The 60,948-nt window shown below is 58.1% G+C and overlaps 2 protein-coding genes and 3 pseudogenes across 2 annotated transcripts; 3 read left to right on the top strand and 2 right to left on the bottom strand.

Annotated features, from left to right (window-relative positions):
- Positions 1-4,712: 4,712 nt before the first annotated feature.
- LOC136571082 (Fc receptor-like protein 2) lies at positions 4,713-8,153 on the bottom strand (annotated as a pseudogene).
- Positions 8,154-13,873: 5,720 nt separating this feature from the next.
- On the bottom strand, positions 13,874-32,232 carry LOC136571081 (Fc receptor-like protein 2). The gene is given in 11 exon segments (XM_066571452.1): positions 13,874-13,990; positions 14,461-14,540; positions 14,624-14,926; positions 15,016-15,284; positions 26,825-26,927; positions 26,930-27,106; positions 27,195-27,452; positions 27,712-27,942; positions 28,031-28,051; positions 28,669-28,750; positions 32,206-32,232. Coding segments are annotated over 11 exon segments (1,668 nt in total).
- A 195-nt stretch (positions 32,233-32,427) lies between these two features.
- Positions 32,428-36,520, top strand: LOC136571080 (low affinity immunoglobulin gamma Fc region receptor III-A-like; annotated as a pseudogene).
- An 11,569-nt stretch (positions 36,521-48,089) lies between these two features.
- LOC136571078 (Fc receptor-like protein 4) lies at positions 48,090-56,387 on the top strand. The gene is given in 17 exon segments (XM_066571451.1): positions 48,090-48,161; positions 48,282-48,366; positions 48,463-48,747; positions 48,931-49,000; positions 49,407-49,421; positions 49,513-49,592; positions 49,678-49,778; positions 52,931-53,012; positions 53,718-53,738; positions 53,827-54,057; positions 54,275-54,529; positions 54,630-54,867; positions 54,869-54,915; positions 55,120-55,473; positions 55,555-55,639; positions 56,113-56,192; positions 56,278-56,387. Coding segments are annotated over 17 exon segments (2,211 nt in total).
- A 3,148-nt stretch (positions 56,388-59,535) lies between these two features.
- LOC136571077 (Fc receptor-like protein 2) overlaps positions 59,536-60,948 on the top strand; it is a 5,579-nt pseudogene continuing 4,166 nt past the window's right edge.

Raw genomic sequence — 60,948 nt, 5'->3', positions numbered from 1 at the left:
AGCAGCCCCTTGGGCGTGCAGGGCTTCAGGAGCTGAGGCAGCTGCTCCCAGCTCTCCTGCCTCACCTGCCCCAGTGCTTTGGCTCAGGCCTTTGGCCTGTGGGCCCTGCAGCAGCAGCAGCAGCAGCAGCAGGGTGGGCTTGCAGTGCCAGGGCGGTGTTGGCGGTGCAGCCGTCCATGGCTTTGCAGCGCAGCCTTGTGTTCCACCCAGGCCAGGAGAATGTGCAGCCTGTCTGTGAGCCTTCTGGAGCTGCTGGGTGAGGCCGATGGAAAGGTGGTCAGCATGTCCATGCATGTGTTGACAAATGTGCTCCAGGCAGACATGCTGGTATCCAGCACCACTGCCCCCAAGCTGGCTGAGGCACTGCTGCTTCTCTTTGACCATGTAAGGCTCTGTGTCCCCAGCTGTGGGCACTGGCTGCTGCCCAGAAACTTTGGCCAGGTGAGCGTGGAGTATTTGGTGTAAAGGCCTGATCCTCTTGCATTCCTCCAGGACAACAGCTATGTGCAAGTGCTCTCCCTTGAGCTCTTCTTCAGGGTGATGGAGTCGGTAGTGGATGAGGGAAAAAAGCCCCTTGCGAAGGTTTTGAGCCAAAGCCTCCTTCCACTCTTCTTCCAGTGCGATGATGAGAAGCGGTGTGTGGCAAAGGTGAGGTTTTGTGTGATGCTGGTGGATCTTGGGGAGGGGGCTGGGCTGCCTCCTGCCCTGGCACCTCCAGGAGTGCAGCCTGGTGCAGGCCTTGGCACAGGGATGTGGGTCCTGTGCCTTGGCCCGTGGGGCCATCTGTGGGTGTCTGGTGCCCTGCAGGCCTCTCGGGAAACGCTGCTTGGTGTGGCCAAGTTGCTGAAGAGGAGGAAGCTGAAGCAGCTGGTGAAGAAGGGGCAGCTGTCAAAGTTCAGCGAGGTGCTGGTAAGGAGGGCCTGGAAGCCCCAGGCTGAGGCTGGAGAAGGCCCCTGAGCGCAGTGCTCAGGATGAGGGGCTGGCAGCTGTGGCCGCGCCTCAGGGCTGTGCGGGCAGGGGAGGCCGGGGCGGGGAGCAGGCAGCGCCCGGCCCCGGGGCTGAGCCCGCGCCAACGCTTCCCTCCTGCCGCTCTCTGCAGCTGGCAGAGGACAGGAGCCGAGTGGCTGAGCACCTGCGCGGGGCCTTGCGCTACCTGCAGAGCCCACAGGAGCCCCTGCGAGAGGCGGCCGTCAGGATCATCGGGGAGTCCCGAGCCCGGGCTCCCTCCCCGGGCCGCCGCAGCTCGGCCCCGGCCCCGCCTGCTGCCCCGGCAGCGCCGGCCGGGCCCGGCGCCGTGGAGCCCCGGCCGGGCTGGGCGCTGCTGCCGCCCTCTGGCAGTCGCGCCCTGGGGCGGCAGCGTGCGGCAAGTGCCCGGGCTGAGCCCTGCCGAGCCAGCAGCCCGTTTGGCCGCGGCACCAGCAGCGGCGCCGGCAGGGGGCTGTGCTGCTGGGGCCGTGACAGGCTCTGTTTTGGCAGGGATGGCCGGGATGGTTATGAGGGGCCGCAAGGAAGAGCTCCAGCTCCTCAATGAGGGTGAGTGCGGGCAGCGGGCTGACAGCGGGGGCTGCCGCTGGGGGAACTGCAAATCCTGCCCTGGCTGCAGCAGGCTTCGCTCCCTGTGTGGACAAGCACAGAGAGATCTCAGGGAGACGCGCAGGGGAGATTGGTGGCCAGCACCTTCTAACCCATCCCCTTGTCTCCTGCTGCCTCCTGTCCATGGCCAGAGTTAGGAGCTATGGCCCTGGCAGGAAGGCCTCCTTGGCTACCTGCAGATCCAGGCTCTGACCGTGGCTCTGCTCATCTCTCTTGCAGCCCTTCAAGGCCTTAGAAGAGATGACAGCCCTTCCCAAATGAACATAGCCCTTCAGCAGAGAATCATGGAGAGATCTGCAGAACTCCATTTATCTGGCGGCTCAGAAGAACCATTGCTGCTAAAAGGCCTAAAGACACCATGGAAGAGGAGATCACCTGGAGAGACCAGAAGAGACCAGGAGAGACCAGCTGGAGCTTCAGGCACAGCTGATGATTGGCACAGCTGAGCCTGTGGGAAGTTGCCATAGCTCCTGCCTTCTCCCTGCCTGTTGACAACTGCGTGCCTCCCCAGCCCTCAGACCCTGCCCGTCCCCTTTCTTCCCTCACCACTCCTCCCTTTGCTTGGCCTTCCATGAATAAAGAGTTTGGCTTCTTCCCTTTGCCCGCATGCCTGTGGAGGTGAAGCAAATCCGGGGCCCTGGGACACACAGGCCCCTGCTGCCGTTCTCTGCCACGCCGTGTTTTGTGCACAGAGCCAGAGGAACAAGGGCAGGCCAGGCTGGAAAGGTCCCTGTGCTGAAGGTGCAGTTGCAGAGCACTGTGTGGTTCCAGATCTTGCTGAGCACACTGGAGGCCAGCAGTGGCACAAGGAGCCTGTGTGTCAGGACCAAAGTGGTGTCTAAGGCCCTGCCATATTTGGTCCGCTGTTGTGCGTGTCAACAAGATAATGAAGAACAGACAATGAAGGAAACCTTATGGTTTAACTGGTGGGAATTTGACCCTTGAGGGAAACAATGGACTGGTCAATGGATGGGAAGCTGTGCCACAATGGAGCTGTGCTCGGCATGGAGGGAGTATCACAAGTCATTGCAGCCGCATCTCAGGCACTGGCCAAGCATGAGATGACGTAACGGGAAAAGCTCCATTCCAGAGGAGGAGATGTCAGGCCTCGCCATGGCACAGGCACTGAATCATCCCCAGCACACGCAAAAACCTTCCCGGCAATAAAGGAAGCTCTTGTTGGGCAGAGCTGGCGGCATCTGTCCCCCAAATGGTGCCAAATACTGCCTTGTGTAGCCCAAAATCCCCAGCAGAGGCAGCGGAGCCCTGTGTTTGTGCACAGGGATGCTTTAGGAGCACGGCTGAACTTCAGTAACTCCAGCTATAATTACAACACCTCCTTAAGAGTCTGAGCTCCCAGAGCGGAACAGGTGCATTGGCCCAACCAGCTGCAGTTTTGCCCCATTTTGCCCTCCCAAGGCACTGCTTCCAGCCCAGGCTCTCCCTGTGCTCCAGGTGCAGCTGCAGAGCCCTTGGGGCTGTGGCTCTGCTCTCCTCCTCCTCCTCCTCCTCCTCCTCCTCCTCCTCCCCCACCCCCGTGAATACTGTGTGGGGATCAGCAGTGGCCCAGGAAGAGCAGGAACTCCAAATGTGCTCTGGAGTCCCCAGAGGATTCCAGGCAGAGCCAGGACTGAACATCAGCTTTCCTCAACATTTGGGAGCAATTCAACATTTCCAGATTGGCTGTGACAGGGCTGAAAGAGAAAAAGGGAGAGAAAGGCTGAGGATTTGCAGGAATTGTGGTGTAAAACCACCAGAGGTGCTGCTGTGGACCCAAGACCTGTCAAGGGTCAGGTGCCGCTTTCCTTCCATTCGGGATCATACAGAGTGGTTGCAGGTGTTGCACAGGGCGTGTGCCTGGCCCCAGGACTCTGCTACGCTGCCACTGGGCACTGGGATCCAACCTGCTGCCTTGGCGGCTTCTGCCCGCTGCCGGTGGTGGTGCCGGGACCGATTGGTGGCCGTGAGTTTGCAAAAGGAGCGATTTGCCCTCCTCCCTCCTGCCCGAGGCTGCCATGGCCCCTGAGGGGATGGAGCTGGAGCGGGGCGCCCCCTGCTGGCCGGGAGTGCTCCCTGCAGCGTCCCCTGCTGGCCGCGGTAATAACTGCCACAAAAACAACAGCGCTGAGCGGGAGGGAAAGTTCTGGGTTTGTGTTGTTGGTTCTGTTCTGCTTTATAAATTTCCTAGTAAAGAGCCCTATTACTTTTCTTACACTTTTGCCTGGAAGCCTCATCATTTTTGAAATTAAAACAAATTTTAGACATGCGTCTTCTTTTGATTCCAGGAATGTTCCCACTTTCCATGGCAGATATTTCTCATTTAAATGAGTTGCCAACCCCTGGGTTCCAGCGTGGATGAGACAGACAACCCAAGAGCAGACACGGGCAGGGAGTTGGCCACCTCATGGTCTGCCTTTTGAGCTATTAGGGCCACCAAGGGCCCTCTCCCCAGCTGGCACTTCTGGTCATGTGGACACTCAGGAGCTGGCTTTGCCAGAGCATCCCACTTTCCCCAGTGTGCCATGGCTGACAGACTGATTGACAGACGGGCCCCTGTCTCACCAAAAGCAAGGCCTGACCCACCCCTGCCAAACACAGCTGTTCCAAAATGTCTCCAGACATCAAACTTTTCCTGTCTCTGACACCCCGCCCTGTGCCATGGCCTGATCCCGACTGCCCTGGGAGAGGGGGAGGCTCTGGAACCCCCCCAGGGCCTTTGTGACATCCATGTGTGGGGAACACAGCAGAGGAGGGGTTTGGGACAGAGGACAAGAGAATCTGTAGCCTCCTGAAGGCCACTTCAGAACAAGGAAGATCCAGGGCCCTGCAGGTTCCCGTTGTGGAGAAAACGTGCTGGGGCAATCATCTGGGATTTGCCTCTGTTTTGGGGGCTTTCCCAGGAAATCATTCGTTTTCTGATCCTTTGGACTCTGAAGCTTGTTGCTCTTGCTGTTGGTTTTACTCTCTCTCATTGCTGTTTCAGGAAATTGTTCATCTTTTAGCTCTTTTGGGATCTTTGTGCCTCCATGGGGTGCAGGAGGGGCAGTTTTTAGTGGCAGCACAGACACGAGTGGGTGCCAATGGGTGGGGACCCCCAGTGCCCCCAGTTCCCCCCAGTGTCACAGCACATTCCCGTAGATGTCACCGGGTTCTTGCAGTCGCCCCTGGGGTCCCCGCAGCTCTGCGTAGGTCACCTGGGGACCCTGGAGGGTGGTGGCAAGGGGGGACCCTGCAAGAGACACAGGCTGTGGGATCTGGGTGGGGTGACACTGGTGGGTGACGTGTCCCTCTGCTTGTGTCCCCCCCGTACTCACCCCCTGCCCTCTTGGTGACCACGACGTGGGTGTACAGCACCTCCCCCTCCTCTGGGCGGGCTGGGGGATCCGGGGGGGCCCTGAGGGAATAAAGGGGATGTGGGGGAGGGAATGGGAGGTCTTCGGGGGTTGGGGTAAAAGGGGAGAGTGTGGTTTGAGCTCCCCACTCACCTTTCTTGGTGCTTCCTGGCAGCTGCAAAAGAAAGAGAGGAGGAGTCACTGTGGGGTCCCAGGGCCCTGACCCCTCTCAGGATTGCTGAACCCCCATGGGATGCCCAAGCATCCCTGAAACCCCCCAGAATCTGTGAACCTCTCCAGTGGCCCCAACCAAGTCAGCCTCAAACACCCAAACCCAGCTGGGACAAAGACCACCCAAACACCCCCAGGACCCCCGTGAAGAACCCCCAACATCCCTGCAGGACCATCCAGCAACTGCCCAAACCCTACAGGACTCCCAGCCAAAGTCACATTTCTGGGGCTGTGGGTGCTGCCCTATCGCTCCTGAACTATGTGGGCCTCTACAGCTCCCTGGGACCCCCGTCCCCGTTGTCACCCACCGACACGGTGCCACCGGTGCCAGGCAACAATGACACCCACGAGCAGGAGCAGGAACAAAAGGGCCCCACTGACCCCTGCAGCCACTGCAAGAAACAGAGGAGGACACATCAGGGTCACCCATCACCCCAGGGGTCTTGCATCCCTGAGTAACCCTGTGTGACTCCACCTGTGACCCTGTGTTTCTCTGTGTCCCACGCTGTCGCCTCCAGGGCCAGCTCAGGGCTGAGTGCCCGGAACACGCGGTGCCCGTCCTGTCCCAGCTGGTTGGTGGCCATGCCCTGGTAGGTGCCCAAATGTCCCACATCGATGTCCCTGAGCTCCAGAAGGGGACCCTGGGCCACCTCCTTCCCGTTGTGCAGCCAGGTGAAGGTGACAGGGGCTGAGCCCACCTGCACTGAGCAGCGCAGGGTCACGTTGTCACCTGCATGCACCTGGTGTGATGGGGGACTGGGGGTGATGGTGGCATTGGCCACAGGCACTGTGGGGACATAAAGAAGGCTGGCACTGGGTGAGGTGGGATGGGGGTGCTGCGGTTAGGGTCACTCCCAGCCCGAGGGTCCCACTCACCAAGGACGGTGACATTCAGGGGGTCACTCTCGGCCACGCTGTCCCCATTGCTGACCCGGCACTGGTACTGGCCGCTGTCATTGTCCCCAACGTGGTGCAGCTCCAGGTGGGGGCCGGTGCCCAGCAGTGCCCCCGAGCCCTCCCGGTGCCAGGAGAAGGACAGGGGACCTGTCCCTGTGGCCACCACGCAGCTCAGCACCAGGCAGTCCCCGAGTGCCACCTGTCCCCTGGGGGGCTGTGCTGACAGAGACACCCCCGAGAGCAGGACCCCTGTGGGAGGGGGTGACAGAAGGGGACAGTGAGGGACCTGGGGGGTAAGGGAGGGGAAGAGGGATCCCAGTGAGGGAGAGGGGGCGAAGAGACTGGGGGGTCTTGAAAGGGACTCCGAGGAAGGATGGGGGGTCAGGGAAGGGACACCTGGTGAGGGAGGGGGCTGAATCCAGGGAGGGTACAGGGACCCAAGGGAGGGGATGGTGAGACCTGGGGAATGTGATGGGACTTCAGAGAGGGGTGAGGGGACCTAGGGAGGGGTGAAGGGACCCAGTGAGGGATGGGGTCTCCTGGCACTGGTGTAGGTCCCCAGAGAGTGATGGGGGACCCGAGCAGACTGTGAGGGATCCCCGTGCCCATCCCCGCACTCACTGTGCACCATGACACAGAGCCGGGCTCTGCTCTTCCGCACGGCCCTCCCTCGGAGTGCACCTGGCAGCTGTAATTCCCCGAGTGGGAGACCCCCAGGGCGGGCACCAGCAGCTGCGGGGGGCCCGCAGGGGTCCTGCCCGTCCCAGTAGAACACATTCAGGAGGGGGGCTCTGGGCTGCAGGGGGCTGGGGGTGCTGAGGCAGCTGACAGTCAGGGGGGACCCCAGGGTGGGCTTGGGGGGACCCTCACGCACCAGCACTAATAAGAGCTCAGGGAAGGAGAGGGGAGGTGAGGACTGTGACTCTGAGTCTGCTGGGAAGGGGCTTTGGAGGTGTCAGGAGATCAGAATTCCAACTGTGGGGGTGCTCACCGTGCACTGTCACTGTCACTGCTGCTGACCGTGAAAGAAAGGGCTTCACAAAGCCACTGCAGCTGTAGTGACCGCTGTGGTGCAGCTGCAGAGGGGACAGGGACAGCTCGGTTCCCCTGAGGGACCCCCACAGATCCTTCTCCTCCCGGTAAAATTGCACCCTGGTGACCGGGTTGTCCTGCCAGCTCCGGCAGCGCAGGGTCACTGTGTCCCACTCCAGCAGTGCCCGTGCTGGCACCTGCAGCACCAGCTCATCTGTGGGACAGGAGGGTCCCATCTCAGTGAGAGGCTTGAGACAGGTCCAAGGAGGGTCCCCATGGCACTGGGGACATGTGGGTGCACTGGGATGAACTGGGATGTTCCTGTGTGCAGGGCACCACACAAGGGGTGTGAGGCCACCCACAGAGTGGAGCCCACCCAGATCTATCAGCGGCCACCCAGATGATTTAAGATCCCCACTCACCATCTAAGACTCTAACGGGGGGGGCTGTGCCCACGGCCAGGTCTGTCACACGTGTAGGTGCCACTCTCAGTGACACTCAGGTGGTCAAGTCCCTGCTGCCCCTAGAGCTGCCCATCCTTGTACCAAGTTGTGGCACCGGCAGTCCCCAAGCCCTGGCAGGTCAGTGTCACCCGGTCCCACAGCACCGCCGGCCTCCAGGGGGGCTCCACCAGGAGCTGGGTGGTCTGGGCACCTGTGGGTGATAGGGGACACCAGCCTGCCAGGGCCAGTGTGGGGCTGGGGAGAGCAGGGTGGGGCCATGGCATCCCCTGAGGACTCACCAGTGAGGCCGAGGGTCTGGGCTGGAAGGGAGAAGGGACAGGGCTGGGTGGGGGTGGCACTGTGGGGACAGAGGCACCGGGGGAACAGGGTGTGGGAGATGTCCCCAAACTGTCCCCATAGGGGACAGCAGTACATTCCTGTCCCCCTTCCTCTATCCCCACAGCCACCCCATGGCTCTGGTGACCTCATGCTCTGGCTCTGCTTGCATTGGAGACCTCAGGGGACCCCACAGCCCCCCTGTGCCCCCTGCCCTCCCCATCCCCAGGGTGTCAGGCCTGTGCCCGGGGCACTCACCCCACAGGAGCAGCGCCACCTTCCCGGCCATCCCTCGGGGGATGCCATGGCCCCACCCCGCTGTCCCCAGCCCCTCACTGGCCTTGGCAGGCTGGTGTCCCCTGTCACCCACAGGTGCCCAGACCACCCAGCTCCTGGTGGAGCCCCCTTGGAGACCTGTGATGCTGTGGGACCGGGTGACACTGACCTGCCAGGGCTCGGGGACCGCCGGTGCCACGACATGGTACAAGGACGGGCAGCTCTGAGGGCAGCAGGGACCGGCCTATTTCACTTTCACCGAGAGTGGTACCTGTGAGTGTGACAGACCCAGCACCAGGTTCAGCCTCCCTGTGACTGTCTTAAATGGTGAGGGAGGTTTGGGTGTCCCCAGCCTGGCACCCACGGGAACCCCAAGGTCTCTGGGTGTGCTCTGCTCCATGGGTCACCCCCTGGTGTGACCAGAGCCCATCCCCTGCTCTGGGGACATCCCAGAGCATCCCAGACCGGGGGGATCCCAGTGTTGGCACTGGGAACCCCTGGTGCACTGGGTGTGACCCAGTGGGGAGGTCTTGGTGCCATGGGATGTTACAGGATCCCTCTGTCCCCCAGACGGGATGGTGCTGCAGGTGCCTACACAGGCGCTGCTGGAGGGGGACACGGTGACCCTGCGCTGCTCGGTGCAGGTGGGCTCAGCCCCTGTCACCTTCACCTGGTTGCACAATGGGCAGGAGGTGGCCCGGGGTCCCCTCCTGGATCTTGGAGACATCGAAGTGGGACATTCGGGCACCTACTGGTGTGTGGCCACCAACCAGCTGGACCTGCACTGCGTGTTCCAGGCACCCAGCACTGAGCTGGTTGTGGCTGTGACACTGCAACAAAGGTGGGGCCACACGGGGTCATCAGGGAGTGCAGGACACCCAGGGTTCAGGGTAACCCTGATGTGTCCCCTTCTGTTACTTGCAGTGGCCACAAGGGTGGGTGGGGCCCTTTTGTTCCTGCTCCTGCTGGTGGGTGTCATTGTAGCCTGGCGCCCGTGGCACCACCTGGGTGGGTGACAATGAGGGGACAGGGGTCCCAGGGAGCTGTAGAGACCCCCAGAGTTAGGGAGCAATAGGGCAGCACCCATAGCCCCAGAATTGTGACCTTGGCTGGGGGTGCTGATGGGGTTTGGGGAGGTGCTGGAGGGTCCTGCGGGGATGTTGGGGGTTCTTTCAGGGGCCCTGGGGGTATCTGGGGGGGTCTCTTTCCCTGCTGGGCTTCAGATATTGAGGCTGAGTGTGTAGGGGGGACTGGGGAGGTTCATGGATTCTGGGAGCTCCAGAGATGTTTTGGGGTCCTGAGAGAAATTGAGGGTCCTGTGGGGGTTAAGCAATCCTGAGAGGGGTCAGGGCCCTGGGGATCCCCCGGAGTCACCCCTCCCCTCTTTCCTTTGAAGCTGCCAGGAAGCAGCAAGAAAGGTGAGTGGGGGGCTCAAACCACACTCTCCCCTTTTACCACAACCCCCAAGACCTCCCATTCTCTCCCCCACATCCCCTTTATTCCCTCAGGGCCCCCTCGGATCCCCCAGCCCCCCCCAGAGGAGGGGGAGGTGCTGTACACCCACGTCGTGGTCACCAAGAGGGCAGGGGGTGAGTACGGGGGGGACACACGCAGAGGGACACGTCACCCATGAGTGTCACCCCACCCAGATCCCACAGCCCGTGTCTCTCGCAGCATCCCCCCGTGCCACCACCCTCCAGGATCCCCAGGTGACCAACGCGGAGCTGCGGGGACCCCAGGGGCGACCGCGGGAACCCGGTGACATCTACGGGAATGTGCTGTGACACTGGGGGGAACTGGGGGCACTGGGGGTCCCCACCCATGGGCACCCACTCGTGTCTGTGCTGCCACTAAAAACTGCCCCTCCTGCATCCCATTGAGGCACAAAGATGCCAAAGGGCTGAGAGAAGAGCAATTTCCTGAAACAGCAATGAGAGAGAATAAAACCAACAACAACAGCAACAAGGTTCAGAGTCTAAAGGGTCAAAGAAGGAACGATTTCCAGGGAAAGCCCCCAAAAGGGAACAAATCTCAGACATTTCCCCCAGCATGTTTCCTCCATCAGAGGAACCTGGCAGAGCCGTGGATCTTCATTGCTCTGGGTGCCAAAGCAGCCTTCAGGAGGCTCTGGATTCTCTTGTCCCTGTCCCAAACCCCTCCTCTGTCGTGTTCCCCTCACAATGATCTCACAAAGGCCCGGTGGGCGTTCTGGAGTCTCCCCTTTTGCCAGGGCAGTCGGTATCAAGCCATGGTACAGGGCGGGTTGTCAGAGACAGGAAAATTTGATGAATGGATGAATGGAGACATTTTAGACAACCTGTGTTTGGCAGGGCTGGGTCAAGACTTTCATTTAAATGAGAAATCTCTGTCAAGGAAAGTGGGAATATTCCCGGAATGGAAAGAAGACCCATGTCTATAATTTTTTAAATTTGAAAAATGATGAGGCTTGCAGGCCAAAATGGGGGAAAAGGAATAACAGCTCTTTACCGAGATATTCATAAAGCAGAAGGGAACAAACAACACAAACCCAGAACTTTCCCTCCCGCTCAGCACTGTTGGATTTTTTGGCAGTTATAACCGCGGCCAGCAGGGGGCGCTGCAGGGAGCACTCCCGGCCAGCAGGGGGCGCCCCGCTCCAGCTCCATCCCCTCAGGGGCCATGGCGGCCTCGGGCGGGAGGGAGGAGGGCAAATCGCTCCTTTTGCAAACTCACGGCCACCAATCGGTCCCGGCACCACCGCCGGCAGCGGGCAGAAGCCGCCAAGGCAGCAGGTTGGATCCCAGTGCCCAGTGGCAGCGTAGCAGTGTCCCGGGGCCAGGCACACACCCTGCACAACACTCGTGACTCCTCTCCATGATCCCGAATGGAAGGAAGGCAGAGCCTGACCCCAGGCAGGTCTCGGATCCACAGCAGCACCTCTGGTGGCTTTACACCACAATTCCTGCAAACCCTCAGCCTTTCACTCAGGTGAGAAATGCAGGGATGGAGCAGCTTTGGGGACACCTGGAATCCAGACAGGGTCACTCCCCACCATGGCCAGAGCTCCTGCTCTATATTTCCACACTTTTCTCTCTTATCTGATGACCACAGCCTGAGGCCAAACATTCTTTCCATGAGGTTTCAGAAGGCCGCAGGTTTTGTTCAAGAATGAAGGCCCACTTAAGCTTGTTTAGCAGAGCATTGTGGGCCTTTGCAGTAGTTCTGGGGCTCCCTCAGTCCCTTGCCAAGAGGGACAAAATGATCAATTGCTGCATTTCCGGACTGGTTCCCTCTCAGCTGCGCCTGCAGGGGCAGTTTCCAGCCAGCCCTGCTCTGAAAACCATCAAAGGCCCTTCCAGAGCCACTGCTTGGGTTCCCTTTGGGCTTTGTGCTTCTTGCAGGGCTGAGCAAACCACAGCCAGGCCTTCTCCCTCATAGAATTCTCACCTCTGCAGCAGCTCTAAAGCTGCCAGAATCAAAGCCAAGGGGGCAGGGGAGATCCTCGTGCTGGCTGCCACCTGGGGCTGGGCAGAGCAGGGCTGGGCAATGGCCATCCCTGTGCAGTGGGGCTGGGCCATGGCTGGGCCCAGGCTGGGCCCCACACTTGGATGGGCACCCCAACAACATCAGCCACTCCACAATACACATCACTGTCCCAACACTAACAACATCACAATATTTAATCAACAATACCATCAATAATATCAATTCATATAATATCCAGCAAAAGTCAACTTCCATTAACTTGTTTCTCACAGCACATACCGGTAAAGAACTGTTATTCCTGTTCTCACATCTTTGCCTAAAGGCCCTATAATTTCAATGTTATAATAGTTCAGAGTAATGGGGGTTGTATTTTCCATTCCAAGGGAGGTTCCCACCTTGTTCAGCTTCCTTGACAGAGCAGAACAAAGAAACACCATTTCTGCCAGTTTAACCAAAGAACTGCATTTTAGTCCCAGTAGCAGGGAACCAGGTCCTGTACCCCTTTGGAACTGGGACGGGCACCAGTAAGCACCTTAGTGGGAGCATTGGGAGGGGGATTGCAGAGCCACTAAGCACTCTGGGGTTAAGAGGAACAAATGTCAATTTGATTTATGTCTTAACATATGCTACACATGACTGAAAAATGACTCTGTGGTTGTCCATGTGCTGGGAACCCTGTCCCTGGTGAGGCATCACACAACAGAGAATCAGGGGAGAGAAAGCTTCAGTGATCGGGCTGTGAGTGACTTCCACTGGTGGGTGGGACAGATGCCCGGGAAAAATGTCTATGAAAAAATGCCCGGGAAATCGGGCTGTGGGAGGAGCCTTTGCAAATATAAGCAGCAAACTGTGAACAACAGGAGTGTTTTGCTTTGCGTTTCTTGGAGGGATCAGGGGCTTGCTTGGAGGGGTCAGTTTGGCCCTCCTCCCCTGTGGGATTCCCATTCTCTGAACCTGGGAGAAGCAGGGAGAGAAGCAAAAAATGATCCAAACAATTCTTACCTCATTTACTGCTCCTGTGTTTTTCACAAGTGGAATGCATTGTGGAAGATTGTGTACCTGAAGGGAATTGGTAACTGGATTCTGGTGTGAGTGTTTTGATTCACTGACCAATTGAATCCAGCTGTGTGCATGTCAGGATTGTTGGCTGACAGTCATGAGACTGTGTGCAGTGGAGGGCAGTTGAGTGCTTGGCAGATTCAGTTTAGATGTAATGTAATATGATATAGAATAATATAGTAAAATAAAGTAAATAATAAGCCTTCTGAAAAGATGGAGTCAGATGCATCATTCCTCCCAGTCATCAGGCAAAAATATCACCGATACTCCCCCTCCTCACCTTTTCCTCCCGGTGGTCCTTCTTCCCTGTCCGCACCCGTTCTTCCCTGCTTCGCTGCTTCCCCAAGGCAGCTCATTCCTGCTCCTCCTGGACGTTCCTTCATTGCTTCCCCGACGGAGCGGATGCTGCCTGCACCCACCCGCCGCCTCTGCCGCGTTTCCCACGCTGCCCCCAGCCCCGAGCCTGCTGCACCTGCCCACGGCAGCCCCAGCCCGCGGCAGCCAGCCCAGAGCCACCAGTGCCCAGCACCAGCCCGCAGCCAGCCCGCAGCAGCCCCTGCAGCCATCGCTCGCAATGCCAGAGACGCGCAGGTGCCGTCCTTGGAAATCACGCCCAGCCACTCACAAAAGCCATGAGGGCTCGCCCTGGCTTGAAGCACACACACTCCATCTGCCGAGCTGCTGCCCACAGAGCGCCCGGGCTTCTTGCGGTAACGCTGTCCCTGTCTTCTGTTTCTCTCTCTGTCCTTTTCCCTTTCTACTCCCTTCTCTTCCCCTTTGGTAAGAACCTTTACCCTCCTTTATCAATAAACAGTTCTCAGATATAATATTGCCGTGTTTGTGCTTCATTTTCATCTGAGAAATCTTTCAGCAAGAATCCTCCCCGACTCCCCCTTTTACAGTGGGATGGGACAGGGGAAGTGGGAGGGGGAATGGGGAAGCCCTGGGTGTACTGCAAGCACTATGGGGAGAGAATGGGGCAGTCCCTGAGGGTACTTGGACACTTGGATGGGGCTGGGGAGCCCCTGCAGGTACGAGCAAAGGGATGGGGGAGCCCTTGGGGGTACTGGGAGAGGAAATGGGGAGCAGAGGGTGCCCTGTGTAGCCTCCCCCTGACCCATGACCACCTCCCTTGGAAGGATGGGCAACCACAGGAGCCATGGAGGGAGCACCCCCAGTGTCACCCAGTGCCTCCCACTTCCCAGAGCATCACAACTTTTGGTGTAGATTGTCATAGATGTCACTGGGCTCCCACGGTTGCCTGTGCAGCTCCATGTACGTCGCCTGAGGATCCTCCAGCGGGGGTGCCAGGGGGTCTTGGGGGGCCTGTGGGAATAAGGGGGTGTGTGGAAGGGGATGGGAGGTGCTGGGGGTTTGGGTAAAAGGTGTATCATGGCTGGAGGGGGCACCCACCTTTCCTGGTGCTTCCTGGCATCTGCAAAGGAAAACTGGAGGGGTGACTTTGGAGGCCCAGGGGCCCCCATCCACCCTTGGGAATGCTGAACCACCACCAGACACACAATCCTCCCCAGGCCCCCCAGTATCCCTGACCCACCCCACTTGCACCAGCAGCCTGAGCCCTCAGAACCCCGAACCTGGCAGGGAGGGGAACCCCTGATAGAACCCCCAACATCCCTGCAGGACGCTCCAACAGCTCCCAGGGCTCTGAGCCATGGACACTGGGGGTTCACCCCCTCCCTATTCAGGGGCTGTGGGTGCTGCCCTAGGTCCCCACTTCTCTGGGGGCCTTCCCACCCCTCTCCATGACCCCCGTCCCCCCATTGTCACCCACCCACATGGTGCCAGCAGTGCCAGGCCACACTGACACCCACGAGCAGGAGCAGGAACAAAAGGGCCCCGCTGACGCCTGCAGCCACTGCAAGAAACAGAGGGGGACACATCAGGGTCACCCATCACCCCAGGGGTCCTGCACTCCCTGGTGACCCTGCGGGACCCCACCTGTGACCCAGGGTGAGCCAGGTGTCACCTCCAGGGCCAGCTCAGGGCTGAGTGCCTGGAACACGCGGTGTCCGTCCTGTCCCAGCTGGTTGGTGGCCATGCACTGGTAGGTGCCCCAATGTCCCACATTGATGTCCCTGAGCTCCAGAAGGGGACCCTGGGCCACCTCCTGCCCGTTGTGCAGCCAGGTGAAGGTGACAGGGGCTGAGCCCACCTGCACTGAGCAGCGCAGGGTCACGTTGTCACCTGCATGCTCCTGGTGTGACAGGGGACCAGGGGTGATGGTGGCATTGGCCACAGGCACTGTGGTGACAGAGACAGGGCTGGCACAAACAAAGGTGGGATGAGGGTGCCATGGGTGGGGTCACCCCCAGCTTGAGGGTCCCGCTCACCCAGGACAGTGACATTCATGGGGTCACTCTCAGCCATGCTGTCCCCGTCACTGACCCAGCACCGGTACTGGCCACTGTCATTTTCCGCAATGTGGTTCAGCTCCAGGTGGGGTTCAGTGCCCAGCGGTGCCCCCGAGCCCTTCCGGTGCCAGGAGAAGGACAGGGGACCTGTCCCCACGGCCACCATGCAGCTCAGCACCAGGCTGTCCCCCAGTGCCACCTCTCCACCGGGGGGCTGCACTGACAGGGTCCCCCCAAGAGCGGTACACCTGCAGGAGGACACAGGAGGGACTGGGGACCTCAGAGGGGTGTGGGACATGGAGGGGAAAGAAGGGGATTGGAGGGTAGCAGAGAGGATCCCAGTGAGCAGAAGGGGACCCTGGGAGGCACGTTGGGACCTGGGGACAATGGCGACACCCCATAGAAAGGGAGAGAGACCCAGGCAGGGATGGGGAACCAGACGAGAGACTGAGGAGCCTCAGGGAATGATTTGGGGTTTAGAGATGGGTGGGAGGACCCAGGGAAGGCACAGAGACCAGAGGGTGGAGCAGGGACCTTGGAAGGGGTGGGGAATCCAGGGAGGGCTGAGGAGGACAAAGAGAGGGATGAGGGATGTGCAGGGGGAACTGGGCAGTTATGGGGGAAACCAAGAGGGACTTGGGAAATTTGGGGTGACCCAGGGAGGAGTAAAGGGAGGGATGAAGGATTCAGGCAGTGCTGGGGAAACCCTCTGAGGATGTCGGGCTTCCCTGTCCCCATCCCTGAACTCACTGTGCACTGTCACTGTCACCTGCTCTGACTCTCTCCACTGTGACACCACCCGGACCCCGCAGAGGTAGAGGCCACTGTGGTGCAACCGCAGGGGGGACAGGGAGAGCTCAGTCCCATCATGGAGCCCCTGCAGTTTCTTCCCATCGTGGTAGAAGTACACATCTGTGAGTGGTTTGTTCTGCCAGCTCCGGCAGCGCAGTGTCACCGTGTCCCCCTCCAGCAGTGCCTGTGCTGGCACCTGCAGCACCAGCCAGCCTGAGGGACAGAGGGGACCTGTCACACCAGGGCCATCAGGAGGGTCATGATGGCACCAGGAGGCACCAGGAGCCACCCAAAGTGGGAGAGAAGTCTCCTTGCACAGGGATGCTCTGGGATGTCCCCAGAACAGGGGACGGGCTCTGGTCACACAGGAGGTGACCCATGGAGTGGAGGCCACCCAGAGCCCTTGGGGTCTCCATAGGTGCCAGGCTGGGGACAACCAAACCCCCCTCACCATGTAAGACTGTCAGCGGGGGGCTATGCCTGGGTGCCAGGTCTGTCACACATGTAGGTGCCACCTTCGGTGACACTGAGGCGGTCACGTCCCTGCTGCCACCAGCGCTGCCCATCCTTGTACCAGGTGGTGGCACCGGCGGTCCCCGAGCCCTGGCAGGTCAGTGTCACCCTGGTCTTCTTCTTGTCCTCCATCTCCTGTGGTGATGTTGGCACTTGGGGACTGGTTTATGGTGAAGGTGCACTTGCTAACATGGGTGAAAAGCATTGGAAAATAAAGGTAAATATTATGTACGTAGATATTAGTATAAAAAGACATAACCGCCCCGTGGGTGGTCAGAGAGTGCCTGTGCAGATCACACCTCTGTTGGGCAGACAGAAAAATTTTGTAGATAAGAAATAATAAACAATCTGAAGATCAAAAAGCTGAAGAGTCCAGACTCGTCCTTTGAAACGCATGCCACCCAAGAACCACACTACCCGTGTCGGGGCAGAGACAGACAGCCGAACCCGACACCTGTGGGAATGGAGGTCCTGGAAGAATCAAGGTCCTGGGGAAAGGAGGATTTCAGGAGATGGAATGAACTGGAGAGGGTTCCTTGGGAATAGGGTGCTGGGCCATGGAGATCCTGGGGAATGTCAGTGCTGGGATGGGGGTTGCAGAGGGGAGGGACACAAGAAATGGGGGTCCCATGATTTGATTTCCAGGGGAATGGAGGTCACGGGGATGGGCAGTGGCTTGGTGAGCCTGTGGTTCACAGCTCCTTCCCTGGGTGCCTCAGATTTTGGGGTGAACCAGGGCCCAGTCCTGCCCCCACAAGGTGCTGGCAGCCCGGGGGTCACTCCAGACAGACTCTGAGGTGCTCTGGGTCTGTGTCCTCCCAGCCCCCAGGGACTTTTCTCTCTCTTTTTTTCTATTTCCAGCATTTTACCCCTCAATTTCACAAGTCCCCAGTTTGTGCCCTGATGATCCTGGGGGGCACCTGAGCAGGGAAGGGGTTGGGGGAAGCCCAGGGTGGGGGAAGCAGGGGTGAGGGGTCTGCAGGGAGGGCTGGGGAGGCTGTGGGGGATGGGGGTGTCCAACTGTGCCCTCCCCAACACTTTCACTTTCTCTCTGCTGCAGAAAAAGGAAGAGGCCGTTTGTGCTGAGTGTCGCACAGGGTGGGGGGCAGGTTCTGTCCTGGGGGGCACATCCAGGGGGCTCCTGTCCTGGGGGGATCCTGTCCCAGGGGGGACACATGCTGGACAAGGGGCTCCTGTCCTGGGGCATGGCAGCTCCAGAGGGGTCCAGACTTCTCCATTCTTGCTCGTCCCCTGCTGAATCTGAGCCAGGAAGAGCAGCTGGGGAATGGAGCCCCAGGCAGGAAGGAGCTCCCAGACTCCTGCTCATTGAAGCCAGAGGCCATCCAAGGGTGGGGCCCAGCCATGGCCCAGCCCCACTGCACAGGGATGGCCATTGCCCAGCCCTGCTCTGCCCAGCACCAGGGGGCAGCCAGGACATGAGGGTCCCCCCTGCCCCCTTGGCTTTGATTCTGGCAGCTTTAGAGCTGCTGCAGAGGTGAGAATTCTGTGGGTGGAACCCGACCTGGCTGTGGTTTGCTCAGCCCTGCAAGAAGCACAGAACCCAAAGGGAGCCCAAGCAGTGGCTCTGAGAGGGCCTTTGATGGTTTTCAGAGCAGGGCTGGCTGGAAACTGCCCCTGCAGGGGCAGCTCTGGGGCAACCAGTCCAGAAATGCAGCAATTGATCGCTTTGTCCCTGTCCCCAAGGGTCTGGGAGAGCCCCAGAACTACTGCCAATCCCACACCAATCTGCTCAACAACCTGATCTGGACCCTCCTCCTCCTCCCTGCCTTGCCGTGGATGGACAGTGCCCGGATGCCCCGTGCCCACCACAGCCGCTTTCTCACTTCCCACCACACCTGGATGGGGAGAGAAAATTGAATGAAAGGTCACTCGCTGCTGTGGCCACTGCTCCCCTGGCTGGCAGTTCTTCGGATGACGGGGAAGGAAGCGAGGTCACATCTGTCCCCATGTGTAGGTGGCCCTTGGTGGGGGCAGGGTGGCCACAAACTGGGCACTTGAAGGAGAGGAGAGTGGGTGGGACAAAGTGGGACATTGGGTTCCCAGGAGTGGGGGGCTCAGTGGGTTTAGGGACCCGGGTATGGGTGTCCTTCAGAATGGGGAGTCACAGAGATTGGGGCCATAGGAATGGGTGTCCTCAGGCTGGAGGGACTCAGGGATAGGAGTCCCAGGGGACCATGGGCTCCAGGGATTTTGGGTCATGGGATGGGAATGCTGGGGGAATGGGGGTTCCTGTGGGAATGGTGGTCCTGGGAGAATCAACGTTCTGGGGGAAGGAGGATTGCAGGAGATGGAATGAACAGGAGAGGGTTCCTTGTGAATGGGGTCCTGGAACATTGAGATCATGTCAGTACTGGGTTCGGGGTCCCAGGCAAGGTGGGACATAAGGAATGGGGCTCCCATGGTTAGTTTCCAGGGGAGGGGGTTGTCAGGGATGGGTAGTTTCTGGATGGGCACAGGGGTCTCAGCTCCTTCCCTGGGTGCCTCAGATTTTGGGGTGTCCGAGGGCCCAGTGCTGCCCCTCTTGGGGTGCTCCATTCCTAGGCCGGCATCACATGAGGGTCCTGGGTAGCTCTGCTTCTTTGCCCTCCCCTGCCTTTGATTTTTCTTCTCTTTATTTCTCTTATTTCCTTATTTTCTGCACTTTTGTGCCAGGTGCCCTCTGCCCCCGTTCCTGGCTCCAGGGAGCACCTGAGCAGGGAATGAGTTGATGGGAGACAGGGGAGGGGGAAAATGCAGAGCAGTGGGTTAAGGGAGGGGTGGGGAGATATTGGGGATGGAGGTGTTGGGCTGTGCCCCTTCAACACTTTCACTTTCTTTTTCCTGGGCAAGAAGGAAGAGGCCGTTTGTGCTGAGAGTCAGATGGGAAAAAGGGGGAGTTTCTATCCTGGGGGGCACATCCAGGAGGGTCCTGTCTTGGGGGTATCCCGTCCCAGGGGTGACAAACCCTGGAATGGGGGTCCTGTCCTGGGTATGGCAGTTCTGGAAATGTCCCTGCACATTCCTGGCCGGGTGCCTGTCCCAGGGGTGGCACATCCTGGGGACCTCTGTCAATGAAAGAGTGGGGCCCAGCCATGGCCCAGCCCCACTGCACAGGGATGGCCATTGCCCAGCCCTGCTCTGCCCAGCCCCAGGTGGCAGCCAGCACCTGAGGGTCCCCTCCGCCCTCTTGGCTTTGATTCTGGCAGCTTTAGAGCTGCTGCAGAGGTGAGAATTCTGTGGGTAGATAAAGGCCCTGCCTGTGGTTTGCTCAGCTCTGCAAGAAGCACAAAACCCCAAAGGGAGCCCAATTGTTGTTGTCTTTGCAGTAGTTCTTGAGCTTTCTCAGTCCCTTGGGGACAGGGACAAAAGGATCAATTGCTGCATTTCCAGACTGGTTGCCTCTCAGCTGCCCCTGCAGGGGAGCTTTCCAATCAGTTCTGCTCTAAAAACCATCAAAGGCCTTTACAGAGCCACTCCTTAGGCTCTATTTGGGTCAATGGGGCATGGGGGACCCTCAGGGCCTGGCTGCCACCTGGGGCTGGGCAGAGCAGGGCTGGGCAATGGCCATCCCTGTGCAGTGGGGCTGGGCCATGGCTGGGCCCCACCCTTGCATTGACAGGGGTCCCCAGGATGTGCCACCCCTGGGACAGGCACCCGGCCAGGAATGTGCAGGGACATTTCTGGAACTGCCACCCCTGGGACAGGACCCCCCATGCCAGGATGTGTCACCCCCTGGGACAGGATCCTCCCAGGATAAGACCCTCCTGGATGTGCCCACCAGGACAGAGCCCCACCCTTTCCCATCTGACTCTCAGCACAAATGGCCTCTTCCTTCTTGTCCAGGAAAAAGAAAGTGTTGAGGGGGCACAGCCCAAGTCCTCCATTCCCCACAGCCTCCCCACCCTTCCCTGCACCCCCCTGCTCTCCATTTCCCCTGCTCCTCAGTCCCCCCAACCCCTTCCCTGCTCAGGTGCTCCCCGGGATTTTTGAGTCAGGAACTGGGGGTAAGGGTACATGGCACAAAATTTAAGAAAATAAGGAAAAAAGAGAAATAAAGAGAGGAAAAAGTCCAGGGCAGGGAGGGCACAGGAGCACCAGCACCGCATGTCCCACCCCTGCCAACGCCGCGGAGGCTGCCGGTCCCCGCTGTCGCCCCTCCAGCAGAGCCTGTGGGGGCTCCGGCCGCGGCAGCCCCGCCTTCACCTGCCGTGCTGGTGGAGGAGGTTGAAGCTGAGAACCGTGATCAGCAAGCGGCACCGCCCCCACTGGCCCCCCCGGTGGTTCTGCTGACCTTCTGCCAGCCCGGTCCCAATTCAAGTTGATGCTGAAAACGGCACCGAGCCCATGGGACCGTCTTTGGAGCTGCCCGCGGTCCCGCCGCCTCCAGCAGCAGCTACCGCGGCACCTGTGACCAGCCTGGCTTCCCCCCTGAGCTTTTCGGGCTGTCCCAGGGCTGCCCCTGCAGAGAGAGCTGGGACAGGGGAAGGGGGCGTCAGCCTGTCCTTCCGTGGAGGAGGCACGGCCTGACAGCTGAGTGTGGGCGCAGCCCGGCTGCCTGCTTTCAAACTCAGCGTTTTTCACAGGCCGGCTCTCGTTTGGTCGGGAGCTTCCCGTTGGGGTTTGGAAGCTCCCGACCAAAGCTCCCTGCCGTCCCTTGCACGCCCCAGCAGCGAGGGGGAGGTAGCTCCCGAAAGTTCTGCCTCTGGTCCCCAGCCCAGAGGGGGTTGGGGTGGTACCGAGGGGCAGGAAACAGGAACACCTTTTGCATTTGCATTGCGGAGGCAGGAGGAACAGCGGAAAGCGACCATCGCTCACTTGCTGTGGGGACAAAACACCCCCCAAACTGGAGTGGTGGTCCCTGGGAAAGCTTCTCTTCCCCATGTACTGGTATGTACCGGTAGTCCAGGGAGAGGGAAGCGTTTGGTCACTCATGCTGCCCAGGCATTGGCAGCAGGGTGCTGGGTTGTGAGGACACAGAGCCCGCCTTGCGGGCCGGGCCTGGGCCGTTTGGCTCGGTTCCCTGGGCCAGGGCCACTGCCTGGCCGGCTGTTGGGTTTGGGGGCTTTGCTTCCCCCGTCAGGACCTGGGCCACCGTTCTGTGGGCCAGGTCTGGGGTTCCTGATCCTTCCATGAGGGCCAGGGCCCCCTCAGGGCCTCAGAGGCTCCTCTCTGGTGGTGCTCTTTCTGGAAAAAAAACAAAAAAATTAAATAAAAGGAGTTGAAAGAGCTAGTAGCAGCTCAAAAGCATCGAAGAGCCAAAAATTAGCCTCAGCCCAAGTGATTCAATAAAGGGCTGTGGCCAAGACATTCCAGAAATTTTCTCAAAATTGTTTGAGAACTGTCAATGGATTTTTGATAATCATTGATGATTTTCTTTAGCAGTTCTTCGTTTCAAAATTCTGAAAGCCTGTTTCAGGACCAAAAGGGACTTTCAGAGATGTCAAAGAGGAACATCTTCAGTCCATGGACTTTCTTCTGAAACTCAGCTGTCTGGACTTGGAGCAATGAACTTTCTTTGCATTGTTTTTGAATTTTCTTATATTGTAAGATTGTTTTAAGTGATATGATAAGAGTTTTATGTTCTACAGGTGAAGAATTTGCCTGATCATTCCACATCAGCACTGGATTGAGGTTTTGATTGGCAACAGATAACCTGTCAAGTGTTTGTTCTCTCTTCTGCATGACCCCAGCAGAGAAAATTACAAACACTTTTCTTTTTAATTTAACTAAAATAAAAAAGGGTGATATGTTGCAGACAACTTCTATGAAAAATCTTTTCCTTAGGATTTTTCCTCCTGACAAGCTGAGAGGTCTCAGGAACAAAATGTAAACAGTGATTATCTGCTGCTGTGGAATGAAACAGGTGAATCTTGGATTGGTCCACGTTGAATGTTTGTAATTAATGGCCAATCACAGCCCAGATGGCTCGGGCTCTCTGTCCGAGCCACAAACCGTTGTTATTATTCCTTCCTATTGTATTCTTAGCTAGCATTCTGATGAAATCCTTTCTTCTATTCTTTTACTATAGTTTTAATGTAATATATATCATAAAATAATAATTCAAGCCTTCTGAAACATGGAGTCAGATCCTCGTCTCTTCCCTCAACCTGAGACCACTGTGAACACCATCACATCCCTCCTCCTTCCTGTCTCAAACCTGCAGCCCTTTGGAATGTCCTGGGAAGAATATTTGGGTTCTTGCTCGGCTGCCAGACAAGAGAGAAAAGTGAGGGAATACAGAGCAGTCGCTCTGCCTGCGGCCGTGGTGGGGCTGTAGGGAGTGACCCTGTCTGGATTCCAGGTGTTCCCAAAGCTGCTCCATCCCTGCCCTCCTCACCTGCACAGGGCACAGGGAATAGACAGGGCTCTGCCCCGCCCCTGCCCCGCCCCTTCCAGGGTACCCCTCCACTTCCCGGAGCTGTGGGGGCCTTACCCTGGCAACGCTCGGTCCCGACACATCTCGACAGTGGCTTCGGACACGCTGCCACAGTCGCTTCGGACACCCCGTGACCGTCCCGGCACTCGCAGCGCGATGGCAGCTGGGCCCCTTCCCGGTGCTCCGGGACCGCCATTGCGATCCCTCCTTTCCACAGACTCCACCGCAGGGTCTCTGCTCCCCCCTGTCCCGGGGTCTCCCCTCCGCCGTTTCGCTCCCTCCATGCTCGGGGCTCCCCAGTGGGGTCCCGGTCCCTCCATCCCGGCCCCTCCCACCCGCTGCCCCCCAGCCCCTCCCACCGCGCCCCCCGACAGCCCCGGGGCCGGCACCGGCAGAGGCTGCCGAGCTCCTGCAGGATGAGACGTTCCTGGGGCAGCACCGGCTGAGCGGGGCCCGGCTCCCTCACGCCGTCCTTGCCCGCAGCACTCGGGCTCCAGCAGCCCCGGGCTGCTCCTTCGGGATGTGCCGACTGCTCCTGGAGTGCTGCCCTTTGTCTGGAACGAGCCTGGAAGCACCCAAATCATCCCTGGGACCTCCTGTGAGGCTGAGCCTGAGCCCTGAGGGGTTTGGGGGCCCCATGGGTGTCACTGCTCCGTCCCAAAATCTTGGGGAAGCAGGAATGGCAAGTGGTACCCCACCATGGTCCAGCCCCATGGGCCTCACCTGAGCACTTTGCGATATTCCTGGTGCTCCTGCTGCACCTGCATGGCCAGGTGCTGTTCCCGTGGGTCACCTGTTCCAGCAGGTCCCACCTCAGCTATTGCTCCAGCTCAGGGTTCCCAGCCAGACAGCAGGAAGCAGCAGCCAGATGGCACAGGCACTGAATCATCCCCAGCACCAGCAAAAACCTTCCTGGCAGTAAAGAAAGCTCCTTGTTGGCAGAGCTGGGTATATCTGATGCCCAAATGTTACCCAATGTTGCCTTGTGTAGCCAAATATCCCTGTGAGAGGCAGCGAAGCCGTGTCTTTGTGCACAGGGATGCTTTAAGAGCAACAGCTGAACTTCAGGAACACTTCAGGAACCCTAATTGCAACACCTCTTTAAGGGTCTGCAGCTCCCAGTGCAGAACTGGGGCATTGGCCCAACTACCTCCTGTTTCACCCCATTTTCAGCCTCCCAAGGCACTGCTCCCAGCCTGGGCTGTCCCTGTGCTCCAGCTGCAGAGCACTCAGGGCTGTGGCTCTGCTCTCCTCCTCCTCCTCCCCCTGTGGCTGCTGTGTCGGGACCAGCAGTGGCCCAGGAAGAGCAGGAACTCCAAACATGCTCTGGAGCCCCCTGTGGAACCTGGGCAGAGTCAGCACCAGCACCAGCTTTCCTCAACATCGCAGGGCAATTCAACATTCCCAGAGCTGGTGTGTCAGGGCTGAAGGAAAAAAAGGAAGTGAAAGGCTGAGGGTTTGCAGGAATTGTGGCACAAAGCCACCAGAGATGCTGCTGTGGACCCGAGACCTGCCTGGGGTCAGGCGCTGCCTTCCTCCCATTCGGGATCATGGAGAGCGGTCGCAGGTGTTGTGCAGGGCGTGTGCCTGGCCCCAGGACACTGCTACGCTGCCACTGGGCACTGGGATCCAACCTGCTGCCTTGGCGGCTTCTGCCCGCTGCCGGTGGTGGTGCCGGGACCGATTGGTGGCCGTGAGTTTGCAAAAGGAGCGATTTCCCCTCCTCCCTCCCTCCCGCCCGAGGCCGCCATGGCCCCTGAGGGGATGGAGCTGGAGCGGGGCGGCCCCTGCTGGCCGGGAGTGCTCCCTGCAGCGCCCCCTGCTGGCCGCGGTTATAACTGCCACAAAAACCAACAGCGCTGAGCGGGAGGGAAAGTTCTGGGTTTGTGTTGTTGGTTCTGTTCTGCTTTATTAATTTCCCAGTAAAGAGCTGTTATTGCTTTTCCTACACTTTTGCCTGGAAGCCCCATAATCTTTAAAATTAAAGAAAATTTTAGGTATGTTCTTCTTTCATTACAGGAATGATCCCACTTTCCTGGGCAGATTTTTCTCATTTAAATAAGCTGTCAGCTCGTGGGTTCCAGTGTGGATGGGACAGACAACGCAAGAGGAGACAGGGCCAGGCACTTGGCCACCTCATGCTTTGCCTTTTAAAAGCCTGTTGGGCAAACAAGGGCCATCTCCCCAGCTGGCACTTCTGGTCATTTGGCTACTCAGGGCTGGCTTTGTCAGAGCGTCACACTGTCCCCAGTGTACCATGGCTGACAGACTGATGGACAGATGGGGCCCTGTCTCAGTAAAAGCAAGCCTCACCCCACCCCTGCCACACACAGCTGTTCCAAAATGTCTCGACATCAAACTTTTCCTGTCTCTGACACCCGCCCTGTGCCATGGCCTGATCCTGACTCCCCTGGGAAAGGGGGAGGTTCCAGAACCCTCACAGGGCCTTTGTGAGATCCTCGTTTGGGGAACACGACAGAGGAGGGGTTTGGGACAGGGAACAAGAGAATCCAGAGCCTCCTGGAGGCCGCTTTGGCCACCAGAGCAAGGAAGGTCCAGGGCTCTGCCAGGATCCTCTGGTGAGAGAAATGTGCTGCGGGAAAGGTCTGAGGTTTGTTGTTTTTTGGTGGCTTTCCCAGGAAATCGTTCCTTGTGTGACAATTTGGACTCAGTACCTTGTTGCTGTTGCTGTTGATTTTATTCTCTCTCATTGCAGTTTCAGGAAATAGTTCTTCTCTCAGGCCTTTGGGATCTTTGTGCCCCCACGGGGAGGGATTGGGGCAGTTTTTAGTGGCAGCACAGACACGAGTGGGTGCCCATGTGTGGGGACCCCCAGTGCCCCCAGTTCCCCCCAGTGTCACAGCACATTCCCATAGATGTCACCGAGTTCCTGCGGTCGCCCCTGGGGTCCCCACAGCTCCGCGTTGGTCACCTGGGGATCCTGGAGGGTGGTGGCACGGGGGGACGCTGCGAGAGACACGGGCTGTGGGATCTGGGTGGGGTGACACTCGTGGGTGATGTGTCCCTCTGCGTGTGTCCCCCCCGTACTCACCCCCTGCCCTCTTGGTGACCACGACGTGGGTGTACAGCACCTCCCCCTCCTCTGGGGGGGCCGGGGGATCCGGGGGGGCCCTGAGGGAACAAAGGGGATGTGAGGGAGGGAATGGGAGTTCTTGAGGGTTGGGGCAAATAGGGAGCGTGTGGTTTGAGCCTCACCTTTCTTGCTGCTTCCTGGCAGCTGCAGAGGAAAGAGAGGAGGGGTGACTGTGGGGTCCCCAGGGCCCTGACTGCTCTCAGGATTCCTGAACTCCCATGGGACCCTCAATCTTCAACAGGACCCCCATGCATCCCTGGAGCCCCCCAGAATTCATGAAGATCCTCAGTGCCCCAAATCAACTCAGCCTTAAGTACCCAAAGCCCAGGAGGGACAGAGACCCCCCCAAACACCCCCAGGGCCCCTGAAAGAACCCCCAGCATCCCTGAACAACTTTCCAGCACCTCCCCAAGCTCTACAGCACCCCCAGCCAATGTCACAACTCAGGGATTTGAATGCCACACTATCGTTCCCCAATTATGGGGGCCTCTACAGCTCCCTGGGACCCCTGTCCCCCCATTGTCACCCACCCACACGGTGCCACCAGTTCCAGGCCACAATGACACCCACGAGCAGGAGCAGGAACAAAAGGGCCCCACCAACCCCTGCGGCCACTGCAAGAAACAGAGGGGGACACATCAGGGTCACCCATCACCCCAGGGGTCCTGCACTCCCTGGGACCCCTACTCTGTAGGACCCCACCTGTGTCCCTGTGTGTCCCTGTGTCCTGTGGTGTCACGTCCAGGGCACAGGCGGTGATGGTGGCATTGGCCACGGGCACTGCGGGGACAGAGACAGGGCTGAGGGCACAGGGAGGGGCTGGCAGCCGGTGTGGGAGGACAGGGATGGGGGATGGGTGTGATGGGGGATGTCAGGGATGGGGTCATAACACAGAAGGGTGTGGGCACAAGGGGAGTAATAGAAGGAGCAAGGAAATTTTTGTTTGGGGACTTGGAGATGCCCAATCAGGGGACCCGAGGTGTCTGTGAGAGCTCCCTGTGCCCATCCCGCACTCCCTGTGCACCATGACATGAAGCCAGGTGCTGCTTTTTCCCACGCCCCCCCCCTCAGGGCGCAGCTGGCAGCTGTAATTACCCGAGTGGGAGACCCCCAGGGCGGCAGCAGCAGCTGTGGGGACCCCTGCGGGTCTCCCACCATCTTCCCATCCTGGTAGAACATGGGCAGGAGGGGGGCTCGGGGCTGCAGGGGGCTGGGGGTGCTGAGGCAGCTGAGAGTCAGGGGGGACCCCAGGGTGGGCTCGGGGGGACCCTCCAGCACTGGCACTGAGAAGAGCTCTGGGAAGGAGAGGGGAGAGGGAATTTTGGCCTCAAGTCCCTGGGGAGGGGCTGTGGGGGGGTCGGGGGGGGACTTTGTGGTGCTCACCGTGCACTGTCACTGTCACTGGTGGTGACTCCCTCCACCCCAGGGATCCCACCTTGCCCCTGCAGCTGTAGTGGCCACTGTGGCTCAGCTGCAGAGGGGACAGGGACAGCTCAGTGACATCGGGGAACACCCCCAGTTCCTTGCCCTCGTGGTAGAAGGACACCGAGATGACCGTGCTGTTCCGCCAGCCCCGGCAGCGCAGTGTAACCGTGTCCCCCTCCAGCAGTGCCCACGCCGGCACCTGCAGCACCAGATCATCTGGGGGACAGAGGGGATTCATCACATCACAGGGATCTCAAGGGTTCCGCTGACATCGGGACCCTCACTGAGTCACACCCAGTGCACCAGAGGTCATCAATTCCACAAACAGGGTCCTCTTGCTCTGGGACGCTCTGGGCTGTCCCCAGAGCAGGGGATGGGCTCTGGTCACACAGGAGGTGACCCATGGAGCGGAGCCCACCCAGACCCCTCGGGGTGCCCGTGGGTGCCAGGCTGGGGACAGCCAAACCCCCCTCACCTTCTGAGACAATCACAGGGGGGCTGAGCCCAGTGCCGGATCGGTCACACCGGTAGGTGCCTTTCATGGTGACACTGACATTGGTGCGTCCCTGCTGCTCCCAGTGCTGCCCATTTCTGTACCAGGTGGTGGCACCGGCAGTCCCTGAGCCCTGGCAGGTCAGTGTCACCCGGTCCCATGGAACCGCTGGCCTCCAGGGGGGCTCCACCAGGATCTGGGTGGTCTGGGCACCTGAGGGTGACAGGGGACACCAGCCTGCCAGGGCCAGTGAGGGGCTGGGGACAGCGGGGTGGGGCCATGGCATCCCCCGAGGACTCACCAGCGAGGCCGAGGGTCTGGGCTGGAAGGGAGAAGGGACAGGGCTGAGTGAGGGTGGCACTGTAGGGACAGAGGCACGGGGGTGGGGGGTGTGGAGTGGGGGTGGCTGTCCCTGAAAAAGGTCTCAGTGGGGGCATTGGTGTGGCACAGAGGTCTCAAGGACAGGGACACAGCAGCCAACCCCTGCTCAGGCATGGGGACCCTGTGCTGGCACAGGTCATCCCTGCCAGCCCCATAGCCACATTCCCATGACCCTGTGCCCATGGTCCCATTCTGGTGGCACCTGTCCCCATGGCTCAAGCACATGGTGCTTGTCCCCTTGATCCTGTCCCTGCATCCCTGTGTCCCTGTTCCCCTGTCTCTGTACCCACAGCTGCCCAAGCCCCAAGTTTTCTTCTGGAGCACCCTTGTCCCAACAACTCCATCCTCCTGTCTCTGTCCCCACATCCCAGTTCCCCTGTGTGTGTCCCATGTTCCTGTCCCCATGGCCACCCCACAACTCAGGTCATAATGGGCTCCATGCCCTGCTGGCCTTGAGGACCCCAGGGGACCCCACAGCCCCCCTGTGCCCCCTCCCCTCCCCATCCCTGGGGTGTCAGGCCCGTGCCCAGGGCACTCACCCCACAGGAGCAGTGCCACCTTCCCGGCCATCCCGATGTCCCCAGCCATGTGCACTGGCTGTCACTCGCTGCTGTGGCCACCGCTCCCCTGGCTGGCGGCTCTTGGGATGAAGGGGAAGGAAGCGAGGTCACGTCCGTCCCCATGCGTAGGTGGCCCTTGGTGGGGGCAGGGTGGCCACAAGCTGGGCACAGGCTGTGGGCAGGGTGGGTACAGCCTGGGGACATGGTGGGGGATGCTGTTGCCAGGAGTGGGGGGCTCAGGGGATGTGGGGAACCAAGGATGGGTGTCCAGCAGAATGGGGGTCCAGTGGAGTTGGGGTCTCCATGCCTGGGGGGATTCAGGGATGGGGGTGCTGTGGGAACATGGTCCCCAGGGATTTGGGGTCATAGCATGTGGGTGCCAGGGCTGGGGGTGCAGGGGGAAAAAGGGGACCCTTGGGAATAGGGGTTCTGGGGAAGAAGCAGCCCATGGGATGGGATCAAGGCAATGGTGGTGCTGGGCAATGTCAGTCCTGGGATGGGGGTCCCCAGGGAGGAGAGACCAAGGCAATGGGGGTCCCATGGTTGGGTTCCCAGGGGAATGGGGGTGCCAGGGATGGGCAGTGGCTGGGTGAGCACAGGGGTCACAGGTCCTTCCTGGGGTGCCTCAGATTTTAGGGGTGACTCAGAGCCCAGCACAGTCCCCACCCTGGGGCACCCCAGGGCTGTCCTGAGAGTCTCTGTGTCCCTGCCCCACTCACCCCTGGGCTTTTTCCTGTCTCCCCACATTTCCTGGCTGAACCATCCCAGGGAACAGCTGGGAGAATCCCAGGAAGGGAAAAAAAAGGTTGGGGGGTGCAGGCAGTGGTTTCAGGACTGTGGGGGATGGGGCTCCCTGTCTGTGACCCCCCAACTCTTTCTCTTTCCTGCAGTGGTTTGTGCAGAGGCAAGGACATGAATTCTGTCCAGGGGGCACATCCAGAGGGGTCCAGCCTTTAGGGAAAAGGGCAGCTCTGCTGTGCTGACACCCGGGTCTTGTCCCAGCCTCTTGTCCCTGGGAGCTCCTCCTCGTTCTGGGGGTGCCACATCCTTGGGGATTCCTTTCCCAGAGGTGGCACATCCTGGGGTCCTCTGTCCTGGGTGGGCCTTGAGCATTCCCGCTGTCCCCAGTGGGGCCCTGTGACCTCTGGGGTGCCCAAACTTAAGGAGGCATCTTTTATGACCTTGCCCTGATGATGGTAAATCCCAGGATCAAGCTGGTTGAATTCCCTGATGCCCAATTGCTTTGGACAATTTTGGGGTCATATTTTGGTCTCAGATTTTGAGATGACTCAGAGCCCAGCACAGACCCCACCCTGGGGCACCCCAGGCTTGTCCTGGGAGGCTCTGGGTCTCTGCCCCACAAATCCCTGGGCTTTTTCCTGTCACCCAAATTTCCTGTCTTAGCAATCTCAGGAAACACTTGATGCCCAATTGACTGTGACAAAATTATACATCCATAGAAAAAAGGCATAAATCTTTTCCTACACCATTATTTTCCCAACAAAAAACAAACTCCTCAAAAATCAAACTGACAAGGTATAAAATGCTCTGGTTTATAGAATCCTTTTAATCATTGCTTTCCCAACAAGAGGAAATCAAAACACAATAAAACCAGAAATAAGTGGATATAAAAACCACAATAAAACCACAAACAAATCACAGTGAAATGAGACTTTTTGGTTCACTTTAGCAGCCCCCTCCTGCATCCCACAGCAGTGTTTGCTTGTGGATAACACAGAGTGTGGAATCTCCCTGAGTGTCCAACAGCTCCATGGGATTGTTCCCTGCCTGCTGGGCAGCAACCCAGCCCCTAAGGAAGACTTTTCTTGGGCCATATTGAGGAACTCTTCCCATTTTTCACATTCCCACCCTGAAACTTGATTGACTTCCCTTGGAGGAAGGGGAGAAGCTCTGTCCATGCCTGGGACAGTGCACAGGAATCTGTGGAAATGCCCCTGTGTGCCTCAGGGTCTGATTCCCTGGTAAATCCACTCCAGCCTGCCCTGAATTCCCCTGCCTGGGCACTCCCTGCTCCTGCTGTGACACCCCTGTTCCCCAGCCCCTCGTGTGCAGCCCCTGCTCAATATTTCCACACTTTTCCCTCTCTTCAGGTGTGCACATCCAGAACACAAACATTCTTTCCATGAGGTTCCAAAGGGCTGCAGGTTTTGTTCAAGAAGGACGGTGCAGGTCAGGTTGTTGAGAAAATCGGTGTGGGATTTGCAGCAGTTCTGGGGCTCTCTCAGTCCCTTGTTGAGAGTGAAAAAATGATCAATTGCTGCATTTCCGGACTGGTTCCCCTAAAGCTGCCCTGCAGGGGCAGTTTCCAGCCAGCCCTGCTCTGAAAATTATCAAAGGCCCTCATAGAGCCACTGCTTGGTCTCCCTTTGGTTTGTGCTTCTTGCAAGGCTGAGCAAACCACAGGCAGGACCTTTTTCCACCCACAGAATTCTCACCTCTGCAGCAGCTCTAAAGCTGCCAGAATCAAAGCCAAGGGGGCAGGGGGAACCCTGGCTGCCACCTGGGGCTGGGCAGAGCAGGGCTGGGCAATGGCCATCCCTGTGCAGTGGGGCTGGGCCATGGCTGGGCCCCACCCTTGCATTGACAGGGGTCCCCAGGATGTGCCACCCCTGGGACAGGTACCCGGCCAGGAATGTGCAGGGACATTTCCAGAACTGCCCCACCTGGGACAGGACCCCCCATGCCAGGATGTGTCACCCCCTGGGACAGGATCCCCCCAGGACAGGACCCCCCTGGATGTGCCCCCCAGGACAGAACCCCCCCCTTTCCCATCTGACTCTCAGCACAAACGGCCTCTTCCTTCTTGTCCAGGAAAAGGAAAGTGAAAGTGTTGAGGGGGCACAGCCCAACACCTCCATCCCCCACAGCCTCCCCACCCTTCCCTGCACCCCCCCTGATCCCAATTTCTCCTGCCCCTCAGTCCCCCCAACCCGTTCCCTGCTCAGGTGCTCCCCGGGATTCCTGAGTCAGGAACCAGGGGACAGGGGACATGGCATAAAAGTGGGGAAAATAAGGAAAAAAGATAAATAAAGAGAGGAAAAAGTGAGAGGCAAGGGAGGGCACAGAGGCTGAGCTACCCAGGACCCCCATGCCCAGAAAATGAGCAACCAAGGAGGGCAGTGCTGGGCCCTGGCAGCTGAGACTCCTAGGCCTGCCCAGCCACTGCTCATCCCTGGGACCTCCATTCCCCCAGAAATCAAATCATAGCACCCCCGTTCCTTATAACCTCCCATCCCAGTATTGACATTCCCCAGGATCTCCATAGCCCAGGGCCCCCATTCCCAAGGAATCCTCTCCTGTTCATTCCATCCCCTGCAATCCTCCTTCCCACAGAACCATGATTCTCTCAGGAACCCCTATTCCCCCAGCATCCCCATCCCCTGACCACAAATCCCTAGAGCCCACGCTCCCCTGGGACTCCCACCCCTGAGTCCTCCCAGCCCCCATTCCCATGGACCCCATCCCTTGGATCTTCCATTCTCTTGGACACCCATTCCCGGCTCCCCAAACCCACTGAGGCTCCCACTCCTGGGTACTCCATGTCCCACCTTGTCCCACCCACCCTTGTCCCCAGCCTGTGCCCAGCCTGTCCCCACCCTGCCCCCACCAAGGGCCACCTACACATGGGGACGGACGTGACCTCACTTCCTTCCCCTTCATCCAAAGAACCTCCAGCCAAGGGAGTGGTGGCCACAGCAGCGAGTGACAGCCAGTGCACATGGCTGGGGACACCGGGATGGCCGGGAAGGTGACGCTGCTCCTGTGGGGTGAGTGCCCCGGGCAGGGGCCTGACACCCCAGGGATGGGGAGGGGAGGGGGCACAGAGGGGCTGTGGGGTCCCCTGAGGTCCCCAATGCCAGCAGTGCCAGTCCATGTTACCCACATGGACCTTGGTGGGACTGGGGATGTAGGGTGGCTTTGGGGACAGGAACAGGGGCAGGAATTTAGGGATGGGGATGTGGGAACAGGAATGTGGGGACTGGCACATTTGGGCTCAGGTAGCTCTGGGGATAGGGACAGGGGAACTGGGATGCAGGGACAGAAGGGGACAAGAACGGTGAGGATGTGGCCACGGGGATGGGAACATGAGCTGGTGGGGGTGACCTGGGCCAGCATGGGCTGTGTCTCTGGTTTCCTTGTGCCCAGGGTGTCCACAGTGTCCCCATGCTCTGCCCCAGCCCAGGGTGGCCTCAGTGTCCCTGTCCCCAAGGTGTCTGTGCCACAGGGATGTGGTGCATGGGTGGCTGTGACACAGACATGTCCCCCTGCCTCTCCAAATCTTTTGGGGACCACCCCCACACAATTTCCCACAAGTACTGCTGTCCCCACTGGGACAGTTTCGGGAAAGACCTCATGCCTTGTGCCCCAGGTGCCTCTGTCCCCATGGTGCCACCCCCACCCAGCCCTGTCCCTTCTCCCTTCCAGCCCAGACCCTTGGCCTCGCTGGTGAGTCCTCGGGGGATGCCATGGCACCACCCCACTGTCCCCAGCCCCATGATGGCCCTGGCAGGCTGGTGTCCCCTGTCACCCACAGGTGCCCAGACCACCCAGCTCCTGGTGGAGCCCCCCTGGAGGCCGGCGGTGCTGTGGGACCGGGTGACACTGACCTGCCAGGGCTCGGGGACCGCCGGTGCCACCACATTTACAAGGATGGGCAGCGCTGGTGGCAGGAGGGACCTGACCACTTCACTGTCACCGCAAGTGGCACCTACTGGTGTGACAGACCTGGCACTGGGCACAGCCCCGCATGACAGTCTCAGAAGGTGAGGGGGGTTTGGGTTTCCCCAGGGTGGCACCCACAGGGACCCCGAGGGCTCTGATTGGGCTCCGCTCCACAGGTCACCTCCTGTGTAACCAGAGCCCATTGCCAGCTCTGGGGACATCCCAGAGCATCCCAGAGTGGAAAACCCTATCTTGGAATTGGGCACCCCTGGTGCGCTGGGTGTGACCCAATGTGGGGGCGCCCGTGAAAATAGGACCCCCGGTGTAACAGGACCCCTGTGTGCCTCAGCCCAGTTAGAGCTGCAGGTGTTGGCGTGGGAGCTGCTGGAGGGAGACATGGTGACACTGCACTGCTGAGGCTGGTGGGACAACCCGGTCACTGGAGTGTGATTCCACCATGGGGACAAGGAGGTGGGGAGGTCCCCCTATGGGGCCGAGCTGTCCCTGCCCCCTCTGCAGCTGCACCACAGTGGCCACAACAGCTGCAGGAGCTGGGTGGACACTGAAAATTTTCCATGGGCACACTCGGCACCAGTGACAGTGACAGTGCATGGTGAGCACCCCCACGGCTGGAACTCCAATCTCCTGACACCCCAAAAGCCACTTCCCAGTGCACTCAGAGTCACAGTCCTCACCTCCCCTCTCCTTCCCTGAGCTCTTCTTGGTAGCAATGCGGGAGGGTCCCCCGAAGCCCACCAAGGGTCCCCCCTGACTCTCAGCTGCCTCAGCACCCCCAGCCCCCTGTGGCCCCGTGCCCCCCTCCTGCAAGTGTTCTACTGGGACGGGCAGGTGGTGGGGGGCCCGCAGGGGTCCCTGCAGCTGCTGGTGCCTGCCGTGGGGGTCTCCCATTCAGATAATTACAGCTGCCAGGTGCGCTCTGAGGGAGGGCCGTGCAGAAGAGCAGTGCCCAGCTCTGTGTCACGGTACACAGTGAGTGCAGGGATGGGCACGGGGAACCCCCACAGCTTCCTTGGCTCCCCCAGCACTGCCTAGGGACCCCCAGCCTTCCCTGACACTTGCCCTGTGGCCCCAACCTTTCCCAGATCCATCCCTGGCTCCTCTCCTCCTTCCTCGGGTCTTTCCCAGCCCTACATGGGTACCCCCATCCTTCCCCAACATCTTTTCCATGTCCTGCCATCTCTGCCCCGGGTCCTTCCCCAGGTCCCCCATTCTTGGCCCATGTCTCTCCATCCCTCACTGGGTCCCTTCACTTCTTCTTGCGTCCCCCCACCCCTCTCTGAGGTCCCCGCACGTTCCTCAGGTCCCACCATCCCCTCCCTGGGTCCCTGTACCCTCCCTCGTGTTGCTACCTCCGTCTCCAGGTGTCACCTCCCTGAATCCCCCATCCCCCTGTTTCCAAGCCTCTCCCATCTCTGCGACTCCTCTCCCTCACAGGGATCCTCCTGCCCCTCCCCAACCCCCCCGGGTCCCTCACTGTCCCCTGATGTCCCCCCCTTCTGCAGGGGTCCCACCCTCGGGGGTGTCCCTGTCAGCACAGCCCCCCAGGGGACAGGTGGCACTCAGGGACAGCGTGGTGCTGAGCTGCATGGTGGCCGCAGGGACAGGTCCCCTGTCCTTCTCCTGGTATTGGGAGGGCTCGGAGGCAATGCTGGGCACTGGCCCCTACCTGGAGCTGCGTCACGTTGGGGACAATGACAGCGGCCAGTACCGGTACCAGGTCAGTGACGGGGACAGTGTGGCCAAGAGTGACCCCATGAATGTCACTGTCTCCTAGGTGAGTGGGTCCCTCGGGCTGGGGGTGGGGTCACCCATGGCACCCCCATCCCTCCTCGCCAGGTGCCAGCCCTGTCTGCGTCCCCACAGTGCCTGTGGCCAATGCCACCATCACCCCGGTTGCCTGTCACACCAGGTGCATGCAGGTGACCCCGTGACCCTGCGCTGCTCAGTTCAGGTGGGCTCAGCTCCTGTCACCTTCACCTGGCTGCACAACGGGCAGGAGGAGGCCCAGGATGCCCTCCTGGAACTCAGTGACATTGAATTGGGACATTCAGGCACCTACCAGTGCGTGGCCACCAACCAGCTGGGACAGGACGGGCACCGCGTGTTCCGGGCACTCAGCTCAGTGCTGGCCCTGGAGGTGACACCTGGCTCACCCTGGGTCACAGGTGGGGTCACACGGGGTCACCAGGATGTTCATGACCCCCGAGGTTCAGGGTCACCTCAGTCTGTCCCCCTCTGTCCCCAGCAGTGGCTGTGAATGTCGGCAGGACCCTCCTGTTCCTGCTCCTGGCTGTCATCGGGGGCTGTCACTGGCGGCACCGCAGGGGTGGGTGACAATGGGCGGGGGATGGGGGTCCTGGAGGGAGGGGAAGCCCCCAGAGTGGGGGCAGAGATCAGCAGAACCCAGGGCCCCAGAGCTGGGGGACACTGAGCCTGCAGTGACCTCGGCTTGGAGTCCTGGCGGATTTGGAGTAATGTGGAGGGTCTTGGTTGGGGCTTCAGGTTTATCCCTGGGTGGGCTTTGAAAAACATTGCAATGGTAGTGGGGCTGGGAGCTCCTGGAGGGTTTGGAGTGTTCTTGGAAGGCCATGCAGGGATGTTGGAGTGTCTTTTTGGGGGAGTTTGGGAGGTGCCCCTCCCTTGCAGCCTTGGGATTCTCAGGGCTCAGAGGGTCTAGGATGCTGGGGATGTTTGGTGCCCTGCAGTGGTGCAAAAGTTCTGGGGGGTTCAGGCATACTTGTGGAATCCTGGGGGAATCAGGATTCCGGTGGGAATCGGGGCTGCAGTGGGGTCCTGTGGATGGTTGGAGCTGCTGAGGTCCCAGGAAGGTTCAGGGGTCCTGGCGTCCCCACGGTCACCCCTCCCCTTTCCCTTGCAGCCACCAGGAATCCCCAGAACAGGTGAGTGGGGGGGCTCAGGCTGGGACTCCTCTTTCTCCCTCTTCAGACACTCCCCAGACCCCCCTTATCCCTACAGGGCCCCCTGGATGGGGGGGCCGTGCTGGATCCCAAATCATGGTAATCAAATGGGTGGGGGGTGTGTAGGGGGGTGACAGGGACACGTCACCCACGGGTGTCACCCCCCACCCAGGTCCCCACAACCGATGCCTCTCACAGGGCCCCCCTGCACCACATCCCCCCAGGTGACCAACACGGAGCTGTTGGGACCCCAAGGGTGACAGCGGGACCCCAGTGGCATCTATGAGAACGTGCTGTGACAATGGGGGCACTGGGGGTCCCTGCCCTAGGGCACCCGTCATCTATTCCCCCCACTCCTGTGGGTGCCCACCATGCCTGTGGGGTGGCCACAAGTGGGGGGTCCCATGTGGGGCTGCCCAGGGCTCCCCATTCCAGTGCTCCCAGTACCCCCAGGGTCTCCCCATTCCCTCCCCCACTGCCAGGGGGCACAGGACCCTTGTCCATCTTATTGGATCCAAAATGCAGCTCTTTGATTAAACTGGGAGAAATGGTTTTTGTTTGTTCAGCTCTGCCTGGCCAGCTCCGGAAGGAGGAGGGTTCTGGTCAGGTTGTTGAGCAGATTGTTCTGGGATTTGCAGGATTTTTGGGGCTCCCTCAGTTCCTTGGGGACAGGGACAGAATAATGAATTGCTGCATTTCCAAACTGGTTCCCTTGCAGCTGCCCTGCAGAGGGGAAGGAGCTGCCGCTCCCTGTTTGTCCCGTCTCGGTGACACCAGCCACGTGCTCAGGGATGTCCTGTGGTGCCGCCCCATCACCACTGGTACTGACCCCGCAGCTGCTGAGCCCCTCAGGCCGAGGTGGAGCCCAGCAGCAGCAACGGGAGTGCCCTGAGAGCCATGAGAGCCCTGGGCTGAAGCTTGGGGAGGCCGGGGATCTCCCCAGATGCCACCCTAATGCCTGCCCCAGCTCCAGCCCTGCACGCCAGTGCCCAAAGCCCCACACCCGGTGCTCCCTGAGTGTTGTCTGATCCCTGGAGCTGCTGCAGAGCCTCAGCCTGGCCTGGCCATTGGGCAGCTGGGGGCGCCGGGAGGTGCCAGGAGGGTGGAGTGGACTGGGGACTCTGGGGAGGAGCCCCGGGCACTGCAGGAGCCAAGTCCTGGCCTTGTGTCACTGTCTGTCACAGGTCGCGGCTCCCATCGTGCTGTGAGGGCTGGTGTCAGCATTGATAGAGACGGCACCCCGTAGTTTGCATGCATGAAGCCAATTTATTGATTTGGAAAGCTCTGTTCATATACCTTTTCAGTTATAGCTACAATTAGCAGCAATCACAATGTTTACATTTCTTGGTAACATCTCTTAATCATGGCTTTGCACAGACTCGCACAGGCACTTACAGTCTTGCATGATTTCTCTCAAACGAAGCATATCAAGTACACCGTTATCTTTTGCTTCCTCCTTCAAGCTTCTTCTTTCTGTTGTCAAGACCTGCAGCCTACAAGGGCTAAAACGTCCATGTCAGTTACAAGCTGAGCAGTACCTTCAGTCCTGCTTTCTGGCTGTATTCCCATATCTCCCCCTTTCTTTTCCACCAGTAAAATCTTTTTTGTGGATTTATCAATTAGTCTTTGAACACGTTGCAAAACGTGGCAAACAAATTACCATAAGCAATAATACAGCTAAAACATAAGTTTCTATTTTAACTAAATTTTTAAGCCAGCCAGTAAGCCCCCATCCCTCAAGTATTTGTCCAAGACAATCCCCATCGCTAATTTGCAATTTAGTTACACTCTGTTGAAGGGCTTGTATGCTAGCGTGGATAGATTGAGAGTGGTCCGACAGATTCATGCAGCATAAACCTTCAAAGCTTCACAGCCATGTCCTGGCAGTCCTACTTCTGTTCTTGTCTTGCTCCTGAGGGCTGTATGGCAATTAGGGAATTTTTCTTTTCTCTGGGCTCATTCTCTTGCAGGCAATTGACATTTGTCCAGACAAACAGGTAACTGCTTTGGATCTGTTGGTGATAAAACACATGCCTACCTTCTCCCTAGGTTAGTAAATGAGTTAGGCCTTATCACTGTACACTCAATTAAAGATATTAACATAGAAACTTTTAGATTGTCTCTGCACATGCAAATCTTCAAAGCAGTATTGCTCTGCAAGTGATCAAATTGATTTGATTTGCTTTCAAAATTTTTTGTGTAAATATTAGTGTAAACACTCTTGAGGAGCCATACTTCCCTGTCTCTTTTTTTTTAACAACATGTGTGTCTCTCATTATGAACATGAAGGCAACATAAAAAACCAAGTATGTGGCAAAACAAGAAACTTACACTAAGCAGAAATAAATCAGAAAGTATGTACAAGGAGTAGTATATGAGAGATAGAAGGTTGATTTAAAAGAATGCATTATCAATTCCCTAAATACTGTACCATCCCCAGGGTCTGCAGGTACTGGCAAACCTCATTTTACAGTGAGGGCTTGGAGAACCATTCCTGGATAAGATTTCCAAGATCACTCTGAAAGGCATTCCAAGTAATATAGGTCCGATTTTGGTAAGTCAAAATGACCTGAGTACAGTTTTGGTGCAGAAAACACCTGGGCACAGTGGGCACCCATGGGAGCTGGGGGCAGGGGCACTCACACGGGGAGTGCCCTTGGGCAGGGACCCCCAGTGCCCCCAGCATCACAGCACGTTCTCATAGATGTCACAGGGGTCCCGCTGTCATCCACAGGGTCCCAACAGTTCCACGTTGGTCACCTGGGGGCTGTGGCACAGAGGGGCTCTCTGAAAGACGCGGGGGTGACATGCCCCTGTCACCCCCTGTACTCAACCCCTGCCCACTCGATGCCTACGATATGGGGGTCCAGCACCACCCTCTCCTCCAGGACCATCCTGGGGGGATAAGGAGGGGTCTGGGTGGTGTCTGGGCATGGGGAAAGGGGATTCCCAGCCTAAGCCCCCCCACTCACCTGTTCTGGGGATTCCTGGTGGCTGCAAGGGAAAGGGGAGAGGGTGACCATGGGGACGCCAGGACCCCTGAACCTTCCTGGGACCTCAGCAGCTCCAACCATCCACGGGACCCCCAAATCCCCACTGCAGCCCCGATTCCCACCGGAATCCTGATTCCCCCAGGATTCCCCAAGTATGCCTGAACCCCCCAGAACTTTTGTACCACTGCAGGGCACCAAACATCCCCAGCATCCTAGACCCTCTGAGCCCCGAGAACCCCAAGGCTGCAAGGGAGGGGCACCTCCCAAACTCCCCCAAAAAGATGCTCCAACATCCCTGCATGGCCTTCCAAGAACTCTCCAAACCCGCCAGGAGCTCCCAGCCGCACCCCTCTTCAAAGCCCACCCAGGGATAAACCTGGAGCCCAACCAAGACCCTCCAAATTACCCCAAATCCTCCAGGAGAAGAACAGGGACCTGTCCCCACAGCCACCATGCAGCTCAGCACCAGGGGGTCCCCGAGTGCCACCTGTGCCCCGGGGGCTGCGCTGAGAGGGACACCCCCGAGGGTGGGACCCCTGAAGGAGAGGGGGACACCAGGGGACGGTGAGGGACCCAGGGGGTTGGGGAGGGGCAGGGGAACTCCAGTGAGGGAGAGGGGGTGCAGATATTGGGGGAAGGGGGCTTAGAAAGGAACCTCGAGGGATGCTGGGGGGGTCAGCGAGGGAACACCTGGAGAAGGATGTGGGCAACACCAGGAAGAGTATGGGGACCCAGGAAGGGGATAGTGTGACCTGGGGGGTGTGCAGAGACCTCAGAGAGGGGTGATGGGACCCATGGAGGGGCGAGGGGACCCGATGAGGGTTGGAGGGAAACACAAGCCAGGAATGGGGAAACCTTGGGAAGGACAAGAGGCAGCAATGGCAGGACACGGAAACAGTGTCAGGGATGGATGGGGGAACCCATGTAGGGGCTGGGGGTCCCAGGGAAGGACCTGAGAAAGAATGGTGGGAGCCAGGGAGGGATCTGTGAAAGGCTGGGTACCCCGGAGCAGGTGTCAGGGAGGGCTGGGGGATGCCTGGCAGTGTGGGGGACCTGAGGCATCTGTGGGTGCTCCCCATAACCATCCCCACACTCACTGCGCACCGTGACGCGGAGCCGGGCACTGCTCTTCCACACAGCCCCACCCTGGGAGTGCACCTCACAGCCATAATTTCCTGAGTCGGAGACTCCCATGGCGGGCACCAGCAGCTGCAGGGACCCCTGCGGGCCCCCCACCACCTGCCCGTCCCGGTAGAACACGTGCAGGAGGGGGCTCGGGGCCGCAGGGGGCTGGGGGTGCTGAGGCAGCTGAGAGTCAGGGGGGACCCCAGGGTGGGCTCAGGGGAACCCTCCAGCACCGGCACCAGCACCAGGTAGAGCTCAGGGCAGGAAAGGGGAGGAGAGGACTGTGACTCTGAGTCTGTTGGGAAGTGCCTTTGGAGGTATCAGAAGATTGGAGTTCGAGCCATGGGGGTACTCACCATGCACTGTCACTGTCACTGCTGCTGACTGTGACAGCCAGGACCCCAGAAAGTCCCAGCAGTGGTAGCGGCCGCTGTGGTGCAGCTGCAGAGGGGACAGGGACACCTTGGTTCCCCTGAGGGACTGCCCCAGATCCTTCTCATCCTTGTAAAATCGCACCCTGGTGACAATGTTTTTTTGCCAGAGCTGGCAGTGCAGTGTCACCGTGTCCCCCTCCAGCAGCGCTCGTGCTGGCACCTGTAGCACCAGCTCATCTGTGGGACAGGAGGGTCCCATCTCACTGAGGGGTTCGAGACTGTTCCAAGGTGGATGCCCATGGCCCCGGGGACATCTGGGTGCACTGGGATGTCCCTGTGTTCAGGGGAAAGGCTCTCTCTCCCCTGAGAGAGAGGGGTGAGAGGTGTGAGGCCACCCATGGAATGGAGCCTACCCAGACCTGTCCGGGACCACCCTGATCGTAAAAGATCCCCCCTCACCATTTAAGACTCTCATGGGTGGGCTGTGCCCAGTGCCGGGTCTATCACACCAGAAGGTGCCACTCGCGGTGACAGTGAAGTGGTCAGGTCCCTCCTGCCCCACAAGTGCTGCATGTCCTTGTACCAGGTGGTGGCACTGCTGGTCCTCCGAGGGGCTTGGTGGTCTGGGCATCTGTGGGTGATAGGGGACACCAGCCTGCCAGGGCCAGCGTGGGCCTGGGGACAGCGGGGTGGGGCCATGGCATCCCCCGAGGATTCACCAGCAAGGCCGAGGGTCTGGGCTGGAAGGGAGAAGGGACAGGGCTGGGTGGGGGTGGCACCATGGGGACAGAGGCACCTGGGGCACAAGGCATGAGGTCTTTCCCAAAACTGTCCCAGTGGGGACAGCAGTTCTTGTGGGAAATTGTGTGGGGGTGGTCCCCAAAAGATTTGGCAAGGCAGGGGGACATGTCTGTGTCACAGCCATCCGTGCACCACATCCCTGTGGCACAGACACCTTCGGGAGAGGGACACTGAGGCCACCCTGGGCTGGGGCAGAGCATGGGGACACTGTGGACATCCTGGGCACAAGGAATCCAGAGACACAGCCCATGCTGGCCCAGCTCACCCCCACCAGCTCATGTTCCCATCCCCGTGGCCACATCCTCACTGTTCTTGTCCCCTTCTGTCCCTGCATCCCAGTTCCCCTATCCCTATCCCCAGAGCTACCTGAGCCCAAAGGTGCCAGTCCCCACATTCCTGTTCCCACATCCCTAAATTCCTGCCCCTGTTCCTGTCCCCAAAGCCACCCTACATCCCCAGTCCCACCAAGGTCCACTGTGGGTAACATGGACTGGCACTGCTGACATTGGGGACCTCAGGGGACCAACAGCCCCCCTGTGCCCCCTCCCCTCCCCATCCCTGGGGTGTCAGGCCCGTGCCCAGGGCACTCACCCCACAGGAGCAGCGCCACCTTCCCAGCCATCCCGGTGTCCCCAGCCATGTGCACTGGCTGTCACTCGCTGCTGTGGCCACCGCTCCCCTGACTGGCGGCTCTTGGGATGAAGGGGAAGGAAGTGAGGTCATGTCCGTCCCCATGTGTAGGTGGCCCTTGGTGGGGGCTGGGTGGAGGAAAGGTGGAGATACAGTAGGGCACAGGCTGAGGACATTATGGGATTGTCTGGGGACATGGTGGGGGATGATGTTGGCAGGAGTTGGGGACTCATGAGATTTGGAGAGCCAGAGACGGGTGTCCAGGGCAATGGGGAGGCCTCAGGGATGGGGTTTCGGGGGATTTGGGGTCCTGAGGAGAAGTCACCAGGGGTGGGGTGCCATGTGAATGGGGTTCCCAGGGCTGGGAGGACTCATAGATTGGAGTCCCATGCCAGCGTGGGCTCCAGGGATTTTGGGTGTAGTGGTTTTGGTTTGCTAATTCGAGATTTTTTTGATTAATGGAATAATTTATGTGGTGAGTATAGTGTTGGCTAACTATTTACCAATTTATTAGAATGTATTATTTATTTGTTGTTTTGAGATGGAATTAGGGAAAAGGTAAAGTGGGTTTAAAACTTCAAAAGGGTAAAAAGAAAAATTTATTAATAGCAATAAATAGTAATAGTTATAGTAATTATAACAGTAATAAATCCCTCATCAGGGGTGGTGGGCCAGAGATGGGGTGCCAGGGGAAGGGGGGGTCCTGGGAGAATCAAGGTCCAGGGGGAAGGGAGATTTCGGGGGATGGAATGAATGGGAGAGATTTCCTTGGGAATAGGGGTGATGGGCAATGAGATCCTGGGCAATGGAAGCCCCAGGATGGGGGTCCCAGGGAAGGGGGGAGAGAAGGAATGGGGGTGCCGTGCTTAGGTTCCCAGGGTCATAACAGTGTCAGGAATGGGCAGTGTCTGGGTGGTCCCCTGGGTCACAGCTCCTTCCCTGGGTGCCTCAGATTTTGGGGTGACCCAGGGTTTAGTGCTGCCTTCTGGGTGGCCCAAGATTTGGGGGAGCAACAAAAGCGGATTCTGAGGTGCTCTGGGTCTGTGCTCCCCCAAACTCCAGGGGAATTTTCCTCTCTTCATTTCCATTTCCTCTCTTTCATCCCAGATTTCACAACCCCCCAGTTCAAGCCTTGATGATCCTGGGGAGCTCCTGAGCAGGGAGTGGGCTGGGGGAAGCCCAGGGTGGGGGAAGCAGCGGTGAGGGGTCTGCAGGGAGGGCTGGGGAGGCTGTGGGAGATGGGGGTGCCCGGCTGTGCCCCCCAACACTTTCGCTCTCTCTCCTGCAGCTGAAGGAAGAGGCCGTTTGACACCTTTGTCACACAGGGGGGTTCTGCCCTGTGGGTGCACATCCAGGGGGCTCCTGTCCTGGGGGGATCCTGTCCCAGGGGGGACACATGCTGGACAAGGGGCTCCTGTCCTGGCATGGCAGCTCCGGGGGATCCAGACTTCTCCATTCTTGCTCGTCCCCTGCAGGATCTGAGCCAGCAAGAGCAGCTGGGGAAAGGAGCCCCAGGCAGGAAGGAGCTCCCAAACTCCTGCTCCTTGAAGCCAGTGGCCATCCAAGGGTGGGCCCAGCCATGGCCCAGCCCCACTGCACAGGGATGGCCATTGGCCAGCCTTTTCCCTCTTATCTGGCAGCTGCAGCCAGAACCCAAACATTTTTTCCAGGAGCTTCCAGAAGGCTGCAGGTGTTGTTCAAGAAAGAGGGACCCAGTCAGGTTGTTGAGCAGATTGCCGTGACATTTGCAGTAGTTCTGGGGCTCTCTCAGTCCCTTGCTGAGAGCGACAAAATGATCAATTGCTGCATTTCCGGACTGGTTCCCTCACAGCTGCCCCGGCAGTGGGGGTTTCCAGCCAGCCCTGCTCTGAAAACTATCAAAGGCCCTCCCAGAGCCACTGCTTGGGCTCCCTTTGGGGTTTGTGCTTCTTGCAGGGCTGAGCAAACCACAGGCAGGGCTTTTTTCCACCCACAGAATTCTCACCTCTGCAGCAGCTCTAAAGCTGCCAGAATCAAAGCCAAGGGGGCGGGGGGGGGCGGGGGGGGGCGGGGGGGGCCCTCAGGTCCTGGCTGTGGCTGTCAGGGAGTCCCCCCCGCCCCGGTCCTAGACCGAGCCCCCTGGGCAGGGTCCGCTGCGGTGCCGTGAAGGGCGAGGGACAGCGTTGAAAGCGCTGCTGTGAAAAGAGAGAGAGGGGCCACTGCAAGACATAAGATCAAGGCAGAGATTAATCTCTCGCTGGCTCTCCAAACCTCGCAGAGTTCTTTATTTTTAAAACAAAATTTCTTTTTTCTATTTGTTTCTTTTCTTTTTTCTTGCTGTTAGGAGGGAGGGCTTTTGTTCTGAGGAATGCATCTGTGATGCTAAAACAGTTAAATATTGCCCAGAGGGTAAAAGCAACAGATGTGATTCTTCTCATGTTAAAATCGGCCTGGCCTTTCTTCTGCAGCTGTTAGCACAGCTGGATACAAGAAGAAGAGGAGGCTGTGGAAAAAAGCTTTTTGCTAAACCCAGAAAGTTTTGGGGCATGCTGATGGCAAATGCTTATGTAGTATTGTCTTCCTTTCTCACTGTCTCTGTTCTGGTAAGAAGTCCTTTTCAGGTACTACTGAGGCAGCAATCAGAACCAGGGAAAGAGTGTGGATTCATGCCAGCAGAATTAAAGGACTTGTGAAGGAACCTGAGGAATGGACTATTACATCTAAACTGGGTGGTACCAAATTGATTTTCAAAAGGAGACTGTGTGGTAATGGTTTGGGAAATCCTATTTGTGAAAAACACGTTCACTCTCCTGTGAAAATTTAAAAAGTTTAACAAAGGACAATAGGAAACAAGGACTATGGAGCAAAGGTTATTACAGCTGGGTGCATCTTGACACTCAGCCAAGACCACACTGTTCTTTTCGAGATACCCCTTAAATATCTTTTCCATTACATCAGCCTGTTGCATATTCATAGACACTTATGTATAGTAAACTATTTTCCCAAACTAGTTAACATATTGCAAGAACTGATTAGTGTGGCTCCTCCTTGGGTCTGCTTTTTTAGAGCATGCATATTCCTTGGTTGTGGTTTTAATCCTTTTTTATCATCGCCTTCAGTTTTGTGTCTTGGTCTACACTGTCTTCAGATGGTGAGTGCTGATAGTTGGCAGATCTGTACAGGTGTCCTCATCCTGTGTTCATCGGATATTATCCCATCCAAGCAGGCATTTTAACACAAGCATCCTTATATCAGCTATTTCCAAGTATTTCACTACTATGTCCAAGCTTAATTAACAACAGAAATAAAAACTATATCTTTAGAGCAAAGTTATTTTAACACCAGACATATAAAATCCATTTTAATATTTGTGAAAATCCAGTATTATAATATGTATCTATAACAGTTATAAAGAAATAGTTTTTATTTCTGTTGTTAATTAAGCTTGGACATAGTAGTGAAATAGCTGATTTAAGTATGCTTGTGTTAAAATGCCTGCTTGGATGGGATAACATCCAATGAAGATAGGATGAGGACACCTGCTACAGATATGCCAACTCTCAGCACTCACTGTCCTGAGAGGAATGATGGATTTGTCTTTACAAACAAGCTCTGGGTCTGCTGGTAGATAAAACTAGCACTGGGAGATGAAAGAAACAATGGGGAGGATTCCACTGATTGATGAGTGGAAAAAGATATTTGCCTTTACAAACTGTAGGTTTGCTGATACATGAAATTGGATATTGAAATATGAAAGAAACAATGGGGAAAACCCCTAAATTCCATAAGAATTAAAAATTCAAAGAGAGGGTTATCCATTAGAGGGGAATCTTTGGTATCTGTACCTCCCAAGTACCTCAGCCAATGGGGAAAGAGAGAAGGGAAATGAAGATAAAAAGGAGGCTTTGCCTTCCAAAAATGTGAGAGATCCCAGGGGAATGCCCCATGGCCTCTCCCTTTATTCCAATAAAGTAAAAGGACTCCTCTGTCTCCTTTTTGGATATAAACCTCTGATGTTTGTTGTAAGAGCCTAAATGAGATGCAGGACTGTTTTGCGGAGAGAGCCAAAAACTCCACAACTTTGTGAAAGTTGTAAAGCCGGTATGTTTATTATTACAGCGCTGGACGCATGCGGAGATTACTCTCCCTAAAAGGCATGGGTACCTCTGGGAACTTCAGGTCCCTTTTTATCCCCCTCTCATATACATATGCATACAGTTTCACAAGAGGTTCATCCAGATTCATTTTTAGGAATTTCCAGTGACATTTGCCACTAGTTCTTCTTTATCAGGAAGAATTCCTAGGTCATGTTGACTTGCTCTCACAGCAGTCTCTGTCTCTCTCTATCATCCTCCGTCTCTCTCCCTTATCTCTGTCCTTCACTGAGCAACTTCACGGAGCCTAGGTTCTGCAGTCAGGCTAAATAGCTATGGTTTCTAACCACAGACTCAACTCAAAAATGTACATTTCACCTAAATCAAAATGGATTTCTACCCTGGAAAATTTCCACTTTTTCTCAGGACTCCAGGCAGCTCTTCAAAATGCAGTTTATTCCATCCCAGACGTTACAGCAGTGCAGGGTCATGAGCAACAAAGTCTGTGCCTACAGCTGTCAGTTCCAGCTGCAGGCAGGACTGGAGACCCTTTGGTTTTGGTTACAATGCATTCTATACTTTTCTTTGCTTAGCATCTTAATACAGTAGAACCAATCAATACCTTAACTATTATCTACAGCATATCATAACTACTCTAATTACCATATTCACGTTACTATTCTCCAATCACTAAAAGTTAGTACATTACAGTTTAAGCTAGAAGTTGCTTTTCAGTTTTCTTACAGTGGAAAATTCTGAGACCTTCTTTCTACTTGCAGCTTTGCTGACTTCTCTGCCTGTGCTCTCTTCCTGCTTGGTAAAAACATCTTCTTGTCTGAGGTGGGTTTATCCTTTGCTCTAAGTCATAAAAACTCCTTCTAACAAACATACCCTTTGCCTTCCTGGTTATCCAGTAAGACTGGCTCAGCAATTCTTTTCTTCTATATAAAAACTTGCTTCTATCTCTATTCCTTCATCAGACTCTACATGTAAAAATATTTCTGCTAAGCACACATATCTGTGAGACTTTCTTGTCAAACTTTCATCCTTCCTAACACCAAGGTGTCCATGCCAAATGGATGTGGTGCATGGGTGGCTGTGACACAGACATGTCCCCCTGCCTTGCCAAATCTTTTGGGAACCATCCAGACACACTTTCTCACAAGAACTGCTCTCCCCACGGGGAAAGTTTGGGGACAGCCACCATATCCTGTACCCCGGGTGCCCTCCCTGCAGTGCCACCCTCACCCAGCCCTGTCCCTTCTCCCTTCCAGCCCAGACCCTCGGCCTCACTGGTGAGTCCTCAGGGGATGCCATGGCCCCACCCCACTGTCCCCAGCCCCACACTGGCCCTGGCAGGCTGGTGTCACCTGTCACCCACAGGTGCCCAGACCACCCAGCTCCTGGTGGAGCCCCCCTGGAGGCCGGCGGTGCTGTGGGACCGGGTGACACTGACCTGCCAGGGCTCAGGGACCACCAGTGCCACCACCTGATTCAAGGCTGTGCATCAATGGGGGCAGGAGGGATGTGACAACCTCAATGTCACTGGGAGAGGCACCTACATGTGTGACAGACCCGTCAGTGGTCTCAGCCCCCGCTGTGGCAGTCTTAGATGCTGAGGGGGGATCTTAAATGATCAGGGTGGCCCCTGAGAGGTCAGGGTGGGCTCCACTCCGTGGGTGGCCTCACACCTCTCATGTGGCGAGAGCCTTTGCCCTGCCCAGAGGGACATCCCAGTGCACCCAGATGTCCCCAGTGCCATGGGGAAACACCTCGGACCTGTCTCGAGCCCCTCAATGAGATGGGAACCTCCTGTCCCACAGACGAGCTGGTGCTGCAGGTGCCAGCATGGGCGCTGATGGAGTGGGACACGGTGACACTGCACTGCTGGGGCCAGCAGGACAACATGGTCACCAGGGTGTAATTTTACAAGGGTGAGAAGGATCTGAGGGGGTTTGTCAATGGGACCGATCCGTCCCTGTCCCCCCTGCAGCTGCACCACAGTGGCTGCTACAGCTGCGGGGGCTTGGTGGAGTCCTTTATGCAATGGTCAGCAGCAGTGACTGTGACAGTGCACGGTGAGCACCCGCACGGCTGGAACTCCAATCTCCTGACACCTCCAAAGCCACTTCCCACCGTACTTAGAGTCACAGCACCTTCCCTCTCCTTCCCAGAGCTATTGTTGGTGCCAGTGCTGGAGGTTGCCCCCGAGCCCACCGAGGGGTCCTCCCTGACTCTCAGCTGCCTCAGCACCCCCAGCCCCCTGCGCCCCCGAGCCCCCCTCCTGCACGTGTTCTACCGGGATGGGCAGGTGGTGGGGGGCCCACAGGGGTCCCTGCAGCTGCTGGTGCCCGCCGTGGGGGTCTTCCACTCAGGGAATTACAGCTGCCAGGTGCGCTCCAAGGCGGGGGGGGGGGTCGTGCGGAAGAGCGGTGCCTGGCTCCGCGTCACGGTGCACAGTGAGTGCGGGGATGGGCATGGGGAGCCCCCACAGCCTCCTCAGGTGCCCTGCCTGGATATGTCCATGTCCCCCTGACACCTTTCTTGGGTCCTTTCATCACTCCCCTTGTCCCTGCACCCCTCCGTGGTGTGACCCCCGGGGGGGATGGTGACCCTGATGTGTCCCCCCCTGTTTCTTGCAGTGGCCACAGGAGTCGGTGGGGCCCTTTTGCTCCTGCTCCTGCTCGTGGGTGTCATTGTGGCCTGGCACTGGTGACACTGTGGGGGTGGGTGACAATGGGGGCATGCAGGCCCCAGGGAGCTGGAGAGGCCCCCAGAGTTGGGGAACCATAGGGTGCCACCCACAGCTTCAGAATTGTGACCTTGGTTTGGGGTCCTGTAGGGATTGGAGAGGTGCTAGAGGGTCCTGTAGGGATGTTGCAGGTATATTCGGGGGACCTGGGGGTGTTAGGGGGATCTCTGTGCCTGCCTGGCTTTGGGTTTTTGAGGCTGAGGTGGTCGGGGGCACTGGGGAGGTTCATGAATTCTGGGGGGCTCCAGGGGTACTTGGGAATCTTGAGGAGAATTGAGGGTCTGGTGGGCCTTCAGGAATCCTGAGAGAGGTCATGGCCCAGGGACCCCACAGTCTCCCCTCCCCTCTTTCCTTTGCTGCTGCCAGGAAGCAGCAGGAAAGGTGAGTGGGGAGCTCAAACCAACCGCTCTCCTTTTACCCCAACCCCCAGAGACCTCCCATTCCCTCCCCCACATCCCCTTTGTTCCCTCAGGGCCCCCCCGGATCCCCCAGCTGCCCCAGAGGAGGGGGAGGTGCTGTACACCCACGTCGTGGTCACCAAGAGGGCAGGGGGTGAGTACGGGGGGGACACACACAGAGGGACACATCACCCACGAGTGTCACCCCACCCAGATCCCACAGCCCGTGTCTCTCGCAGCGTCCCCCCGTGCCACCACCCTCCAGGATCCCCAGGTGACCAACGCGGAGCTGCGGGGACCCCAGGGGCGACCGCGGGAACCTGGTGACATCTACGGGAATGTGCTGTGACACTGGGGGGAACTGGGGGCACTCGTGTCTGTGCTGCCACTAAAACTGCCCCAATCCCTCCCCATGGGGGCACAAAGATCCCAAAGGGCTGAAAGAAGAACAATTTCCTGAAACTGCAACGAGAGAGAATAAAACCAACAGCAACAGCAACAAGGTTCTGAGTCCAAATGGTCACAAAAGGAGCAATTTCCAGGGAAAGGCCTGAAAAGGAGCAGACCTCAGACATTTCCCCCAGACTGGCAGGGCCGTGGACCTTCCTTGACCTGATGGCAAAAGCAGCCTTCAGGAGGCTCTGGATTCTCTGGTCCTCTGTCCCTAACTCCTTCTCTGCAGTGTTCCCCACACGATGTTGTCACAAATGCCCTGTGGGGGTTCTGGAGCCTCCCCCTTTTCCAGAGCAGTCTTGATCACGCCATGGCACAGGGTGGTGTGTCAGAGACAGGAAAAGTTTGATGTCTGGAGACATTTTGGAACACCTGTGTGCAGCAGGGGTGGGTTAGTCCTTACTTTTCATGAGACAGGGCCCCATCTGTCCGACTGTCTTCCAGCCGTGGCACACTGGGGACAGTGTGATACTCTGCCAAAGCCAGCTCCTGAGTGGCCGGGTTTCCAGAAGTGCAACATGGGGAGAGGACCCTTGCTGGCCCAACTGGCTTAAAAGGTAGAGCATGAGGTGGCCACTTCCATGACCCGGGCTCCTCTTGTGGTGTCTGTCCCATTGATGCTGGAAGCCAGGAGTTGGCAACTCATTTAAATGGGCAATATCTGCCAAAGAAAGTGGGAACGTTCCTGGAATGGAAAGAAGACCCATGTCTAAAACTTTCTTTAATTTCAACAATAATGGGGCTTCCAGGTAAAAATGTCGGAAAAAGAGTAGCAGCATGTTACAATAAAATTTATAAACCAGAACAGAACCAACAACATAAACCCAGAACTTTCCCTCCCGCTCAGCGCTGTTGGTTTTTGTGGCAGTTATAACCGCGGCCAGCAGGGGCCGCTGCAGGGAGCACTCCCGGCCAGCAGGGGGCGCCCCACTCCAGCTCCATGCCCTCAGGGGCCATGGCGGCCTCGGGCGGGAGGGAAGAGGGGAAATCGCTCCTTTTGCAAACTCACGGCCACCAATCGGTCCCGGCACCACCACTGGCAGCGGACAGAAGCCGCCAAGGCAGCAGGTTGGATCCCAGTGCCCAGCGGCAGCGTAGCAGTGTCCCGGGGCCAGGCACACGCCCTGCACAACACCCGCGACCGCTCTCCATGATCCCGAATGGAAGGAAGGCGGCGCCTGACCCCAGGCAGGTCTTGGGTCCCCAGCAGCACCTCTGGTGGCTTTAAACCACAATTCCTGCAAACCCTCAGCCTTTCACTCAGGTGAGAAATGCAGGGATGGAGCGGCTTTGGGGACACCTGGAATCCAGACAGGGACACTCCCCAAAGCCCCACCATGGCCACGGGCAGAACCATTGAATGATATTTCCACACATTTCTGACTTATCTGGTGGCCACAATCCAAATTCAAGCATTCTTTCCATGAGGTTCCTGAAGGCCACTGGTTTTGTTCAAGAAGGAGAGTCCAAGTCAGGTTGTTGAGCAGATTGCTGTTCTCTTTGCAGTAGTTCTGGGGCTCTCTCAGTCCCTTACAAGGAGGAACAAATGATCAATTGCTGGACTGGTTCCCCCATAGCGGTCCCTGCGGTTGGCGTTTCCAGCTAGTCCTTATCTGAAAACCATTAAAGTCCCTCACAGAGCCACTGCTTGGGCTCCCTTTGGGTTTGTGCTTCTTGCAGGGCTGAGCAAACCACAGCCAGGCCGGTTTCCACCCACAGAATTCTCACCTCTGCAGCAGCTCTAAAGCTACCAGAATCAAAGCCAAGGGGGCAGGGGGGACACTTAGGTGCTGGCTGCCCCCTGGGGCTGGGCAGAGCAGGGCCGGGCAATGGCCATCCCTGTGCAGTGGGGCTGGGCCATGGCTGGGCCCCACCCTTGGATGGCCACTGGCTTCAAGGAGCAGGAGTTTGGGAGCTCCTTCCTGCCTGGGGCTCCATTCCCAAGCTGCTCTTGCTGCCTCAGATCCTGCAGGGGACGAGCAAGAATGGAAAGTCTGGAATCCCCTGGAGCTTCCATCGGCCAGACAGGAGCCCCTTGTCCAGCATGTGCCCCCACGGGAAAGGATCCCCACAGGACGGGAGCCCCCCATGATGTACCCCCCCAGGACAGAACCGGCCCCTAGTGTGACAAAGGTGTCAAATGGCCTGTTCCTTCTTCTGCAGGAGAGAGAAAGTGTTGGTGGGGGCAGAGCCAGGCACCCGCATCCCCCACAGCCTCCCCAGACCTCCCTGCAGACCCCTCACCCCTGCTTCCCCCACCCTGGGCTTCCCCCAACCCATTTCCCCCTCAGGTGCCCCCAAGGACCATCAAGGCACGAACAGGGGGCTTGTGAAATTGAGGGGTAAAATGATGGAAATGGAAATAAAGAGAGGGAAAAGTCACTGCGAGCTGGGGGCGCACAGACCCAGAGCCCCTTGGAAACTGTCTGGGGTGACCCCAGGCCACTGGCACCTTGTGGGGGCTGTGCTGGCTCTGGGTCACCCAAAAATCTGAAGCACCCAGGGAAGGAGCTGCAGCTCATGGGCTCACCCAGCCACTGCCCATCCCTGGCACCCTCATTCCCCTGGGAACCCAAACATGGGACCCCCGTTCCTTATGTCCCACCCTCTCTGTGACCCCATTCCCAGTACTGACATTCCCAGTATCTCCATGGCCCAGGACCCCATTCCCAAGGAACCCTGTCCCATTCATTCCATCCCCTGAAATCCTCCTAGGACCCACCATTGACCCATGCCATGAACTCAAATCCATGGAGCCCACATTCCCCTGGGACTCCCATCCCTGAGTCCCCTTAGCTCTGGGGATGTTCATTCCCATGGCACCCCCATCGCCAGATATTCCCCCTCCTCACCACCTCCATTTCCCAGTGACTCCATTCCTGCCTCCCCAAACCCACCGAGCCCCCCACTCCTGGGAACCCCATGTCCCACTTTGTCCCACCCACCCATGTCCCCAGCCTGTCCCCACCCTGCCGCCACCAAGGGCCACCTACACATGAGGGTGAGATGTGACCTCGCTTCCTTCCCCTTCATCCAAAGAGCCGCCAGTCAGGGGAGCGGTGGCCACAGCAGCGAGTGACAGCCAGTGCACATGGCTGGGGACACTGGGATGGCCGGGAAGGTGGTGCTGCTCCTGTGGGGTGAGTGCCCCGGGCACGGGCCTGACACCCCAGGGATAGGGAGGGGAGGGGGCACAGGGGGGCTGTGGGGTTCCCTGAGGTCTCCAATGCCAGCAGTGCCAGTCCATGTTACCCACAGTGGACCTTGGTGGGACTGGGGATGTAGGGTGCTTTGGGAACAGGAACAGGGGGCAGGAATGGGGGGCAGGAATTTGGGGATGGGGATGTGGGAACAGGAATGTGGGGACTGGCACCTTTGGGCTCAGGTAGCTCTGGGCATAGGGACAAGGGAACTGGGATACAGGGACAGAAGGGGACAAGTACAGTGAGGATGTGGCCATGGGGATGGGATCATGGGGAGGGGATCATGAGCTGGTTGGGGCGACCTGGGCAAGCATGGGCTGTGTCTATGGTGTCCTTAGGCCTGGGGTGTCCACAGTGTCCCCATGTTCTGCCTCAGCCCAGGGTGGTCGCGGTGTCCCTATTCCCAACGTGTCTGTGCCACAGGGATGTTGTACATGGGTGGCTGTGACACAGACATGTCCCCCTGCCTTGCCAAATCATTTGGGGACCACCCCCATACACTTTCTCACAAGAACTGCTGTCCCCATGGGGACAGTTTAGGAACAGCCCCCACACCCTGTACCCCAGATGGTGCTGTCCCTGCAGTGCCACCCTCACTCATCCCTGTCCCTTCTCCCTTCCAGCCCAGACCCTCGGCCTCACTGGTGAGTCCTCAGGGGATGCCATGGCCCCACCCCACTGTCCCCAGCCCCACACTGGCCCTGGCAGGCTGGTGTCACCTGTCACCCTCAGGTGCCCAGACCACCCAGCTCCTGGTGGAGCCCCCCTGGAGGCCGGCGGTGCTGTGGGACCGGGTGACACTGACCTGCCAGGGCTCAGGGACCGCCGGTGCCACCACCTGGTACAAGGACGGGCAGCGCTGGGGGCAGCAGGGACCCAGCCACATCTCTGTCACCGAGAGAGGCACCTACACATGTGACAGACCCGGCACCGGGCTCAGCCCCCCTGTGACAGTCTCAGATGGTGAGGGGGGATCTTTAATGATCAGGGTGGCCCCCGACAGGGCTGGGTGGGCTCTACTCCCTGGGTGACCTCACACCATCCTGTGGTGAGAGCCTCTCTCCAGGACACCTGGACGTCCCACTGCACCCCAGTCCAGCCACATGTCCTCAGTGCCATGGGCATCCACCTCAGACTTGTCTTGAGCCCCTCAGTGAGATGGGACCCTCCTGTCCCATAGATCATCTGGTGCTGCAGGTGCCAGCATGGGCGCTGCTGGAGGGGGACACAGTGACACTGCGCTGCCGGGGCTGGCAGAACAACCCTGTCGCCGGGGTGCGATTTTACCAGGACAAGAAGGATCTGAGGGGGTTCATCAATGGGACTGAGCTGTCCCTGTCCCCCCTGCAGCTGCACCACAGTGGCCGCTACAGCTGTGGGGGTTTGGTGAGGTCTTTTATGTCACAGTCAGCAGCAGTGACAGTGACAGTGCACGGTGAGAACCTGCACGGCTTGAACTCCAATCTCCTGACACCCCCAAAGCCCCTTCCTAGTGGACTCAGAGTCACAGTCCTCTCCTCCCCTTTCCTTCCCAGAGCTCTTCTTGGTGCTGCTGCTTGAGGGTCCCCCCGTGCCCACCGAGGGGTCCCTCCTGACTCTCAGCTGCCTCAGCACCCCCAGTCCCCTGTGGCCCTGAGCCCCCCTCCTCCACGTGTTCTACTGGGATGGGCAGGTGGGGGGAGGCGGGGGGGGTGTGCAGGTGTCCCCACAGCTTCTGTTGACCATCGTGGGGGTCTCCCATTCGGGGAATTATGGCTGTGAGGTACATTGCAAGGGGGACCGTGCAGAAGAGCAGCACCCAGCTCCCCGTCACAGTGTGCAGTGAGTGCGGGGATGGGCATGGGGAGCCCCCATGGCATGCTCGGGTCCCCTGGCTGGGCATCTCCATGTCCCCCAGAGACCATTCCCAGGTCCTTCCATCACTCCCCTTGTCCCCTCGTCACACCCCCATGGTGTGAGCTTATCCCTGACATCCCCCACCACACCCATCCCCCACTGTCCCTATCCCCCCACACCGGCTTCCAGCCCCTCCCAGTGCCGGCCCTGTCTCTGTCCCCACAGTGCCCGTGGCCAATGCCACCATCACCCCTGGTCCCCTGTCACACCAGGTGCGTGCAGGTGACCCCGTGACCCTGCACTGCTCAGTGCAGGTGGGCTCAGCCCCTGTCACCTTCACCTGGCTGCACAATGGGCAGGAGGTGGCCCAGGGTCCCCTCCTGGAGCTCGGGACCGTCGATTTGGGACACGTGGGCACCTACCAGTGCATGGCCACGAACCAGCTGGGACAGGACAGGCACCGCGTGTTCCAGGCACTCAGCCCTGAGCTGGCCCTGGAGGTGATACCACAGAACAAAGGGACACAGAGGGACACAGGTGGGGGTCACACGGGGTAACTGTGGGGTGCAGGACCCCTGGGGTGATGGGTGACCCTGATGTGTGCCCTTCTGTTTCTTGCAGTAGCCGCAGGGGTCGGTGGGGCCCTTTTGTTCCTCCTCCTGCTCGTGGCTGTCATTGTGGCCTGGCACCGCTGGCATCGTATGGGTGGGTGACAATGGGGAGACAGGCGTCCCACGGAGCTGTAGAGGCCCTCAGAGTTGGGAAGTGATAGGGAAGCATCCAAGCCTCAGAATTGTGACCTTGTCTGCGGGTCCTGTAGAGTTTGGGGAGGTGCTGGAGGGTTGTGCAGGGATGTTGGGGGTTCTTTAAGGAGCCCTGGGGGTGTTTGAGGACTCTCTCTCCTTGGCAGGCTTTGGGTTTTTGAGGCTGAGTTGGTTGGGGGCACTGATGAGGTGCATAAGTTCTGGGGGGCTTCAGGGATACTTTGGGTCCTTACGGGAGTTCAGGAATCCTGACAGGCTTCAGGGCCCAGGGACCCCACAGTTAGTCCTCCCCTGCTTCCATTGCAGCTGCCAGGAAGCACCAGGAAAGGTGAGTGGGGGGCTCAAACCACACTCTCCCCTTTTACCCCAACCCCCAAGACCTCCCATCCCCTCCCCCACATCCCCTTTGTTCCCTCAGGGACCCCCCGGATCCCCCGGCCCCCCCAGAGGAGGGGGAGGTGCTGTACACCCACGTCGTGGTCACCAAGAGGGCAGGGGGTGAGTACGGGGGGGACACACGCAGAAGGACACGTCACCCACGAGTGTCACCCCACCCAGATCCCACAGCCCGTGTCTCTCGCAGGGTCCCCCCGTGCCACCACCCTCCAGGATCCCCAGGTGACCAACGCGGAGCTGCGGGGACGCCAGGGGCGACCACGGGAACCCGGTGACATCTACGGGAATGTGCTGTGACACTGGGGGGAACTGGGGGCACTGGGGGTCCCCACCCATGGGCACCCACTCGTGTCTGTGCTGCCACTAAAAACTGTCCCAATCCATCCCTGTGGGGGCACAAAGATCCCAAAGAGCTGAGAGAGAACAATTTCCTGAAACAGCAGAGAGAGAATAAAACCAACAGCAACAACAACAGCGTTCAGAGTCCAAATGGTCACACAAGGAACGATTTCCAGGGAAAACCACCGAAAAGGAACAAACCCCAGACTTTTCCCCCAGCACCTTTCCTCCACCAGAGGAACCTGGCAGGGCCTCAACCTTCCTTGCTCTGATGGCCAAAGTGGCCTTCAGGAGGCTCTGCATTCTCTTGTTCCCTGTCCCAAACTCATCCTCTGCAGTGTTCCCCACACAAGGATGTCACAAAAGCCCCGTGGGGGTTCTGGAGCCTCCCCCTTTTCCAGGGCAGTCGGGATCAGGCCATGGCACAGGGTGGGGTGTCAGAGGCAGGAAAAGTTTGATGTCTGGAGACATTTTGGAACACCTGCATGTGGCAGGGGTGGGTCACGCTTTGCTTTTGGTGAGACAGAGCCCCGTCTGTCCATCAGTCTGTTAACCATGGCATATTGGGGACAGCGTGCCACTCTGCCAAAGTCAGCTCCTGAGTGTCCACGTGACTAGAAGTGCGCCCTTGGTGGCCCAACTGGCTTAAAATGCAGAACATGAGGTAGCCAAGTCCCTGACCCTGTCGCCTCTTGGGGTGTCTGTCCCATCCACACTGGAACCCAGGAGCTGGCAATTCATTTAAATAAGAAATATCTGCCAAGGAAAGTAGGAACATTCCTGGAATGGAAAGAAGACCCATATCTAAAACATTTTTTAGTTGCAAAAAACATAAGGCTTCCGGGCAAAAGTGTAGGAAATGAATAACAGCTCTTTACTGAGAAATTAATAAATCAGAACAGAATTTATAAACCAGAAAATTTATAAACCAGAACAGAACCAACAACACAAACCCAGAACTTTCCCTCCCGCTCAGCACTGTTGGGTTTTTTGCAGTTATAACCGCGGCCAGCAGGGGCCGCTGCAGGGAGCACTCCCGGCCAGCAGGGGGCGCCCCGCTCCAGCTCCATCCCCTCAGGGCCCGTGGTGGCCTCGAGCTGGAGGGAGGAGGGGAAATCGCTCCTTTTGCAAACTCACGGCCACCAATCGGTCCCGGTACCACCACCGGCAGCGGGCAGAAGCCGCCAAGGCAGCAGGTTGGATCCCAGTGCCCAGTGGCAGCGTAGCAGTGTCCTGGGGCCTGGCACATGCCCTGCACAACACCTTCAACCACTCTCTATGATCCCAAATGGAAGGAAAGCTGCACCTGACCCCAGGCAGGTCTTGAATTCACAGCAGCACTTCTGGTGGTTTTGTGCCCCAATTCCTGCAAACCTCAGCCTTTCACTCAGATGAGGAGGGCAGGGATGGAGCAGCTTTGGGGACACCTGGAATCCAGACAAGGGACACTCCCCAGAAACCCACCATGGCCATGGGCAGAGCCACTGACTGATATATCCACACATTTTTCTCTTATCTGGCGGCCAGAATCCGAATCCAAGCATTATTTCCATGAGGTTCCTGAAGGTTGCCGGTTTTGTTCAAGAAGAACGGTCAAGCTTAGGTTGTTGAGCGGATTATTGTTGTCTTTGCAGTAGTTCTTGGGTCTCTCATTTCCTTACCAAGTTGAACAAATGATTATCTCATGGACTGGCTCCCTCAGAGCGGCCCCTGCAGGGGGGGTTTCCAGCTAGCCCTACTCTGAAAAACCATCAAAAGCCCTCTCATGTTGTCATCTTATTGCAAAGGTTCCCATACCTTCTTGGTGATTTCTTATGGGCAATTCCTAGCAGCACTGAATCTTTCATCTTCACAGCATAGCTAAAAAACACCAACTCTCTTTATCCAGCTAACTCACTCTTTTGTAGCACTCGTCTTCTCATTGGACACAGCTGTGGCCTGTTAAGGGCAGGCTTGTTCTTAATCTTTGGTGATTAGTACAGCTGCAACTCTTCAGGTGTGAGGCTACTTTCTGCACTATCTTTATTTTCTTACATTCTATCCTTCCACACTCTCAGAGCCACTGCTTGGGCTCCCTTGGGGTTTGTGCTTCTTGCAGGGCTGAGCAAACCACAGGCAGGGCCTTTTTCCACCCACAGAATTCTCACCTCTGCAGCAGCTCTAAAGCTGCCAGAATCAAAGCCAAGGGGGCAGGGGGGACTCTCAGGTGCTGGCTGCCCCCTGGGGCTGGGCAGAGCAGGGCTGGGCAATGGCCATTCCTGTGCAGTGGGGCTGGGCCATGGCTGGGCCCCACCCTTGGATGGCCACTGGCTTCAAGGAGAAGGAGTTTGGGAGCTCCTTCCTGCCTGGGGCTCCATTCCCCAGCTGCTCTTGCCAGCTCAGATCCTGCAGGGGACAAGCAAGAATGGAGAAGTCTGGAATCCCCCGGAGCTGCCATGCCCCAGGACAGGACACCCTTGTCTAGCCCGTGTCCCCTCTGGGAAAGGATCCCTACAGGACAGGAGCCCCCTGGATGTTCCCCCCAGAAGAGAACCCACCCCCGTGTGAGAAAGGTGTCAAACGGCCTCCTCCTTCTTCTGCAGGAGAGAAAAAGTGAAAGTTGGGGAGGGGGTAAAAGCTGGACCTCCCCATCCCCCACAGCCTCCCCAGACCTCCCTGCAGACCCCTCACCCCTGCTTCCCCCACCCTGGGCTTCCCCAGCCCATTTCCTGCTCAGGTGCCCCTGAGGACCATCAAGGCATGAACTTGGGGTTGTGAAATTGAGGGGTAAAATGGTGAAACTGGAAATAAAGAGAGGGAAAAGTCACTGCGGGCTGGGGGAGCACAGACCCAGAGCCCCTTGAAATCTGTCTGGGGTGACCCCCAGGCCACCGGCACCTTGTGGGGGCTGTGCTGGCTCTGGGTCACCCAAAAATCTGAAGCACCCAGGGAAGGAGCTGCAACCCATGGGCTCACCCAGCCACTTCCTATCCCTGGCACCCTCATTCCCCGGGAACCAAAACATGGGACCCCCATTCCTCATGTTCCATCCTCTCTGCAGCCCCATTCCTCATGTTCCATCCTCTGTGCAGCCCCATTCCCAGTACTGACATTCCCCAGTATCGCCATGGCCCAGGACCCCATTCCCAAGGAACCCTCTCCTGTTCATTCCATCCCATGAAATCCTCCTAGGACCCACCATTGCCCCATGCCATGAACTCAAATCCATGGAGCCCACATTCCCCTGGGACTCCCATCCCTGAGTCCCCCCATGTTGTGGTTTGTTATGTTAGTATATTCAGTTCCCCCACTGTTGAGCTGTAATGGTTCTGCCCAGGTTCTCCTCCCCTCTTCAGTTATATGTCAATCACCCAGCTCCTCCCTTGTTACCCCGGTTACTATTGTATCCCCTTCAAACCCCACCCCCGGCTGCCTATCAGTCACCTGGCACTCCTGCCTCCTTCTCTAGAACCTTCTAACGAGGGTGTCAGGTGATTGGCTAAGGGGCTGGGGCCCCTCCCTTGATTCCCCGCTGTTGGTTCTCCCCTCATGCCAATCTTTTGTGTGTTACCCCTCCCTGGACTCCCATTTGTTCCCAAACTGTTACCACCCCTACCGCCCACTCCCTTTATAACATCATGTATCCCCACCCTTGTGGGTCTTAGGTTCTTGGCCTCCTTGGGGCTCTAATAAACCTGAACTTGTCACCAACTGAAGAGTCCCCTCTTCTTTTCTCTCGGATTGAAGGTCGTCTACAGCCACGTCTGAAGGAAGTGCTGTCACTGCAGCGTGAAGCACTAGCCTTAGGTGCTGTGCCCAACGCGTGAGTTGGGAGAGTGCCCCCACGGCTGCAAGCGGGCTGGCCAGCTAGCCGGGACATTCTCCATTGGCCAACCAGCTTCACCCCCAGCTATGGGGACGCTCATTCCAACAGCACCCCCATTTCCCAGTGACCCCATTCCTGCCTCCCCAAACCCACCAAGCCCCCCATTCCTGGGAACCCCATGTCCTACTTTGTCCCACCCACCCGTGTCCCCAGCCTGTCCCTATCCTTCCCCTATCAAAGGCCACCTATGCATGAGGGCGAGATGTGACCTCACTTCCTTCCCCTTCATCCAAAGAGCTGCCAGCCAGGGGAGCGGTGGCCACAGCGGAGAGTGACAGCCAGTGCACATGGCTGGGGACACTGGGATGGCCAGGAAAGTGGCACTGCTTCTGTGGGGTGAGTGCCCCAGGTACGGGCCTGACACCCCAGGGATGGAGAGGGGGCACAGGGCGGTTGTGGGTTCCCTGAGGTCCCCAATGTCAGCAGTGCCAGTCCATGTTACCCACAGTGCACCTTGATGGGACTGGGGATGTAGGGTGGCTTTGGGGACAGGAATAGTGGGGCAGGAATCTGGGGATGGAAATGTGGGGACAGGAATGTGGGGACTGGCACCTTTGGGCTCAGGTAGCTCTGGGGATAAGGACAAGGGAACTGGGATGCAGGGACAGAAAGCGACAAGAACCATGAGGATGTGGCCATGGGGAGGGGATCACA

This window comes from Molothrus aeneus, unplaced genomic scaffold (assembly GCF_037042795.1).
Source record: "Molothrus aeneus isolate 106 unplaced genomic scaffold, BPBGC_Maene_1.0 scaffold_60, whole genome shotgun sequence".
Lineage (NCBI taxonomy): Eukaryota > Metazoa > Chordata > Aves > Passeriformes > Icteridae > Molothrus > Molothrus aeneus.
Note: the sequence above shows the minus strand (reverse complement) of the source record. Positions and strands in the feature narration are given on the sequence as shown.